The following is a 60,948-nucleotide window of genomic DNA, read 5'->3' as shown; positions in this document are numbered from 1 at the left end:
TGACATCATGAACCATTGATTGTACACTATGTATGGACTGTATGTGTGTGACGGTTCCTCCATAAAAATCTTTTTTTCTTTGTATGCTGCATGGCAGGGGTCAGCTTTCATTCTTTTTGCATGAGAGTATCCCTTTTCTGATGAAAATATTTTTTTAAGAAAAGACCCAGTGATTTGCCATTGTACAGCGTGGTTGCAACAACATAGGGAAGAAATGAGTGCACAGTCACAAGCAACCAGATTCATCAATATTTTCACCTGAGGTACCATTTTCCAATATTACTGACAAGAAAAGAAGACAGAAATGGGGATAAAATATAAGATGCCCATGAACAGAAAATGAACCACCCTCTTCTGATCTTCTCCCTTCCTGGCTGTCATTCTCCATTTTCATCTACACTAATTTCATTGCAGAATTTAGCTCCTGGATCAGGCATTTGCACTCCAAGTCTACTCATCATTTTCAGCTCCTTCGATGGGTGTCACATGGCACAACTATGACACTTCTCTTCATTTTAGAGTATTTCTTCTATGTTCATGGCAGGAATTTTCTGTTTCTTGTTTCCAATTGAAAAGAAATCAACCTAACAACAACAAAAATGTTAAAACCAGGCATAAGTCCTGCTTATCCCTGCATCTTATGAGCTCTGCAGAAGGCTAGTCAAATTTGCTGAGGTATTCTTAAGTGAATCCTTCTTTCCCAAAATTTAGTATGACTCCAAATCCTGAGTCAATCTGCACTCTTTCTTTGTCTCTCAAGTATTTTCATTTTCATGCCTAAATGAACTCTTTGCGTATCCACCGAATCCTTGTAAGAGACTCCAAAGCTGCTTTCCTGCCCACAGAGGGAGGATAGAGTAGATTCCTGAAGTGCATACATTTGACCAACGGTTTCTCTTTCTGTTGCGACCCTAGTTTGTCCCCTCAAAGCCTTGCCTTGTACGAGACAGTTGAGGAAACAGGAGGAGCACAGTATGAAAAGAGGTACACAGTACAGACGCCTTGAAGAATTTCCAAAGGGAATCTAGCCTCTGTGTAAAAGTTAGAAATATGTAGGCAAAGCCAGTCGTAAGACTAGCCCCCTACAGGGACTTAAACACTGAAATCTCTCATTGAAAAATTGAAACTCCATCCAACGATCTATGCCACGTCATAGCCAAGGAACTTCTCTAAACCCCGTCAAATAATAAACTTTGGTCAGTCTCTATCTTCTTTGAGCTTACTTTCTCTTTCATTCCCATCTACACACTGAATTTTGTTTCCACTCGTGCATGAGATGCTCAAGTTCTAATCAGCCATGGATTCCACTCTTTAGTGCTACATCAACACAAATGAATGCTTTGTTCATGAGGTGGTTGGAATATTAGGCTGTGAATATATTTAATACTATAAAAATTATTGAAAATTTCAACTACACGGGATAAAACTTCCATTCCTCAAGGAGCATCAATGCCATCACTGTCCAAATTTGATATCTTCAAACTTGAACTTAAATAGAATATATGGATCAATTGAATTGAGAATAGAATGGCATTAATGATCATGGATTTCACAGCAAACTATTTGGAACAAGCACTGGCATTTATCTCAATTATATAGTTCCTCAATAAAATGCATGTGTAGGACAGCCCACGACTCATTTGCCGTTCCCTTTGCTTTGGGGAGCCACAGAAATGCTTCATTTACTTAAGTTTAATCTATACTTCAGAAAACATCAAACTCCTTCATTTAAAATAAGGTATCAGTGGCTAAGAGTGTTCAAAGAGAGTTGAGAGCTACACTGGAGGTCACTCTTACGAAAGCCCACAGAGAATTGACCGACAGCGAGTGGAGCTAACTGGGAAATTTAACAGAGAAGAGGAGTTGAAAAGGCGAAAGTGTCAGAGAGGGACATGGCCAGAGTTGAGGAGAGGGAGGCTGTGGGCGTGGTGGGCTGCCTGATGGCAGCAGCCTAGGAAAGGAGACGGAGGAGGGAGGGGCGGAGCCCTGGAGGGCCCTGAGATTTGACAGAGAGACAGAGAGCACCCCGCAGCCCGTCTCTGCTAATCTCCTTCCAGGACCCCGGGAGGCGAAAAAGACCCAGCTGGGTGAAGGGAGCTGACCCACCGTCCCGCAAGAAGACCTCCCTGTCCTGCCTCGGACCGCCGCGCCTCTGTGCGCGCCTCGGTGCTCTTTCGTCGCTTCAGCAAGTTGCAGGCGCCGGTGGTTGAGTTCTTCAGTAGAGGAGCCTCCGCGGGTCTAGTGGACTCGAGGGAAGCCGCGTGGTTCGCACTCCTGCGCGAGCGTGGACGGAGAATGGAATGTAGAGGCAGGGTCTGCCCCGCCTGTGGCCGAAAGCACCTCAGGTGTTAGTGGGAGCGCGTGATCGTGCGCATGGAAATGGGAACAAACGCCAAACAGAAAATAGGTGCACAGATAGCACCCGTCTTGACATCGGAATGAAGCATTGGAAATCCTGAAAAGAGCATCAGAAGACAGGAAATTCCTAGTTTTCTGGACGTACGAAACCAGATATGACCGGATTAAACCAGAAAGAACAGAGGAAGTGGTCCTTTTTCACCAGCGGAAGCATCCAGCACACCCGTGATAGTCACATTTTACTGTGCACCCACTTTCCACTCTGACAAATAAACCTTCCTTTGCTTAATGGAATGTTCTGTTAGATGCTGAGATTCCCTGGCATTGCTTTATATAGAGTTAAAAGAATGAGAAAAATGTTAGTGGGAAAGCACAGGAAAGTGGACAGTATGGAATATCACTTGGGAATATCATTTGGAACAGTTATTTCTTACTTTCCTGTGTGGTAGCATCTAATGGCCCGACACTCCGGGATGATACACCCAGCGTTGGATTCACAGCCGTCATTGCCTCTTTATGGACCGAGCTCTGGGCGGTGCTCCCTGTGCAAGTCAATAGGTGGGGACAGGAAGAGGAATCAGTGGAGTGGACAGCCTTCTCTGCTTGCCTAATCACCCTCTCTCCAATCCCCGGGAAACAAAAAGAACCAAGACAAACTAAGCGGCCCTCCCCGTGTCCTTTCCGCCTTTACATCTCCTTAATGATAGTACAGAGAGCAGCCACGGTAAGGGCGCGTGGATGTGGCTTTGGTGTTGCAGAGACTGTGCTGAGACGCGCTCTTTCTCTGCGCTGTCGCCCTGCTCTGCCGCTTCAGTCCTCTTACGTAAGGTCGAGGCTCACAGCGTGGATATTTAAAGTAATCTACGGGGTTTATTTTTACTTTCCATGTGCGCGGGCACAGTATAGAAATGAAAATAGTACTGTTTTCCTTTGAGTCCGGAAGATAAGGTGAAAGTAGGTAAGATGTGGAAGTGCCGGGGATCGAACCCGGGGCCTCACACATGCAAAGCGTGCGCTCTACCGCTGAGCTACACCCCCTCACCCATACAGCCCGAAAAACGCTTATCAGAGAAGGAGGCACCAAGGAAGCAGTGGAGGGAACTGACTTTTTACTGCAAGGCTGGAAATGGAAGGCAAAGCACTGGAGACCGAGTCACAGCACCCCACAGGAAGGGTCCACAGTGGCATGAACGCGGTGAGTAGCGGTAATCTCGGCTGCTGTGATGGGTGGCACGGAATAAAGTCTGTTTTCATTTCTTTCTGTGTCCCCAGAAACCTCAACCCGAGAGAGAAAGCTACTGACATTCGGCTTTTCCCTCCCGGAGCCCTTCACGATGGTTACTGTGTCCTGAGCCCGAATGCTGGGGGCCGATCTGACGATCTGACGGAGGAACGCGGTGCTGAGAGGAATCCCAGGGGAAGATGCACTCGCCGTTTCCTGGGCAGGGTCTTTGCGCTTGTGCTCTAGGCACCGGCTGACTCAGGGGCCCTGACATAGTCCGGAAGAGAAATGCACAAGGCATGAGCGAAAGCGCAGCTTCCAGGACGGAGAGAAGGTCTGAAATATGTGCAGGAAGCCGAAGGCAAATAGACGGAGGATTAAATGACAAGAGGAAACACTGGATGAAGCCTTTGTTAAAAAGAGAAGCCAAGGAGGATGAAGTGCAGAAAAGGAGGTTTTACAGATTCTTTGGGGAAGGAAGGAAGCCTGGGAGGGGGGAGGACTCGTGGCTCTGACCCATGAGTGCTCAGGGGACACACCTGTGAGGATGTGGTTACAGGTGCCCTCAGTCCAGGACTCTGGTCTCCAGCCGTGGGTGTGTGATGACCGGGAGGAGCACACATGTGAAGGGGGGTGAAGGCTGAAGAGTGAGCCTTGACATTTGGGGATAGGAGACCCATTCTCGAGTTAGGAGGAAACACACAAATCAGCTTTCTCTGGGCTGTTCTGAACTCTGGGATTTGTCATGACTGAGCTGGTGTTCTTTGAAGTACCTGAGAACGAGGAAAACTCTCTCCTGGCACCAGCCTTCTAGTGCCTATTAACAGCTCTTTCCTTTACTTTGACTGTTATATGAGTCTCTGTCATTATTCATAAGATAACACTGCGTCCCTTTGAAATTGACAGAAGATGATTTGCCTGCAGATGTAGTTCTGTGATTGGCTCATGGGATTTGTAGAATAAGGACAGGGAATGTGGAGAAATAGGATTCACAGAAGGAGAGAATTAGGTAAATGTCACACACAAACACTAAAGTGTGCACGTGTGTGTGTGTCTGCTTTACTGCGTGTGTACATAGGGAGAGGTGGCGGCATCTCGGCTGTTTGAGCTGTAACAGCGATATCAGCAAAGACTGCAGAAACCTCGATGGTCATTATCTTGCGTTGCTCCTGGAGAGACCTGGATGCCTGTTAGATTCTCAGGGATTTAGAATTTTATCTCTTTGTGTCATGAAGACATTGGGAATTTGGAAAAATTTAAGAGCAGTAGTAAAATTCAGTCTATCAACAGTACTAGTGGAACATATATACATATAAACTATAAGAGGAATTCATTAATACAGCATCCTCTGAGGATTTACACATTTAATTTTAGAGAAGAACACATTCATGCCATATTTGCCTTATTCTAAGTTAGGCAGTAAAACACACATTGATATTGTTTGTCCAATCAAATAAAATGCAATCTTCTGAATTCAGATGTGCTAGGTGACCCAATGAAGGAAGTGTGGTTCCTGTGTACTGTCCCTACTCTGATGCTGCTTCTGTTTGTACCAATTTTCCTTCTGCAATTTGATGCAGTTCTGATAATGGAGTATTATAAGTTATTTTCTCATGAATCAGTCAGTGTTCAGGTGTTGTCTGGGAAAATAGACACTTTGAAATGGAAACAGTTATTTGAAAAGTAGAGAAAATAGTTGAAAATGCAAACAAAGACCTATTATCCCCACACCAAAAGAATTTCGAGGCAGATGCTGAAGTTAGAGGGGAAACCATGGATATAGCTACTGAGTATTGATGTCTTTACTTGCTTTCATCTTTCAGTGCTCTATGTCCCCTTGAGAATGATCCACAAAATGATTCATAGGAGAGTGTGTATTTTTTCTTTTCCTTGGATGACAAAAAACTGAAAATTTGGAAATTCCAGACAGGACTGCAAGACTGTGAAGATGTCTGGTCAAAAAGAGAAGTTGGGGTGTCGTTGCAATTGCTTAAAAGCTTACCAGGCTTCAAAAATTTTCCTTATTATACTAGTTTAATAGTAGAGTGGATTCAGACAGAAATTGAGAATTTTGATTTGTGAAATTTGATTTTCCATGCATATACTGCACGAGTGTATATACACTCACTTACTAAGTGATTCTTTTAACCACAGGTCATTTCCACAACTGTGATGAAATCACCGCTGCACACCGCAGACCAAGATAGCATCAAAACAGAAATGTACCAGCACATTGGCATTAGTATATTGGAAATTCTTGGGCCAATAATTTCCTAGGTTTTGAAACTTTGAATAAACTATGCACTCCGTTAGTTAACTCTTCAAGGAGGACCTAAGTGGGTATACCAGCAAAGGAGACAGCATCAGGTACACATCTTGATTGGATTTGCAAATGGCTATAAGGGTGTTGCAACCCAATTCGATGCAACTATTAAGGGAGGGCTAATAAGTATGCAAAAGCAAAACTAGTGAGACTTCCGGAGAAGATGGCGGCTTAGTAAGACCCGCGGGTCTTAGTTCCTCCTCCAGAAAAGCAACTAAAGAAAGAGAAACAATACGAAACAGCTCCTGGAGTCAAGACAGAGACCAAAAAGACAGCGTACCCCATTCTGGAACGGCTGAACGGGCAGGGAGAATCCGCTGCGGTGAGATACCTGAGGGGCGCGCGTTTTCCCAGCCGGGGTGGCTGGTGACTGGGGTCCCCTCCACGCACGTGGCTCCCCGGTCTGACTGGGAACGTTGGATAGCGGGGCCCTCCCATCACGCTTGGTGTCTCGGGCCAGCTGGGCAATTTGGACCGGCACTCCCCCAAGCCGCAGCGGCCGGCGACCCCCGCCTCCACTTGCGGTTTCCCGGGCCGACTGCCATGCAGACAGACGAGCGCCACGAGCGCCACCTACTGAGCAGGAAAAGAAAAACAGAGCCCAGAGATTTCACAGAAAAACCTTTCAACCAGCTGGGTCCCACACCCAGGGAAATCTGATCAAATGCCCAGACACCAGCAGAAAATAATGGATGACGCTCGGAAAATTGAAGATATGGCCCAGTCAAAGGAACAAACCAATAGTTCAAATGAGATACAGGAGCTGAGACAACTAATGCTGAATATACGAACAGAAATGGAAAAACTCTTCAAAAACCAAATCAATAAATTGAGGGAGGACATGAAGAAGACATGGGCTGAACAAAAAGAAGAAATAGAAAATCTGAAAAAACAAATCACAGAACTTATGGGAGTGAAGGACAAAGAAGAAAAAATGGAAAAAACAATGGATACCTACAATGGTAGATCTAAAGAGACAGAAGCTACAATTAGTGAACTGGAGGATGGAACATCTGAATTCCACAAAGAAACAGATACTATAGGGAAAAGAATGGAAAAACTTGAGCAGGGGATCAGGGAACTGAATGACAATATGAAGCGCACAAATATACGTGTTGTGGGTGTCCCAGAAGGAGAAGAGAAGGGAAAAGGAGGAGAAAAACTAATGGAAGAAATTATCACTGAAAATTTCCCAACTCTTATGAAAGACCTAAATTTACAGATCCAAGAAGTGCAGCGCACCCCAAAGAGAATAGACCCAAATAGGCGTTCTCCAAGACATTTACTAGTTAGAATGTCAGAGGTCAAAGAGAAAGAGAGGATCTTGAAAGCAGCAAGAGGAAAACAATCTGTCACATACAAGGGAAACCCAATAAGACTATGTGTAGATTTCTCAGCAGAAACCATGGAAGCTAGAAGACAGTGGGATGATATATTTAAATTACTAAAAGAGAAAAACTGCCAACCAAGACTCCTATATCCAGCAAAATTGTCCTTCAAAAATGAAGGAGAAATTAAAACATTTATAGACAAAAAGTCACTGAGAGAATTTGTGACCAAGAGACCAGCTCTGCAAGAAATACTAAAGGGAGCACTAGAGTCAGATACGAAAAGACAGAAGAGAGAGGTATGGAGTAAAGTGTAGAAAGAAGGAAAATCAGATATGATATATATAATACAAAAGCCAAAATGGTAGAGGAAAATATTATCCAAACAGTAATAACACTAAAAGTTAATGGACTGAATTTCCCAATCAAAAGACATAGAATGGCAGAATGGATTACGACCCAGCAATACCACTGCTAGGTATCTACTCAAAGGACTTAAGGGCAAAGACACAGATGGACATTTGCACACCAGTGTTTATAGCAGCATTATCTACAATTGCAAAGAGATGGAAACAGCCAAAATGTCCATCAACAGACGAGTGGCTAAACAAACTGTGGCATATACCTATGATGGAATATTATGCAGCTTTAAGACAGACTAAACTTATGAAGCATGTAATAACATGGATGGACCTAGAGAACATTATGCTGAGTGAGTCTAGCCAAAAACTAAAGGACAAATACTGTATGGTCCCACTGATGTGAACCGACATTCGAGAATCAGCTTGGAATATATCATTGGTAACAGAGACCAGCAGGAGTTGGAAACAGGGTGAGATAATGGGTAATTGGAGCTGAAGGGATACAGACTTTGCAAGAGGACTAGATACAAAAACTCAAAAATGGACAGCACAATGATACCTGGGTGTAATGTAACTAGGTTGGAACACTGAGTGAAACTGCACCTGAAATATGGTTTTTTGTTTGTTTGTTTGTGTGTTTGTATCTTTTGTTTTTGTTTTTTTTCTTTTTCCTTTTTATATATATATATTTTATTAGTATTATTATTTTAATTCTCTTCTCTATATTAACATTCTATATCTTTTTCTGCTGTTTTGCTAGTTCTTTTCCTAAATCGATGCAAATGTACTAAGAAATGATGATCATACACCTATGTGATGATACTAAGAATTACTGAGTGCATGTGTAGAATGGTATGATTTCTAAATGTTGTGTTAATTTCTTTTCTTTTTTTGATTAATAAAAAAAATTTAAAAAGATATTGATTCATAAAACATATATAAAGGTGTAACAAAACATGATGCAATGTATGCCTGTGTCCATATCACCCAGTTTAAGGAAAAGAACATGATCATGTTCCTTTGAACCCTCCCTAATCACACCTTCTTTCTTTCCCCACAGAGGTAATCACTATCATGAATTTTGAACTCATTATTCCTTTGCTTTTCTATATCCTTTCATCACATATGTTTCAGTCTCTAAACAATTTATTATTATACTTTGCATATTTCTGAACTTTAATAAATTGAGTTAAATTGTAAGTAAAAAAAAAAAAAAAGCTAAACTAGTTGCCGAAACCCGGGATTGAACCAGGGACCTTTAGATCTTCAGTCTAACGCTCTCCCAACTGAGCTATTTCGGCCACGGGGACCTTTTGGTCTTCATTGCGACTGATAATGAAGCACCCTTAGATGTTCTTCCAAAATATCATAGGTTAAAGTTCCACGACGGTCAGTTAGGAAGAGGCTGGACTCACTTCTCTCCGGGATAAACGACTATGGGTCAGGCAGAATCCCTCTTTGACAAAAGATCCTGGTTCTGGAGATCCAGGAAGTGCTCCACCACACCTGGGAATGTGCGGCAAGAAGAGAGCAAAGCTGTGGCGAGAGGTGGCGAGTACCGCCCCCAGCCCGGCTCCTTGCGTCCCTGCCTGACTCTTGGGGCAGAAAGAGTCCCGTTCTCCAGTCTCTGGAGGGCGGGCAGCTCCAGACTGAAGGGCGGTGGGGGCGGGACCTGATCTAGCAGTGCGTCAGCTGTTGTCCAGAATGCCGGCACGCTGGGACCACGGACGGTTTCACCCCAGCCTGGTGGGCATGCCTTAGGAGCAGCAGGGAGGTAAGACTGCTTCGGCAGCGCAGGGGAGCAGGTTGCTGAGGAGTGCCTTCTGCTGGCGGGATTAAAAACGTGCACCTCCGGGAGGACATCTGAAATGCTTCTTGGTGAAGAGAAAAGGGCTCCTTCAAGCATCTAAAATGCTTCTTGGTAAAGAGAAGAGGGCTCCTTGAGGAGCCAAATTAAAGAGTTTTAGGCATCTTTACGAGACCTTCTCCCTGGGCCCTGAGGAGCTGGTGTGTGTCGCCTTCCAGGGTCACTGGCCCAACTATGGTTGGTAGTACTGAGGAATACAGAGTCGAAGAAGAGAAATAACACAAATCCAGTAAACAGCAAAATTCTCATAAGAGAGAGAATCTGATCTTCAGAGTAAACTCATGAAGATAATCTAATTACCAGACATCCACAAAATATTAAAACCCATCATGTGAAGAAGCAGTAAGATATGGTTCAGTCAATTTTTACTCATCTGTTTAAGAGATTTGTGGAACAAATTAAAGTCAAAGGAGATACAGAATCTGAAAGAACTAATGAATGATGTTCAAACAAGTCTCTTAAACAGATGAGTAAAAAGAAAGAAGGATAACAAATAAATAATAGTGGATAAGTGGTAAAAAAAAATGGGTAGATTGAAATAGTGGTCATCAATGACATGGATGGGTAAGGGTTATAAGATATGTGAGTTTTTTCTGTTTTCATTTTTTTTTTCTTTTCCTGGAGTGATGCAAATGTTCAAAAATGGTCACGGTGATGAATACATAACTATGTGATGAAATTGTGAACCATTGATGGTATACCATGTATGGACTCTATGTGTGCGAAGATTTTTCAATAAAAATAGTTTTTTAAAAAGAAGAATTTGAACCATGCAATCAAAACTGTTTGATCCCATGGGGCACAAGAAATGAAAAATGCACTAGAAGCACACAGCAGCTGACTTGAACAGGCAGAAGAATGGAGCTGTGAGCTGGAAGACAGTGAATTCAAAGAGGCAAAAGAACAGATAAAGAAAAGAAAGGGAAAAGCTGAGTAGGGATTTCTGGGAACTGTTTGAGAACATGAAGCATGCAAATAGATGCATTCATAGGTGTCCCAGAAGGAGTAGAGAAGAGAGAGGGGACAGAAAAAAATATTTGAGGAAATAAAGGTTAAAAATTCCCAACTCTTATCAAAGGCATTGATACCCAGCTCCATGAAGCACAATGTACCTCAGAATGAATAAATGCAAATAGACCTCCTCAAGACCTACTTCAGAATGTCAAATGCCAAAGATAAAGAGATAATTCTGAAAGCAGTAAAAGGAAAAAAGCATTCATTGCATACAAGGGATACTTGGTAAGAGAAATCACTAATTTCTTATCAAGAGCCATGGAGGCAAGAGGAAAGTGGTACAATTTATTCAAGATACTGAAAGAGAAAAATTGACAGCTGCGCTGGTTTAAATGTATTATATTTCCCAGAAAAGCCATGTTTGAATCCTGAGCCAATCTTCAGGGAGCAACTATTTCTTTTAATCCTGATTCCATACCTTAGGGCAGAACATTTGATTAGTTTACTGGAGCCCTTTAAAAGAGGAAACATTTTGGAGAGAGTTCAGAGCTGACATAGAGCTGACACAGATGTTGACACTTGGAGAAGAGAGACACAAATATTGGGGGATGCTCAGAGCCCAGTAGAAATTTCCATGTGATGTTAAGCAAGCCAGAACCTGCAGAGAGCCAAGGGAAACCAAGAGATGAAAGCCAGTCCTAGAGAAGCAAAGGGAGGAACCTTTACAGAACAGAAGCTGAAAACAATGGAGCTAGGAGCAAGGGACACGCAGATGCCAGCCACATGATTAAGAATTACTGATTATATATGTAGAATGGAATGATATCCTATTGTTTTGTTTGTTTGTTGTTAATTTTTTTAATTAATAAAAACATTTTAAAAATCAAAAAAACATATGAATAAAACTATATTAAAAAAAAAGATGCCTAAAACTCTTTAATTTCACTCCCCAATGAGTCCTCTTCTCTTTACCAAGAATCATTTCAGATGTCTTCCCGGAGGTGCACGTTTTTCTCCCGCCAGCAGAGGGCACTCCTCAGCAACCTGCTCCCCTGCCCTGCCGAAGCAGTCTTACCTCCCTCCTGCTCCAGACAAAGGCATGCCCACCAGGCTGGGGTGAAACCGTCCGTGGTTCCAGCGTGCCGGCTTTCTGGACAACAACTGACGCACTGCTAGATCAGATCCCGCCCCCACCGCCCTTCAGTCTGGAGCTGCCCGCCCTCCAGAGACTGGAGAACAGGACTCTTTCTGCCCCAAGAGTCAGGCAGGGACGCAAGGAGCCGGGCTGGGGGCGGTACTCGCCACCTCTCGCCACAGCTTTGCTCTCTTCTTCCCGCACATTCCCAGGTGTGGTGGAGCACTTCCTGGATCTCCAGAACCAGGATCTTTTGTCAAAGAGGGTTACTGCCTGACTCATAGTCGTTTATCCTTGAGATAAGTGAGTCCAGCGTCTTTCTAATTGACCGTCGTGGAACTTCTCCGTATGACATTTTGGAAGAGCATCTAACGAAGCTTCATCATTGGCCACAATGTAGATATTAAAGTGTCCGTGGCCGAAGTAGCTCAGTTGGGAGAGCGTTAGACTGAAGATGTAAAAGTCCCTGATTCAATCCCGGGTTTCGGCAATTAGTGTCGCGCTTTTGCGTACTTATTAGCCCTCCCTTAATAGTTGCATCAAATTGAGTTGCAACACCTTTACAGCCATTTGCAAATCCAATCAAGGTGTGTACGTGACACTGTCTCCTTTGCTGGTATATCTACTTAGGTCCTCCTTGAAGCGCTAACTAACAGAGTGCATATTTTATTCAAAAGTTTCAAAACCTATGAAATTATTGGCCTAAGAATTTCCAACATACTAATGTCAATGTGCTGGTACATTTCTGTTTTGATGCTATCTCGGTCTGCCGTGTGCAGGGGTGATTTCATCACAGTTGCGGAAATGGCATGTGGTTAAAGAACCACTTAGTAGGTGAGTGTATGTATACTCGTGCAGTACACGCATGGAAAATCAAATTTCACACATCAAAATTCTGAATTTCTGTCTGAATATACTCTATTATTAATATTCTATAATAAGGAAAATTTTCGAAGCCTGGTAAGCTTTTAAGCAATTGCAACGACACCCCAACTTCTCTTTTTGACCAGACATCTTTGCAGTCTTGCACTCCTGTCTGGAATTTCCAAATTTTCAGTTATTTCTGTTTTGTCATCCACTAAAAAGGAAAAATGAACACTCCTCTATGAATTATTTTGTGAATCATTCTCAAGGGGACATACAACACTGAAAAATGAAAGCAAGTAAAGACATCAAGACTCAGTAACTATACTCCATATTTTCCCCTCTAACTTCAGCATCTGCCTCAAAATTCTTTTGGGGGATAATAGGTCCTTTTTTTTTTTTTTTTCCGGATTTTCAACTATTTTCTCTTCTTTTCAAATAACTGTTTCCAGACAATACCTGAACACTGACTGATTCATGAGAAAATAACTTATAATACTCCATTATCAGAACTGCATCAAATTGCAGAAGGAAAATTGGTACAAACAGAAGCAGCATCAGAGTAGGGACAGTACACAGGAACCACACTTCCTTCATTGGGTCACCTAGCACATCTGAATTCAGAAGATTGCGTTTTATTTGATTGGACAAACAATATCAATGTGTGTTTTACTGCCTAACTTAGAATAAGGCAAATATGGCATGAATGTGTTCTTCTCTAAAATTAAATGTGTAAATCCTCAGAGGATGCTGTATTAATGAATTCCTCTTATAGTTTATATGTATATATGTTCCACTAGTACTGTTGATAGACTGAATTTTACTACTGCTCTTAAATTTTTCCAAATTCCCAATGTCTTCATGACACAAAGAGATAAAATTCTAAATCCCTGAGAATCTAACAGGCATCCAGGTCTCTCCAGGAGCAACGCAAGATAATGACCATCGAGGTTTCTGCAGTCTTTGCTGATATCGCTGTTACAGCTCAAACAGCCGAGATGCCGCCACCTCTCCCTATGTACACATGCAGTAAAGCAGACACACACACACGTGCACACTTTAGTGTTTGTGTGTGACACTTACCTAATTCTCTCCTTCTGTGAATCCTATTTCTCCACATTCTCTGTCCTTATTCTACAAATCCCATGAGCCAATCACAGAACTACATCTGCAGGCAAATCATCTTCTGTCAATTTCAAAGGGACGCAGTGTTATCTTATGAATAATGACAGAGACTCATATAACAGTCAAAGTAAAGGAAAGAGCTGTTAATAGGCACTAGAAGGCTGGTGCCAGGAGAGAGTTTTCCTCGTTCTCAGGTACTTCAAAGAACACCAGCTCAGTCATGACAAATCCCAGAGTTCAGAACAGCCCAGAGAAAGCTGATTTGTGTGTTTCCTCCTAACTCGAGAATGGGTCTCCTATCCCCAAATGTCAAGGCTCACTCTTCAGCCTTCACCCCCCTTCACATGTGCGCTCCTCCCGGTCATCACACACCCACGGCTGGAGACCAGAGTCCTGGACTGAGGGCACCTGTAACCACATCCTCACAGGTGTGTCCCCTGAGCACTCATGGGTCAGAGCCACGAGTCCTCCCCCCTCCCAGGCTTCCTTCCTTCCCCAAAGAATCTGTAAAACCTCCTTTTCTGCACTTCATCCTCCTTGGCTTCTCTTTTTAACAAAGGCTTCATCCAGTGTTTCCTCTTGTCATTTAATCCTCCGTCTATTTGCCTTCGGCTTCCTGCACATATTTCAGACCTTCTCTCCGTCCTGGAAGCTGCGCTTTCGCTCATGCCTTGTGCATTTCTCTTCCGGACTATGTCAGGGCCCCTGAGTCAGCCGGTGCCTAGAGCACAAGCGCAAAGACCCTGCCCAGGAAACGGCGAGTGCATCTTCCCCTGGGATTCCTCTCAGCACCGCGTTCCTCCGTCAGATCGTCAGATCGGCCCCCAGCATTCGGGCTCAGGACACAGTAACCATCGTGAAGGGCTCCGGGAGGGAAAAGCCGAATGTCAGTAGCTTTCTCTCTCGGGTTGAGGTTTCTGGGGACACAGAAAGAAATGAAAACAGACTTTATTCCGTGCCACCCATCACAGCAGCCGAGATTACCGCTACTCACCGCGTTCATGCCACTGTGGACCCTTCCTGTGGGGTGCTGTGACTCGGTCTCCAGTGCTTTGCCTTCCATTTCCAGCCTTGCAGTAAAAAGTCAGTTCCCTCCACTGCTTCCTTGGTGCCTCCTTCTCTGATAAGCGTTTTTCGGGCTGTATGGGTGAGGGGGTGTAGCTCAGCGGTAGAGCGCACGCTTTGCATGTGTGAGGCCCCGGGTTCGATCCCCGGCACTTCCACATCTTACCTACTTTCACCTTATCTTCCGGACTCAAAGGAAAACAGTACTATTTTCATTTCTATACTGTGCCCGCGCACATGGAAAGTAAAAATAAACCCCGTAGATTACTTTAAATATCCACGCTGTGAGCCTCGACCTTACGTAAGAGGACTGAAGCGGCAGAGCAGGGCGACAGCGCAGAGAAAGAGCGCGTCTCAGCACAGTCTCTGCAACACCAAAGCCACATCCACGCGCCCTTACCGTGGCTGCTCTCTGTACTATCATTAAGGAGATGTAAAGGCGGAAAGGACACGGGGAGGGCCGCTTAGTTTGTCTTGGTTCTTTTTGTTTCCCGGGGATTGGAGAGAGGGTGATTAGGCAAGCAGAGAAGGCTGTCCACTCCACTGATTCCTCTTCCTGTCCCCACCTATTGACTTGCACAGGGAGCACCGCCCAGAGCTCGGTCCATAAAGAGGCAATGACGGCTGTGAATCCAACGCTGGGTGTATCATCCCGGAGTGTCGGGCCATTAGATGCTACCACACAGGAAAGTAAGAAATAACTGTTCCAAATGATATTCCCAAGTGATATTCCATACTGTCCACTTTCCTGTGCTTTCCCACTAACATTTTTCTCATTCTTTTAACTCTATATAAAGCAATGCCAGGGAATCTCAGCATCTAACAGAACATTCCATTAAGCAAAGGAAGGTTTATTTGTCAGAGTGGAAAGTGGGTGCACAGTAAAATGTGACTATCACGGGTGTGCTGGATGCTTCCGCTGGTGAAAAAGGACCACTTCCTCTGTTCTTTCTGGTTTAATCCGGTCATATCTGGTTTCGTACGTCCAGAAAACTAGGAATTTCCTGTCTTCTGATGCTCTTTTCAGGATTTCCAATGCTTCATTCCGATGTCAAGACGGGTGCTATCTGTGCACCTATTTTCTGTTTGGCGTTTGTTCCCATTTCCATGCGCACGATCACGCGCTCCCACTAACACCTGAGGTGCTTTCGGCCACAGGCGGGGCAGACCCTGCCTCTACATTCCATTCTCCGTCCACGCTCGCGCAGGAGTGCGAACCACGCGGCTTCCCTCGAGTCCACTAGACCCGCGGAGGCTCCTCTACTGAAGAACTCAACCACCGGCGCCTGCAACTTGCTGAAGCGACGAAAGAGCACCGAGGCGCGCACAGAGGCGCGGCGGTCCGAGGCAGGACAGGGAGGTCTTCTTGCGGGACGGTGGGTCAGCTCCCTTCACCCAGCTGGGTCTTTTTCGCCTCCCGGGGTCCTGGAAGGAGATTAGCAGAGACGGGCTGCGGGGTGCTCTCTGTCTCTCTGTCAAATCTCAGGGCCCTCCAGGGCTCCGCCCCTCCCTCCTCCGTCTCCTTTCCTAGGCTGCTGCCATCAGGCAGCCCACCACGCCCACAGCCTCCCTCTCCTCAACTCTGGCCATGTCCCTCTCTGACACTTTCGCCTTTTCAACTCCTCTTCTCTGTTAAATTTCCCAGTTAGCTCCACTCGCTGTCGGTCAATTCTCTGTGGGCTTTCGTAAGAGTGACCTCCAGTGTAGCTCTCAACTCTCTTTGAACACTCTTAGCCACTGATACCTTATTTTAAATGAAGGAGTTTGATGTTTTCTGAAGTATAGATTAAACTTAAGTAAATGAAGCATTTCTGTGGCTCCCCAAAGCAAAGGGAACGGCAAATGAGTCGTGGGCTGTCCTACACATGCATTTTATTGAGGAACTATATAATTGAGATAAATGCCAGTGCTTGTTCCAAATAGTTTGCTGTGAAATCCATGATCATTAATGCCATTCTATTCTCAATTCAATTGATCCATATATTCTATTTAAGTTCAAGTTTGAAGATATCAAATTTGGACAGTGATGGCATTGATGCTCCTTGAGGAATGGAAGTTTTATCCCATGTAGTTGAAATTTTCAATAATTTTTATAGTATTAAATATATTCACAGCCTAATATTCCAACCACCTCATGAACAAAGCATTCATTTGTGTTGATGTAGCACTAAAGAGTGGAATCCATGGCTGATTAGAACTTGAGCATCTCATGCACGAGTGGAAACAAAATTCAGTGTGTAGATGGGAATGAAAGAGAAAGTAAGCTCAAAGAAGATAGAGACTGACCAAAGTTTATTATTTGACGGGGTTTAGAGAAGTTCCTTGGCTATGACGTGGCATAGATCGTTGGATGGAGTTTCAATTTTTCAATGAGAGATTTCAGTGTTTAAGTCCCTGTAGGGGGCTAGTCTTACGACTGGCTTTGCCTACATATTTCTAACTTTTACACAGAGGCTAGATTCCCTTTGGAAATTCTTCAAGGCGTCTGTACTGTGTACCTCTTTTCATACTGTGCTCCTCCTGTTTCCTCAACTGTCTCGTACAAGGCAAGGCTTTGAGGGGACAAACTAGGGTCGCAACAGAAAGAGAAACCGTTGGTCAAATGTATGCACTTCAGGAATCTACTCTATCCTCCCTCTGTGGGCAGGAAAGCAGCTTTGGAGTCTCTTACAAGGATTCGGTGGATACGCAAAGAGTTCATTTAGGCATGAAAATGAAAATACTTGAGAGACAAAGAAAGAGTGCAGATTGACTCAGGATTTGGAGTCATACTAAATTTTGGGAAAGAAGGATTCACTTAAGAATACCTCAGCAAATTTGACTAGCCTTCTGCAGAGCTCATAAGATGCAGGGATAAGCAGGACTTATGCCTGGTTTTAACATTTTTGTTGTTGTTAGGTTGATTTCTTTTCAATTGGAAACAAGAAACAGAAAATTCCTGCCATGAACATAGAAGAAATACTCTAAAATGAAGAGAAGTGTCATAGTTGTGCCATGTGACACCCATCGAAGGAGCTGAAAATGATGAGTAGACTTGGAGTGCAAATGCCTGATCCAGGAGCTAAATTCTGCAATGAAATTAGTGTAGATGAAAATGGAGAATGACAGCCAGGAAGGGAGAAGATCAGAAGAGGGTGGTTCATTTTCTGTTCATGGGCATCTTATATTTTATCCCCATTTCTGTCTTCTTTTCTTGTCAGTAATATTGGAAAATGGTACCTCAGGTGAAAATATTGATGAATCTGGTTGCTTGTGACTGTGCACTCATTTCTTCCCTATGTTGTTGCAACCACGCTGTACAATGGCAAATCACTGGGTCTTTTCTTAAAAAAATATTTTCATCAGAAAAGGGATACTCTCATGCAAAAAGAATGAAAGCTGACCCCTGCCATGCAGCATACAAAGAAAAAAAGATTTTTATGGAGGAACCGTCACACACATACAGTCCATACATAGTGTACAATCAATGGTTCATGATGTCATCACATAATTCTGTGCTCAACACCATGATCATTTTTAGAACACTTGCATCACCACAGTGAAAAAAAAAAATCATGTACATCCCATACACTTTACCCTTCCCTCTCATTGACCAATACTATTTCAATCTTCACAATTTGTTTTACCCCTTATCCAACCTATTATTTATTTTTTATCCATATTGTTTTACTCATCAGTCCTTACCAGAGATAAAAGGAGCACAGACGCAAGGTTTCCACAGTCACATGTCACATTGTAAAAGCTATGTACTTCTACAATCATCTCCAAGAATCAAGGCTACTGGAATACAGCTCTACAGTTTCAAGCACTTCCCTCCAGCCACTTCGATACACCCTAAACTAAAAAGGGATATCTATCTATATAATGCATAAGAATAATCTCCAGGACAACCTCTGGACTCTGTTCGAAATCTCTCAGCCACTGAGATTTTATAATGTGTCATTTCTCTCTTCCCCTTTTTGGTTGAGAAGCCTTTCTCAATCCCATGATGTGGGACATGGTCTCCTGAAGGTTCTGTGACATTAGTAGCACTCCCTCTATCTGACCATTTAGAGTTCCCATTGATTCAATTATAGAACATGAAATTCCCAAGTGGTACCCCAGAAAATCCCCTTGCATTCAGACATATTCCTCCCTAACTTCAGGGTGCAGTAGCAATGCAACTTGTGAAAATGACCTGCAAGCCTGTGAATCATTTTGACAAAAATGACAACACTTCAAAGGGAAGACAGGGAAATGCATGGGGACCTCTAGGCTGTCCATCAAAAGCTCTCCTGACACAGCTATTTGAGCACACCAGAACATTTCTGCAAATAGTTTCCCAGCTGCCAAGTTTGGAAGCCCCCAGGGTCTTTGAGAGAAGTCATTCCTCACCCAGTCTTTATCCATGAGGACATGGTGGGCTCCTCAGGGATGAAGAGCTGGCTCACAGCTCTCAGAGACTAGTGACCAAAAGGACCTTCTCCAGGCAGGGCGGATTGGATGGTGTGAAAGGGGAGGGCAGGGCAGGAAATACAGAGTGTGATGCTTTCCTTCTTCAGTCTGTCAGTTGACCCAGGCGTGGGAGAGAGAAGGGACGGGGTGACAGAGAGAGGAAAATCCTAAAGGATCGTCCCAGGGCACCTTCCTTTTTTTTTTATTTTTACTTTGGTGGTCTTTTCTTTTTGGTGTGACTTGTGAATGTTCCAGTGTGCAGTGCTTCCTGCTTAAGATTCAGGAGACCCAGCATAGCATAGCCTTTGGTTAGGGAAGATCCTCTGTTGCGTTAGGGATTATGAAAAGTTAACTCCCGAGAGTGGGATGGAGGTGCTGGGGATCGAACCCAGGGCCTCGTGCATGCTAAGCACGCGCTCTACCACTGAGCTACACCCCCTGGGCGTTGTCCCACGGTATGCACGGGAAGTGGTGTTACCTGATCTCTTGGTGTTTGAGGATTTACTGAGTAACTGAAGTCCACGCTGCTGTTTCTGAAACCCTCAAGAAAGGGACTTAGCATTGTGGAGTGGAAGACCCCGTTCCTGCCACTTGCAGCTCGCTCAGCTGTCAGCCGCTCCAGGGACTGCGCCGAGCGGACCTCATCGCGGCGTGGGAGCTGCAGCCCGCCAAGGACAGCGGCAGGATGGAGCCTTCTCCTGACACTCCACATCGCTGCCTCTCCACCTGGACCAGGTAGAGTGCAAGGATGATGTGAAAACCGGGACCGCGAGAGCGTCGCAGGAAATTTAGGGCCAGGTGGGGAGAAAGAGCGAATTGGCATGAGCTCACAGGACTGGGTGTGGGGCCAGACGCCCCCGGCCCTCCTCAAGGCCCAGAACAGGGGTCAAGAGAGCAGACGGTCTCCCCGGAGGGCAGGACGGCAGCGCGGAGGGGAAAGGCCTTGAGTGCCCCTCGGTCTTCCACGCCCGTCTCAGGAGACCTGGGCGCTGTGGTTCCCTAATGGTTGCGCTGGAGACCCGGGCCGCGCCGGTACGGACGTCTCGGTGGTGAAATCCTCTACCGCCTCGTGCTTTTCCGTCCCCTCGCGGGGCGCAGAGCACCCCACGGCCGCCGCGGAGAACTTCTCTCTTCCAAGCCCCGGCGAGGCCAGGCCCGCTTCTGGGCATGGGGTGACTCGGGGTCTCGCAGCCGCACCCCCAGCTCCGCACCAACCCGGACCCGGCCCGAAGTGGGATGAAAGCGTGCGTCGCAGAGACCCGGGCGTCCTGTGCGCGGGGATCCCGGTGGAGAGCGCGGCGCGGAGAGCGCAGTGGAGCGCTGTGCAGGGCGCCCGGAGTGAGCATTTCTGTTGGCCGGGCAGGAGCTGCAGGGCCTGGTAGCTTCGCAGAGCCGCGGGACCTCTGTCTGTCCTGCTGTCCGTCTGCGGTGGTAGTTGTCCTGTGCATTGCAGAATGTTTATCAACATCCCTGACCTCTACACCCAACAGACGCCAGTAATGACCCTCCCCCCTTTATAGCCAGAAAGGCTTGACGTTGCCAATTGTCCCAGCACTTTACCCCCAAAGGTCCCCAGTCGAGAACCACTGCACTGGACCAAAGAACAAACTAGGGATGACTTATATGGCTGCCTCATCCTGAAAGGAATATAAGGTTTTCTTTTGATCGTTACGTGGAGAACCCAAGGAGAGAGCTACAAGCATTGTTTTCCAGTCGTTTATTCACTAGAAAGTATTTATAAACTATGTGTAATGTGAGAATCATTGTAATCCTTCAAATTTCCATTGGGCATTGACAATTCAACTGGACGTTGAAAATTATTAAAGGATAAAGTGTCTGTGACTTCATAAAGATTTGCCTGGATCTGGAGGGGAGTGGGAGACAAATACATCAGCACTTACACTATTAACTCCTTCTGGCGCAGACTTGGCTGAGCAGCTGTAACTCCAGTGGCCTCTGCTTAGACTCTGGATTTCCTGCTCATTCTCTATCACGAATTCCGCAGCCACCACACCGTACTCCTGTACCTCCACTAGGGCTGGCTCAGAGCCACAGCAGAAAATGCTGGATGGAGGGGTCAGCGGAACACAGCCCAGCAGGTGAGCTTGGGAAATTTCAATCTGAACAGAAAGAGAAAACAGGTCCTAAGTGAGAAACAACAAGCACGTGACGTCACAGACAGTCACTGCCTTACTAATACCTGGGGACCAGCATCCTGCTTGGGAACCCTGACAGGGCTCTGCCTCGGAACACCTTCTCTACTTCCGAGACCCACAAAGAAGCTCATGTGTTGCTGTGGCACCGCAGGGGTGTGCAGTGCTCCACCCTCCCCTGGTTCCTGCTTCAGCTCCTTAACCAGGTGTGTGTTCAGTTCCATCATGGGCAGCACCTGCTCTGTCAATGACAGGAGAGTGATCCAGGTCAATTCTGATGGGTTCCAGGTCAATTCTGGTGGGTTCCAGCTCGCGCCTTCCTTTCCCAGCTGCCTCCTCCGCAGACTTCAAGCTCCAGCCTCAGAGACCAGGACAGCAGCCTTACAGAGATGGTAAACCAGAACCCACAGCCATGGTGGTCAAATTCGCATGATAAAGCAATCATGAGTAGAAAGTAAAGCTTTGGACCCACAGAAGATGAGGCTCTTTTGGCACAAGACTATGGTGGCTCTGGGAGTGCCCAAATGCTCCTCCTATCTCTGGAAATCACTTTCTCCACAGTGGATTTGCAATGCTCAGGGATTCATGAGAAGTGTCTTCCCTTGGACAGGATACTAACAGTTCTTCACCAAGGAAGGGCTGAGATCACAGGACTCTGACTAGTTGTTAGACCAACCTCTAGCCGGCCAGGAGTACGCAGACAGGCATAGAAATTTAGGCACCTGAGGGAAATGGAAAACAAGGAGGAAATTTTTCTACTGAACCTCCTATCTGTCCACTGACACAGGTACAGTTGAAGTTGGCGAGGGTGGAGGAATCTAATAAAATAATGGTGCAAGGACCTTTTATTTCATTCTCCTTCCACCTGCCTTTTATTTCTTCCTGCTTCATAATAATGAGAAACAGCAGCAAAACATAAGCCGTCTATTGTGTTATGACATGCTTGTTTCTTCATCTTCACTGAACGTTTCAGTTTGCTAAATCTATGGACTGCACTATACCAGAAATGGATTGGCTTCTACAATGGGGATTTATCTGAAAACAGGCTGCTGGCATCCAGGGGTCCTCTGTCAGGTAGCAAGGCAGAGGCGGGGTCTGATGGTGCTTCACTGCCAGGTCTCACTCTCTGCTGCTGGTTCCAGAGCCCTCTTCCCTGAACTTCTTTGGATCTCTTCTTAGCATCTGGCCTTTTCTCTCTAAATTTTCTGGGTATTTGTCTCTGAGCTCTCTGACATTTTTCTGTCTTTTATTCTCATAATGGTTTCCAGTAAACAATGAAGACTCACCTTGAGTTGGGTTGGTCATAGCTCAATTAAAACCACCTAATCAAAAGCATGCACCCACATGAGGGCTGCACCCACAGAAATGGATTAAAGGAGCATGCATTTTCTGGGGCACATAAGAGCTTCAAACTGAAACACGGAGTGAGCAGCATTTTTACTCCTGTTATTTCATGACTTCATTGAGCTGAAAAATTCAGGTTAAAAGATTTGTGGAGAGTCAGAGGCCATAATAGAAAATGAGTAAATACCAATGGGTTGACTTTGCTGTGAGGAGTAAAATTACAAGTAAAGATATTCACAGGGAAGAACAGGAAATCCTCATGCAAACTTAGCAGTATTTAGCTGTGAAGGCGTGTGGAAACAAGCCTAGGAGATGTTGGGGATTGAACCCAGGGCCTCGTGCATATTAAGTATGCACTCTTACACTGAGCCACACTCCCTGGCCTGGCTGTAAGCAAAGAGGATCCTATATGAGGGACAACCAGCATTTTCTCCAAGTGTGCAGATGTTTAATTCTTCACAAGTCCAACTCCTCCCTGTTCAACTCATTGTCTCACATCCATGAAGGAGAAATAGAAATGCAATCCCCACCCCCGTCGAGGACTGCTTTAAGCCTACTCCCTATACAGTCCAGGACTGAATATGCTGCTATGTGTTAAGATACAGCTTTCTCCAAATGTTTTCTTTCCTGCCTACAAGATGCCAAAAGACACAGAAAATAGTGCAAGGAAATACAAAGATGAGTCCTGCGTGTGATCTCAGGGGAAGGTAGGTCCAGGTGGGCAGGTATAACAGGAAATTAATGATTGCACAGTAGCTTTCCAAATGGAGCAGCACCGAAGGCTTCTATGGGTGGCCTGACCGCTCTTAAAAACCGCTGCATCCGGATTTGAACATGGCAGCAGCTTTGTCCTCACAATGTTGAAGGCAAGAAAACACAAAAGACTGAAGAGAAAGGAAAAAGAAGAGAAAGCTGGGGGCTTCTGTTGTTACGGCATTCTCACCTGCATATGCAAGAAACAAACAAACAAAACAGCTTTTGTCTTTTGGATGTGAATGAATTTTTATTTTCCTGAACAATTTATGCCTTAGACGAGCACACACCAGGGTTACACCCCCCAGACCGGTCTACCCACACAGCTACATCTTCCCTGGCCACTGGACGTGCGTTCACAAGCACCAACATAACATCCCAATCTGCACCATACCTGTCCTGAAACAAATCCCTGTACTGAGCGCTGCACCCAGTACCCTGCTGCCTGCTGTACAACCATCCCACAAACACAAAGCCTTAGACTACTGAAAAAAGTCAACTCCCAAAGTACATCAATCAAGATGTCTACATGCGATGAAGACAGCGTAAGATCACTAAGCATATCATAACGTAGGCAGACATAGTCCTGCCTGATGACCAAATTAAAACACCTGAGGAGACACGGACACTGGAAGAAGTAGTCAAAGATGCTCCTACAACTCTACTTAAAAAATAAGTGGGATAGCGAATGACATAAAGGAGATCAGGGAAGATGGTAGAAGAGCAGAAAGAGGAATTTGAAATAATAAACAGAAAAATAGCAGGACTATTTTTTTGACTAAATAAAAAACATACTAGAGGCACACAACACCAGATTAGAAGAGACAGAAGAAAGAATAAGTGATTTAGAAGACAGGATAATTGACTATGAAGACTCAAGACAACAAATGGCAAAAAAAAAGATGAAAAAAATGAATGGGAACTCAAGGAGATGATAAGCAAAACAAAGCACACAAATATAAGAATCATTGGTGTCCCAGATGGAAAAGAGAGGAGTAAAGGTCTAGGAAGTGTAGTTGAAGATATAATGGAGGAAAACTTCCCCACACTTATAATGGACGTAAATGTACAAGTCAAAGAAATCCAAAGAACTCCAAACAGAATAAATCCAATCAGGCTTTCCCCAAAGAACATACTAATCAGTCTGTCAAATGTTAAAGAGAAGCAGAAAATCCTGAAAGTGGCAAGAGAAAAGCAATCTCCTACATACAAGGGAAATCAAACAAGACTGAGTTCAGATTCCTCAATCAGCACCCTGGAGGCAAGAAGGCAATGGTATGATATATTCAAGATTCTGAATGAGAGAGACTTCCAACCAAGAATTCTGTACCCAGCCAAATTGTCTTTTAAACTTGGAGAGATTAAAGTGTTCACAGAAAAACCTTACTGATAGTCTTCATTTCTACCCTCACCTCCAAGCTTTTCTCTCTTTTCCTTTCATTTCAACCTGCGGGACTCTGGGAAGGCAGATATCTTGTTAACGATCTCTCTCAGCTTCTGCATATCTGAGAATATCTTAAACTCTCCCTTATTTTGAAGGAATATTTTGCTCAATAGAAAATTCTAGCTGTTGTTTCAGATTGTAAGCTGCCAGAATGCAATATACCAAAACTGGAACGGTTTTATACAAGGGAAATTTTATAAATTGAAAATTTACATTTCTAAACCTACTAAAAATGTCCAAACTAAGATATCCTTGAAAAGATACCTTAATTCAAGAAGGCTGATGAGTCAGAAACACCAGTTTCAGCAGGGAAATCATGTGGCTTGCATCTGCCTGTCCCTTGCTCCTCAGCTCTATGGTTTTCAGTTTCTGTTCTGTAAAGTTTCCTCCCTTTGTTTCCCTAGGGCTGGCTTTCATTCCTTGGTCTCCATTGGCTCTGTGCAGGTTCTGGCTTGCTTAACATCACATGGCAATTACTACTGGGCTCCAAACATCCCTAAACATTTGTGTCTCTCTTCTCCAAGTGTCAACATCTGTGTCAGCTCTCTCTATGTCAGCTCTGAACTCTCTCCAAAATGTTTCCTCTTTTAAAAGGAAACATTTCATGGTCCAGTAAACTAATCAAACGTTCTGCCCTAATGTATGGAATCAGGATTAAAAGAAATGGTGGCTTTTCTGGGGTACATAATATTTTTGAACCAGCGCAGCTCTCAATTTTTCTCTTTCAGTATCTTGAATAGATTGTACCACTTCCCTTTTGCCTCCATGGCTCCTGATAAGAAATCAGTGGTTTCTCTTATCAGGTATTCCTTGTACACAATGAACACTTTTTTCTTTTACTGCTTTCAGAATTATCTCCTTATCTTTGGCATTTGACATTCTGAAGTAGGTCTTGAGGAGGTCTATCTGCATTTATTCATTCTGAGGTACATTGTATTTCATGTAGCTGGATATCAATGCCTTTGATAAGAGTTGGGAATTTTTAACCTTTATTTCCTCAAACATTTTTTCTGCCCTCTCTTCCTTCTTTACTCCTTCTGGGACACCTACGAATGCATCTATTTGCATGTTTAATGTTGTCAATCAGTTCCTAGAGACCCCTACTCAGCTTTTCCCATTCCTTTCTTTACCTGTTCTTTTGTCTCTTTGAATTCACTGTCTTCCAGCTCACAGCTCCATTCTTTTGTCTCTTCAAGTCTGCTGCTGTGTGCTTCTTGTGCACTTTTCATCTCTTGTGCCCATGAGATGAAACAGTTTTGATTGCATGGTTTCAAATTCTTCTTTTTAAAAAACTATTTTTATTGAGAAATGTTCATACACATAGAGTCCATACATGGTGTACCATCAATGGCTCACAACTTCATCACATAGTTATGTATTCATCACCATGATCATTTTTGAACATTTGCATCACTCCAGGAAAACAAATGAAAACAGAAAAAACTCACATATCTTATAAACCCTACCCCTCCATGTCATTGACCACCAGTATTTCAACCTACCCAATTTTTACCATTTATCCACTATTACTTATTTTTTATCCTTCTTTTTTTCACTCATCTGTTTAAGAGATATGTTTGAACATCATTGATTAGTCCTTTCAGATTCTGTATCTCCTTTGACTTTAAGTTGTTCCATATATCTCTTAAACAGATGAGTAAAAATTGAACCATATCTTACTGCTTCTTCACATGATGAGTTTTAATATTTTGTGGATATCTGGCCAATTAGATTATCTTCATGAGTTTACTCTGAAAATCAGATTCTCTCTTTTATGAGAACTTTTGTTGTTGACTGGATTTGTGTTACCTCTCTTCTTTGACTCTGTACCTTTTCCTCGGTACTACCAACCATAGTTGGGCCAGTGACCCTGGAAGGCAGCACTCACAACTTATCAGGGCCCAGGAAGAAGGTCTAGTAAAGATGCCTAAAACTGTTTAATTTGGCTCCTCAAGGAGCCCTCTTCTCTTTATCAAGAAGCATTTTAGATGCTTCAAGGAGCCCTTTTCTCTTCACCAAGAAGTATTTCAGATATCTTCCCGGAGGTGCACGTTTTTCTCCCGCCAGCAGAGGGTACTCCGCATCAACCTGCTCCCCTGCCCTACAGAAGCAGTCTTACCTCCCTGCTGCTCCAGACAAAGGCATGCCCACCAGGCTGGGGTGAAACCGTCCGTGATCCCAGCGTGCCGGTTTTCTGGACAACAGCTGACGCACTGCTAGATCAGGTCCCGCCCCCACCGCCTTTCAGTCTGGAGCTGCCCGCCCTCCAGAGACTGGAGAACGGGACTCTTTCTGCCCCGAGTCAGGCAGGGACGCAAGGAGCCGGGCTGGGGGCGGTACTCGCCACCTCTCGCCACAGCTTTGCTCTCTTCTTCCAGCACATTCCCAGGTGTGGTGGAGCACTTCCTGGATCTCCAGAACCGGGATCTTTTCTCAAAGAGGGTTACTGCCTGACTCATAGTCGTTTATCCTGGAGAGAAGTGAGTCTAGCGTCTTTCTAAATGACCATCGTGGAACTTTAAGCTATGATATTTTGGAAGAACATCTAAGGGTGCTTCATTATCAGTCGCAATGAAGACCAAAAGGCCCCCGTGGCCGAAATAGCTCAGTTGGGAGAGCGTTAGACTGAAGATCTAAAGGCCCCTGGTTCAATCCTGGGTTTCGGCAATTAGTGTTGCTTTTGCATACTTATTAGTCCTCCCTTAATAGTTGCATCAAATTGGGTTGCAACACCTTTACAGCCATTTGCAAATCCAATCAAGGTGTGTACGTAACACTGTCTCCTTTGCTGGTATATATACTTAGGTCCTCCTTGAAGCGCTAATTAACAGAGTGCATATTTTATTCAAAGTTTCAAAACCTAGGAAATTATTGGCCTAGGAATTTCCAATATACTAATGCCAATGTGCTGGTACATTTCTGTTTTGATGCTATCTTGGTCTGCGGTGTGCAGGGGTGATTTCATCACAGTTATGGAAATGACCTGTGGTTAAAAGAACCACTTAGTGGGTGAGTGTATATATTCATGCAGCACATGCATGGAAAATCAAATTTAACAAATCAAAATTCTCAATTTCTGTCTGAATCCACTCTACCATTAAATTTCTAGATAGGGAAAGTTTTTGAACCCTGGTGAGCTTTTAAGCAATTACAACAACACCCCAACTTCTCTTTTTGACCAGACATCTTTGCAGTCTTGCACTCCTGTCTGGAATTTCCAAATTTTCAGTTATTTCTGAAAACAGATGAGAGACAGATGAAGCTGAGCAGAGAAGAAAAGAAGCAGCAGAGGAGAGAAGTGGAAGCTGAAAGGAGCAGGGCATGGGGACAGGTCTGTAAGGTCAGATCAGAATTGGACAGGCGTGGAGGTAGAAAGTGATCAAACCCCTTGTTCTACTTTGCTAGCTGTGAGAATATGTACCAGAAACAAAACAGCTTTTTAAAGGAGGGAATTTTTTAAGTTGCAAGTTCACGGTTTTAAGGCCGTGAAAATGTCTCAACTAAAGCAAGGCTATAAGATGTCCAATCTAAGGGATCCAGGGATAGATAAGTTTGCTTCAAGAAGGCCGATGACATTCAGGGTTTCTCTCACAACTGGAAAGGCATATGGTGAACATGGCAGTATCTGCTAGCTTTCTCTCCAGGCTTCCAGTTTCATGAAGCTCCCCCAGGGACATTTTCCTTCTTCATCTGCACAGGTCTCTAGCTGCATGAGCTCTGTAGCTCTTTCCAAAATGGTTCCCTCTTAAAAGACTCCAGTAAGCAACCCCACCTTGAATGGTTGGAGACACATGTCCAAGGAAATGATCTAATCAAAAGTTACCACCCACCTCCATGGATAATTTAAAAACTCCCACCCAGCAATACTGAATAAGGATTAAAGGACATGGCTTCTCTGGGGTCCACAAATTCAAATCAGCACACACGTCACCTCTATTATGCTTTTTCCAGGTCCTGGGAAGGAGAGAAGGCCCTTTCTTTCTCAGATGAGTTGTTTCTAAGTCTATACTTCCCAATAAATTATGGTGCATTTGCAGGAGATTTCAGTAACTTTAAGACTGCCTCGCTTTCCTTTCAGTGGCAAGAAATCCAGGTTGAGTACTTTGTTGGAGAGCATGTGGTGCAGTGTTTGTGGAGTGGCAATAATCCAGGTCCTGGAGGCTGTGGGAAGGGCACAGGGAAGCCACGTCCAACCAGTCCATGTGTGGGAGCAGTGCTGACCATAGAAGCAGGACCCAGTCTACTTTGGGATGGGACTTCTCAGGTACTGACAGGAATTGCCATTCAGCATCTTTGGGCTTAAAAATACAAGAGAAAGAATAAGGAAGAAAGGTTAAGCAGAGACCAAACATTTTCAGCTGCAATTTGTTTCTCACTAAAACCATCATGCTCCTGGATAGTTCAGTTGCAAAGGATTAAGGCCCTTAGTCTGAGGTTCTAGGGAGGATTCAGGACCTGTTCCTATGTAGATATTGTCCATTTCTGCATATCTCTTTTTAGACCATTCAGAAAATGTCACTGAACACTGCTGTTTTCTAGACCAGCTGGGAATATTTGCAGTGCACTTTACATCTTGCATCCGCCCTGGTCTCAGTTCAAGTGAGAAGAGCAGAAGTTTGAATGGGGAAAGTCATATTTGCAGTAATATGGGAGAGCTTTGTACCCAGCCACTTTGTTGCTATGTACCCAAAACAGTGTAGTATGCAGGTCAGAGTGGGACAAGTCTAGCCTACAGACTTCTGTAGTCAGTAAATGAAGAGTACATTCTTCAGTTTGTTGTTAGGTTGTTTAATTTTTCTTTGGGGTCATTGGAAAGAGCTGGAAATGGAAGAGAAGTGTTTTATTTTGAACTTGATTTATTTTGGAGGCTTATGGATTTAAAGTCTAATCCGTGTTGATGCTTGTTAAGCATGGATGACTCCTGAGGCTGGAGTGCTACAGAGATCTCCTGCCTGGAGATGTCCTTTAAGCATGTGGCTGCTGAGGAGAGGGTTTCTGCATGGAGGGAGACACCAGTAAAGAGTCCATTGTGAGTGGAGGACTTGGAACTCATTAATCTATTCATAGAAAACAGTATGATTAGCTTTGCCACTAGAGGGACTTTGCACTTTGACATTCATATTCATTACCATTATCTTCCTTGACCTTCTTAGAACATGGAGGAAAGTCCCAATTCCAGCTCTCTGCCCCCAAATGAGATGCTGTGTATCTTTTTAGGTTGATTTCAACTGAACTTGGGCTCTTCTCCATGTTCACAGGAATCTGTGAGGTCATTTTAGAAGTTGCGAGAACCTGATTTTTCTAGCACGGCTTGTCCCTCAGTTGTATTGGAAAGAGGAAGCTCACCAGAGTAATTGAATGTGAGAAAAGGAAACAGAATTGAAGGTCTCATTAGTGGGTGTAATACGCAAAACTATGAAGTCTCTTGTGTAAGGTCAGGATGAAGCAAGAGTTGCCTTGGTTTGAGTCTTAGTGTAAAACACAGCAGTTAGGAGTACTGATGACATTGTTTGCACTGGCTTGTGCACTTAAATTGAACCTATATTTTGAAATTCATTAAAATTCTACATTGACCTTGCCTCTTCTTCATTTAGTGAGAGATTCCATTTCTGCGTGGAGTTCTCACCTGTATATGCAAGAAACAAAGAAACAAAACAGCTTTTGTTTTCTTTGTTGTGAATTAATTTTTATTTTCCACAACAATTTATACCTCCCTCTAAGATTTCCTAAAGGATCCTTGCTGTTTTGTAAAAAGTCATCAAAGATTTTTAATGTGATCAAGATACTTTCCCTGAGCAGGCTGTGTTTAAATTCTAGCCATCCTTCAAAACTGTCCGTTTGAATAAGTGTCCCAAGCATATCTGTTTTGAGCTGTTGTTGTTGCTGGACTGGCATTCTTAGGTTCTGGGCCATGCCATGAGAAAGAAGTCAAGGGCACAGCACAGGTGAGCAGCTAGGCATAAAGTTTGTTAAGTACACATGCAAAGAGGAGTATGTGGGTGCTCTCACAGGAAAAGAGAGGTGAGAGGCCCCGAGACTGTTGGGCAATCTGCCTTTATTTCTTAGCTTTACTTACTCCCCTTCCCCCTCCTTGTTCAGGGCTCTTTCTCCTACCCTCCCTTCTCTCCAGCGTGGCACCTGGTGGTAGAGAGTGCACTTGGGTGGGCTGGCTGCTGCCAGCTGTTCTGCATGGGTGGATAGCTCCAGTAGGGTGTCTGTGCAGGACAGGCTCTCTTGACCTTGATTAACTGCCCTCACCCAAGGCTTCTTCACAGCATCTTCTCTCCCCTCTCAGGTCTCTGCTCTAGCCTGCCTCAACTTTACCCTTGGAGAGTTCAGGCCTCTAAATCTTAATGTTAACTGAGGGATGAGGGTCTGTCTTCTATGTCTGCTTCCTGCCTGTCGGGGGTGTAGGCACTATCTGATGGGGCATAGAAATTTCTGCCTCTCTCATTTAGGTTGAGAGGGGAGGAGTCTGTAGGAGTGGTTGGAACACTGAAAATCCTCACATCAGCATTAGCTTGGTCTGAAAGACTTAAGACTTCTAGTCTAGAAGAAAGAAACTGGGTAAGAAGGTTAACAATACAAGAGCCAATCAATTGTAAGAGGAGGATAGAAAGGAGTGGGCCTAGGAGGGACATTAGCCATAAGAGATGGGGAAAACTCTGCATCTCTGGTTCGGAAGACAAAAGACTGAAGACCCGCCCATGGATTATTCCACCTTGGCAAGCAGAATCCCCCCTCAAATGAGGAAAATAAAAGGGAAAAGTTATCTGGACTGTGGTAAAGCCTGCAGAGCACCTGAACTCTGTGAAAAACGTTCCCTCACCCAGACAAGTCTTCTCTCCTGTTCCTCAACCAGAGTGAGTTTTTTAAGGGAATCACAATCATTTTCATCTCCCCTACTTTTAGGTTTCATTCTGGTTCTTCATTGCCCCTACCAGGTCCGCACCTCTGTGAAGAACTAAGAAGCCATCTCCTCTCTTGTTCCCTCCCAGCACACGTCAGCTCTCCTCCCGCTTATCATGCCTGGACTGGGGCTTGGCTGTTGCGGGGAGAATCACTGGAGCTTGACAACTTAGGGGAGAAAGAGTTGAAGGTGATGTTATAAATGCCAACAACGTTTCAGCACCAAGATAAGGGGGACATGACCGCGGTAGGCCCACGGTCAGAGGGGCACACACCTGACACTGAGTTGAGAGCTTTATGGGCTCCTAGGGCCGTGGTCAATGCTGATCGGATGGAGCATAAGGTGGAGACAGAGTCTCCACGATTTTAAATGTGATCATCAGCTAGCAGTTGGGAACGACTAGCCAAGACTCCTGAATGAGTGAAACAGGAACCTGGGAAAACACACTGTGGAGGGTTCAGGATGAAATTGGGAAGGGAGGGGTAGGAAGGAGAGAAGAGTGACATATGGAGTAATAAAGAAAGGAAGGTGGCTGCAGTAGCAAAAGTAAAACTGCAAGAGGAGTGAGTAGAAGTGGACTCAGACCTGTTACTTTGTGGATACAGAGGATTTGAGATAGTTAAGGAAAGTGTCCCAGCTGTCTTTTTCTCCTGTGCTTCTTGTAAATTCACTGGTAGCAAGAGTCCCTCTCCTAGCAAAGTGGACTGAAATTGTTCCACAGAAAAATTACACTGATTTGTCCAAACCATGGGGAGCATGAGAACAGCTTGCAGCTCCTACCACGGTAGGATAGACAGGCTGAGCACTTTGGAGTTCACACACAAGGTTCAGTTTTTCATTCCAGAGCTGAAGCCACTGATACTGTGGTCTTGTGAGGAAGCTGAAGGGAAAGCAGGGTACCCCAGTCCTAGTCTTGCAATGTAGAAGGGGGATCCCCTGTTAACTTTGTCCTTGAGCTTCTCAAATAATGTTGAGCTGTGCTCACAAAGCAAGGCATAAAAAGAAGGAGAGAGAGAGGGAGAGAAGGAAGGAAGAAGAAAGAAAGGAAGGAGGGAGGGAAGGAGGGAGGGAGGGAGGGAGGGAGGGAGGGAGGGAGGGAGGGAGAGAGAGAGAGAGAGAGAGAGAGAGAGAGAGAGAGAGAGAGAGAGAGAAAGAAAGAAAGAAAGAAAGAAAGAAAGAAAGAAAGAAAGAAAGAAAGAAAGAAAGAAAGAAAGAAAGAAAGAAAGAAAGAAAAAGAAAAGGTTAGGGACACTCTACCATGTAGCTTTGAGTGGATTCCAGGAAAAGTTGCATCCCTGAGGCTGGATGGTTTAGTGGACAAGCAAGAGACTCTCACTCTGAGGGTCCAGATTTCAGGGTCTGTTCAGGGTTAGGTTCACCCTCTCCCTCTGCCCTTCCCCATCACAACCACTCTTAAATGGGAGCCCTCTAAATGCAGCTTTCTTCAGAGGGACGCATCCGAGGGTTTGCACTGGACTCTTCTACCCCTCACATCCATTCAATGGCCACTAAAAAATGGCCAAACTGAATCAGAAAAACCAGAATCTCTTACAAAGTCAGAAAAACTATTTATGCCCCAGGGCTTGACTACCATTTGGAGCCAATGATAAGATATTGGGTCTTTCTGAGACTCACGGACCACTTCACGTTTCCAAATAACTACGTTTCCACTTGGCCTCTACGTTTCTATTGGCCATCTTCTTGACCAAAAGCATTGTAATATCTACCAAGGTGTCTGACCTGAACCTTCTGATTTCGGAATCAGATGCCTTACCCATTAGGGCACGCAGCCAGTTTCACGACGCAGTTGTCTGAATGTTTCGGATTTTAAGGTTTTAACTTCCTAATTGAAGGAAGATTTAACAACATTCAAAAAATGAATAAAATGACATCTGAAACCTCATAAGACAATTACTTTAGATTAATACATGACCAGACGACCAACAGTCACCCAAGTCTGCACAGTTGTTCTCCTTACGGTCACTGATAATGGGCGCATACGTTTGGACGGAGAAACATGATCCAAGAACTGAAGTCTCCAAGAAACAGGAAAGATGATGGTGTAATGAGAGGGAGGGCCACAAGTCTGTAAGTGCAGACCTTTTCCTCTCAAAGATCAGATGGTGCCTGTTCTGGGGAGAAAGATCTGTAAACTCAGAGGTGGCCTCCCCTTGTTGGAAAGTCCTGCTTTAATACCAGGATGATATTTTATTGTAATTCATTTATGCATCGCTATTAGCAACTTGATTTAAATCAACAATCAAAAGGATCACCTGACGTGGAGGTGGCCACAGTGGTGGATTCCAGACATCTCTGTCAGGGTGTGTACTGTGCACACACACTCAAGTTGTTAATCTCTCTTACCAATTTCACAAGAATTTGCAGATGTCATCTTTTTACCTCTGATCATTCAGTGTGTATTTGCTAAGGGAAAGGTTGTTCTCTTAGAAACCACAATACTTTTATCTAATTAGTGTATACTATAAATGCAATACTGTTATCTAATATAAAATCCATATGCAAATATCATCAATCATCACCTAAATATCCTTCAGGGAAATGTTTCCCCAACCCAGGTCCCAGTGCAGGATTACATATTACAGGCACTGTTTTGTTTCTTTAATCTGGAAGGGTTTCTCAAATTTCTTTGTCTTTCAAAATGTTAAAAGGCTTTGAAGATTTTAAGCCAGTTGTAGGATCCTTTCAATTTGAGTTTATGTGATGCTCACTTGTAGTTAGATTCAGGTCATGAACGTTGGTGAGGATGTCAGTGATGTGATGCTCTTAGCACATAGGAGGCACGTGACGCTGGCCTCTTTCCCCTCTATCTGTAACGTTAATTAAATGTAAAGGTATCATTTCCTCTCAGTGATTTAATTAGCATGTTACTTGTGGGAAAATATGCGAGGCTTTACAAGTATTCTATTCCTCATCAAAGTTTGAGCTGTATTTAAGGATTGATGGATGAATTTTGCCTGAATCAATCATTAGCATGATGATTACACAATGGTGATATTGAAAATTTCTACCCTGATAAACATGAAACACTGCACAGAAAAATTAAAGCACACCTAAATATGTAGGTAGCTGTGAAAGTGATGACCTTGTAGTGGTAACTGCGAAGTGGTCCTTAACCAGTTCCCCTGAGGTACTGGCACAGGTGGACAGGAAATGTCCTGGAGCTGGAAGGAAATGGAGAAGGCAAGGATGTCCAGTCAGCAGATGAGGTCATGAAGGGAGAGATTATGGAGAAGTCTCTGGGAATCTGTTGCCTCTCTTGAGCCATAACATCTGTGGGTTCTTAGGAAGCCCCTGATGGTGGGTCTGGAGCTAATGTCTACCTGCAGTCTCCCAGTGGTAAAACTGGCTGGACTTGGAGCCAAGAACAAGGTGAAATCCACTGAGCACTCTGCACCCGTGTCTGACCCGGACAAACAATGAGAGTAATGAATGCTGCCTCTATTCTGTCTTCTGCATTCCTTCATCTCTTCATTCAGTCAGCGCTAGCCAAAAAAACATTCAGGGAAGGGGAATTCGGAAACTATACTTCCTAACCTAACAATGTTACTATAGCAGAATATGTCCTTTGAGCAAAGAGACTCTTGCTTCTATTACAAGTTAACCATTTGGGTCCACTTGCTCCAATCTGTACAGAAAAGGAAAGCTTAATCAGCTCCCTAAATAGTTTAAATCTATCTTCTCACTCTCACCCCCCATTTCTGACAACTTAATTTGAAAACTTTTCAACTCCTGTTTACTTCTGTGCTTCAGCTGCTAACTTTCCTTGAATTAGATTATGGTCCTACCGCATCACCTTGTCACTTCCCGTGACCTCACAATTCATGATGTACATTTTTGAAGCACACTCAAAAGGCATTTTTAATGTTATCTATTCTATCAACCACAAAATTCTTACAAAAGCGTAATTTTAATAGTATTATCTGTCCTCACATATACAGATTGATAAATCATCTTTGGTGTTCATGGAGCCTATAGAAGTAAGATTTATAACCATACAAGAAAATGTAGTTAATTTGAAGCTTGAAAGAGTTCACATGAAAAGAAGGTGGCTCCAGTCTTAGCTTTTCCTGCTGAAAAGAAATAAGCTGCCTGCTGAGGCTGCCCCTAAGAAATGACAACAGAAGACAGCCACACGTGAGGAACTGGTTTCCAGGGGTTCCTTTCTAGCAGGGACAGTAAACGGATGGCAGCTCAGTCCTTGAGAAAGGATTCCTAGTAAATAGCCAGAAACAGCTATCAGCTAAAGCCATTTGTTCTCATCACATCTTGGTATCTTCAGAATTGGAGGAAGAAGAAGTCGTCCTGCGGGCAAGCTCTTTTGCAGTACATGAGTCATGCTCTGACTGCCGGTACTCCTTCTTTGGATTCCAGAGGGCGATCCGGTGATCAGCCAGGGAGGAAACAATAGGGATTCTCTTAGCCTGGAAATAATCATAGACCTTCTTTCCACACACCAAGAGTATAAAACTCGTCCCACTGCTCTGTGTTCTGTCTGCCGCCTTCTCATATGGTTCATCCAGCACTTTTACCCCATTCACCTTGATGACGTCATCTTCCAGCCCAGCCGCATTGGCTGCCCTTCTGCACCTCTTAGGTGAATGAGCCTGGCAGATTCTGAATCGCAGTTAAGTGAAAGCCATAGCCGTTTTCACCTTTCACAAGCCTGCAGAGTTTAGGCTTCTAATCTCCTACTTCCTCTGTAGTATCTGGATTTGAGACCTCCAGAGAAGCAGAAATAGGAGCTGAAGCCTCCTTCACAGAACCATTGGACAGTTCTTTTTTCTTTTTTTTTTTCTATCTTTCTGTTTATTTTCTAAACTGTTTTATTCACACACAATACTGGAGAGATCTTGAAAGGGACTCCACATTTTTGGTTTGTACTAGGCTTTGCTGGCTTGAAATTATGTGCCCCAGAAAAACTATGTTCTTCTAATCCAGACTTCTGGAGGCAGACCTATCGCTGGGTGGGACCTTTTGATTAGGTTGTCTCCATGGAGATGCGACCCACCCAATTGTGGGTGGGACCTTTTGGTTAGATGGAGATGTGACCCCCACCCATTTAGGTGGGTCTCAATTATTTTACTGGTGTCCTTAAAAGAGCTGACACAGAGAGCAAAGAGATGAAAACAAGATACAGATGTTCAGAGATGTTAAGCTAAGAGATGAAACCCAGTTTACCCTGGAGAAGGACCCACAGATGCTTAGAGAGAGCCATTTGGAACCAGAAGCTAGGAGAGAAGGACAGCTTATGTTGCCACATAGCTTCCCATGTGACAGAGGAACTGGTTGCTACCTGCCTTTCCTCTGAGAAGGTAGCCTCTTGATGTCTTTATTTGGGCATTTTCAGAGTCATAGAGTTGTATCTTATTATTTTTTTTTTGGATTCCTAAGAATAGCTTTTTTTTGTTAAGTAATTAATTTTTTGAACAACAACATACAAACATGAACATTCCTACCATATGATCATTCCATTCATGATATATAATGAATAACTCACAATATCACCACATAGTTGCATATTCATCATCATGATCATTTCTGAGAACATTTGCATCAATTCAGAAAAAGAAATAAAAAGAAAACATAAAAAAATTCATACATACCACACCCCTTATCCCTCCCTTTCATTGATCACTGGCATTTCAATCTACTAAATGTATTTTAACATATGTTTTACTCATCTGTCATTGGGCAGTTCTTGACTTTGATCATAGAGAAATGGAGAAAAGTGAGCCAATCTAGGCATGTTGTCCATCTTTGTCTACCACCAACAGTGATGTCTCATCTCCGCTTCCCCTAGTCATTTCCACCACAAAGTCATGATCAAGGGCTTCCACAGACTTGACATTGACAGCAACTACCAGGTCATTGCTCTTCAGGCCAGCCTCCTCTGCTGGGCTTTCAGGACTATGTCCTTGATGATTTGGCCTTTCTGTTCTGGGCCTGCCTTCAGGTAAAACCCAGAGCCCTTGCTTCTCTCATTCATCTCCACAACCCAGGGTTGTGGGTAAGCAGCTTCGAAGTGGCAGTTTCTCTCTTGAATTGGGTCTTCTGCCCTCTGTGGTGCTCATCGGTTTCCTTATTCACCAGGACATGATGTGCAGCCAGACTTCTTCACCTTTTCAACCACTTCCTCATGGCTGTTGTTCTAGTTTGCTAGCTGCTGGAATGCAATATACCAGAAATGGAATGGCTTTTAAAAAGGGGAATTTAATACATGTCTATAGAAAGGTCAAAGACATCCAGGGAAAGATACCTTGGTTCAAGAAGTCCAATGAAGTTCAGAGTTTCTCTCTCAAGTGAGAAGGCACATGGCGAACATGGTCAGGGCTTCTCTCTTAACTGGAAGGGCACATTGTGAGCAAGACATCCTATGCTAGCTTTCTCTCATGGTTTCCAGTTTCATGAAGCTCCCTGGGAGGCGTTTTCCTTCTTCCTCTCCAAAGGTCACTGGCTCATGGGCTCTCTGCTTCGTGGTGCTGCAGCATTCTCTGCTCTTTCTGAATCTCTCTCCTTCTCCAAAATGTTTCCTCTTTTATAGGACTTCAGAAACTAATCAAGACCACCCAAATGGGTGGAGACACACTTCTACCTAATCCAGCTGAACAAGCACTCTTGATTAAATCACATCTCCAGGGAGATGATCTGATTATAGTTTCAAACATGCAATACTGAATAAGGATTAGAATAAATGGCTGCCTTTACAAAATGGGATTAGTATTAAAACATGGCTTTTCTAGGGGACATGCATCCTTTCAAACCAGCACATTCCACCCTCTGGACCCTAAAAAAGACATATTTTCCCCAAGTACAAAATACATTAATTTCATAACAATATCTGAGGACCTTAAACCATTCCAGGAACATTTCAAATGCAAGATTAATACAAGATTAAAATCAGTACAAAGTCTCATCAGAGTTAGTTAAAGGCATGGATATTCCTAAGGCAAAATTTTCTCCATTTGCTCTGGACCTTTGAAAACTCATAACAGCTGGCATTTTCTACATTCTTTCCTTTCACTTCAATCGTGATCATCAGCTAGGATACCAGCTTTCATAGCCACAACTTAGGGTATTATACCAGCCATGTACATGTCTTTTTCCCATGGACAGTCTTCAAAGAGAGGCCATAGCTGTTCCCCTTCTTCACCAGGTAACACAGCCGAGGCTGGTCCAAATCTGTGGTCCACCACTCATCAAGGGGACACTTCTTGATCGCTGAAACCTGACACCTTCTGATTCTGCTCCAACTCCTTCAAGTCCACCTGTTTTTGATGGCTTCCTTGTGGGAACTCCCATCATCACTGAAGGTTCACTCTTTCTGACCAGATCCATGGCCTGCATATCATATGCTCTTCCCTGGGGACCTTTAGATCTACATTGCGGCCAATAATGAAGCACCCTTAGATGCTCTTCCAAAATGTCATAGGGAGAAGTTCCACAATGGTCAATTAGGAAGATGCTGGACTCACTTCTCTCCAGGATAAACGACTGTGGGTCAGGCAGAAACTCTCTTTGACAAAAGATCTTGGTTCTGGAGATCCAGGAAGTGCTCCACCACACCTGGGAAAGTGCGGGAAGAATAGAGAGCAAAGCTGTGGTGAGAGGTGGTGAGTACCGCCCCCAGTCTGGCTCCTTGCATCCCTGCCTGTGTCTTGGGGCAGAAAGAGTCCTGTTCTCCAGTCTCTGGAGGGCGGGCCGCTCCAGACTGAAGGGCTGTGGGGGCAGGTCATGATCTAGCAGTGCATCAGCTGTTGTCCAGAAAGCCAGCACGCTGGGACCATGGACGGTTTCACCCCAGCCTGATGCCTTTGTCTGGAGCAGCAGGGAGATAAGACTTCTTCAGCAGGGCAGGGGAACAGATTGCTGAGGAGTGCCCTTTGCTGGCGGGAGAAAAAAGTGTACCTCCAGGAAGCCATCTCAAATGCTTCTTGGTAAGAGAAGAGGGCTCCTTGGGTAGTGGAATTAAAAAGTTTTAGACATCTTCATGAGACCTTCTCCCTGGGCCCTGAGGAGCTGTGAGTGCTGCCTTCCAGGGTCACTGGCCCAAGTATGGTTGGTAGTACCTAGGAACACAGAGTCAATGAATAGAAGTAACACAAATCCAATCAACAACAAAAGCTTTCATAAGAGAGAGAATTTGCTCTTCACAGTAAACTCATGAAGATAATCTAATTGACCAAACATCCACAAAAAACTATAGCCTATCATGCAAAGAAGCAGGAAGATATGGCTAGTCAATGGAACACATTAAAGTCAAAGAAGGTACAGAATCTGAAAGAACTAATCAGTGATGTTCAAACAAATATCTTAAACAGATGAGTAAAAAAAGAAGGATAAAAATTAAATAAGTGATGGGGATAAATGGTAAAAAATTGGGTAGATTGAAATAGTGGTGGTAAATGACGTGGAGAGGTAAGGGTTATAAGATATGTGAGTTTTTTCTGTTTTCTTTTTTATTTCCTCTCTGGAGTGATGCAAATGTTCAAAAATGATCATGGTGATGAATACATAATGATGTGATGAAATTGTGAGCCATTGATGGGACACCATGTATGGACTCTATGTGTATGAAGATTTCTCAATAAAAATAGTTTTTAAAAAAGAAGAATTTGAAACCATGCAAGCAAAACTATCTGATTGCATGGGCACAACAGATGAAAAATGCCCTAGAAGCATACAGTGGCAGATTTCAAAAGGCAAAGAATTGAGCTGTGAGCTGGAAGACTGTGAATTCAAGCAGACAAATGAGCAGATAAAGAAAAGAATGGAAAAAGCTGAGTAGGGGTCTCTGGGAACAGATTGAGAACATGAAGCATGCAAATAGATGCATTCATAGGTGTCCCAGAAAGAGTAGAGAAGGAAGAGAGGGCAAAAAAAGTATTTGAGGAAATAATGGCCAAAAATATCCAACTCTTGCCAAAGGCATTGATATCCTGCTTCATGAAACACAATGTATCACAGAATGAATAAATGCAAATAGACCTCCTCAAGACCTACTTCAGAATGTCAAATGCCAAAGATACAGAAATAATTCTGAAAGCAGTAAAAGAAAAAAGTATTCATTGTGTGTATAAGGGATACCTGATAATAAAAACTCCTGATTTCTTATCAGGAGCCATGGAGGCAAGAGGGAATTGGTACAAACTATTCAAGATACTGAAAGAGAAAAATTGACAGCTGTGCTGGTTTGAATGTATTATATTTCCCAGAAAAGCCGGGTTTGAATCCTGAGCCAATCTTCAGGGAGCAACTATTTCTTTTAATCCTGATTCCATACCTTAGGGCAGAACATTTGGTTAGTTTACTGGAGCCCTTTAAAAGAAGAAACATTTTGGAGAGAGTTCAGAGCTGACATAGAGAGAGCTGACACAGATGTTGACACTTGGAGAAAAGAGACACAAATGTTTGGGGATGCTCGGAGCCCAGTAGAAATTTCCATGTGATGTTAAACAAGCCAGAACCTGCAGGCAGCCAAGGGAGACCAAGAGATGAAAGCCAGCCCTAGAGAAGCAAAGGGAGGAACTCTTACAGAATCAAAGGCTGCAAACAATGGAACCGAGAAGCAAGGGACAGGCATATGCCAGCCACATGATTTCTCAGCTGAAACAGGTGTTCCTGACTCATCAGACTTCTTGAATTAAGGTATCTTTCCCAGGATGCCTTAGTTTGAACATTTTTAGTAGGTTTAGAAATGTAAATTTCCAACTTATAATATTTCCCTCATATAAAACCATTCCAGTTTGGGTATATTGCATTCTGGCAGCTTGCAAACTGAAAGAACAGCCTATAATTTTCTATTGAGCAAAATCTCCTTCAAAATAAGGGAGAGTTTAAGATATTCTCAGATAGGCAGAAGCTGAGAGAGGTTGTTAACAAGATATCTGCCTTACCTGATTCCTGCAAGCTGAAAGGAAAGGAAAGGAGAGAGAGGCTTCGAGGTGAGTGTAGAAATGATGATTATTAGTAAACTATGAAGCCAAAATCACTATAGCACCAAAATCAGATAAAGGCATTACAAGAAGGAAAAATTATGGCCTAAAATGTGTAATGAACATAGTTGTAAAAATCCTCACCAAAATACTTGCACATTGAATCAAACCACACATTAAAAGATTATACACCAGGATCAAGTGGCTTTATCCCAATATGCCAGGGTGGTTCAACAAGAGACAATCAACTGATGAAATATACCACATTACAAATCAAGAAGAACTGCATGCTTATATTGATTCATGAGGAAAAGACATTTGGCAAAGCCCTATCCCTTTGCCATAAAAACACTCCCAAAGATAGGAAGAGAATGAAACTTGGTCAATATTCTCCTATATATGAAAAGCCCAGTCAACATTGTACACAATGAAAACCTGAAAACATTCGCATTGAGATTAGGAGCTAAAGCAACATGCCCACTGGGGCAGTTTGGAGGCAATATGTACCCAGAAAAGCTCATGTTCTTTTAATCCACTCTGATGGATGCAGGCCTATTGTGAGTGATATCTTTGGATTAGGTTGTTTCAGTTTAGGCCTGTCCCAGTGTGCATCTTAATCCACTTGCTGGAGTCCTTTATAAGAAGATGAAACATACACAGAGACAGAGAGATGAAATTAATTTCTCTCAAGAGAAACTTACAGAAAAAACTCCAGAGAAGCTGAGAGGAAACCACTGAAGCCAGAAGCTGGAAGCAATGAAACCTGAGAGAGAAGGATCAGCAGAGGCCACCACATGCCTTCCCATGTGACAGAGGAGCCCAAGCTCAAGTGGAACCAGCCTTCAGAGTCCAGGTAGTTTCTTATTGATTTGAGCATTTTTCATGGCCTAAGAACTAAGTTTTAATTTAATAAACCTCCATTGTTAAAGCCAACCCATTTCTGGTATATTGCATTCTGGCAGCTTTACAAACTAAAACACCCACTGTTGCCAATGTTATTAGCATCATTTCTAGAAGTTTTAGCTAGAGCAATTAGGCAAGAAAAAGAAATAAAAGCATCCAAATTAGAAAAGAAGGAGTAAAACTTTCACTATTTGCCAACAATATGATCCTATACTCAGACCTTAATAATTGACAGCCAAGATACTTGACCTACCAAATGAGTACATCACAGTGGAGGGATAGAAGATCAACATGCAAAATCAGTCATGTTTCTACACACTAGTAATACGAAATCTGAGGAGGAGTTCAAGAAAAATTTTCATTTACAAAATCAACAAAAAGAATAAAAAACTTTGGAATAAATTTAACCAAAAATATAAAGTTCCTGTTTCAGAAAGCTACAAAGCATTGCTAAAAGAAATTAGAGGAGAACAAAGTAAATGAAAAGACATTTTGTGTCCATGGATTGGAAGAGTAAATATTGTGAACATGTCAGTTGTATCGAAACTGATTTACAGATTCAAGGCTTTACCAATGAAAATTACAACAGGATAATTTGCAGAATTGGAAAAATCAATTACCAATATTATTTGGGACATTAAGGGACCTTGATTTCTTTCATAAGAAGGAAAAATAACTTCAAGGAGCCCCACTTGAATTTTAAGGCATATTGCAAACTGTGTTAGTCAGGATTCTCTAAATAAACAGAACCAACAGGAGGTATCTGTAAATATGAGATTTGTAAAAGTGTCTCATACAACTGTGGGAATGGATGAGTCCAGAATACGCAGGATGGGCTGTGCAGCTGGCAGCTCTGATGAAGGAAACTCCATAGGAGAACCTAGCTGTCTGAGGAAGCTGTGAAAGTGTCTCTCTTCTTCCTTAAAATCGTTCAAATGATTAAATTACCTTGTGAGAGACATGCCTTAACTGATCTCAGATGTAGTCAGTCACAGATGCAATCAAATCACTGATGACTTAATACACCAGCCTTCCAGTTTAGCCAGGAAACATCCTGGCTCACAGCAATGGGCAGGCCAGTGCTTACCTGACCAGACAACTAGTCATAATCATTTGGCCAAGTTACAGCAGATCCTAACCATCATGGTCCACCCCTTGTCAACTTGGGAGTTATACACATCACCTTGGAACATGCTTAATTACAAAAGGAACACAGTAACAGATGTATGTTTCACCTAACAATACTCAACTGTACTGCATACAATTGGAATGCATGTAATCTACCCAGAATAGGGTGCAAGTCCTTAGGTAAAATTCACTCTTAAACTTCATATCCACAATACAACTTCTGTCCTAAGATAAGAAGAAAACAAGACATTTGCTTATGTACAAATGTAAACATACTCATAACAAAGCAGGGAGGAAATATTCATACAATCACAGTCCTCAGTTCCTGTATCTGATCACATGGTCATAGTTCATATTTGTCACTACCTTCTTCTATTACTCATTCCATATTTGCTTTACTGTCAGCAAGCACTTCAGCTGGCTATGTTCTTTGCTAGATGAGGTGACCCAGACCTTCATTCCTGAAGTTTCTTGGGCATTGGAAGTTGTTCCTGAATTGGGTTGTTGCAGTTTTCTATTAACTTTAATCACAAGGCATGGTAGTACTAAGAGATGCCTGAGGGGATCTCTTGTATTCCAGGAAAAATTTTCTTTACCTCCATTCTGTAACCGGAGTCCTATTTCCCTTTGATAGTCAGGATCAATCACTCCAGGAAGAACAGTAACCCCCTGTCATGGTTAGGGACAGGTGTCAACTTGGCCAAGTTGTGGTACCTGTTTATCTGATTTGGCAAGCACTGGCCTGTCTGTTGCAATGAGGACATTTCATAGGATTAGGTCATGATCACATCAGCACATCCACAGCTGATTCCATTTGTAATCAGCCAAAGGGGAGTGTCTTCTGCAATTAGTGATGCTAAATCTAATCATGGGAAGCCTTTTAAGGAGGACTCAGAGGAGACAGGTTCCATTCCTGCTTTGGCTGGTGAGCCTCTCCTGTGGAGTTCATCCAGGCTATCCATCGGAGTCATCGGCTTTGCAGCCTGCCCTGTGGATTTTGGACTCTGCGTTCCTATGGTCACATGAGACACTTTTATAAATTTTATATTTGCAAGTGTTCCCTGTTGATTCTGTTTCTCTAGAGAACCCTAACTAATACATCTTGGTACCAGGAGTGGTTCTTAAGAAACAGAATCTTAAGAATGGGTTTTTATGAATGTTTGTCTACTCTGACTAGACTCAGAGACACTAAGGACTCTGATTCCCATAATCAGAATGACACTACCAATCCATGGAGTGAGTTGGCAAAGGAGATAGTCAAAATATCATCATTCGATTCTCCTAATGCTCCGCTTGTACTAAGCCAGACTCTGGGGGATAATGTTTTTGACACCTTTACAGAGTTTTGTAGAAATAAGAGTTATAGAGATGTTGGTTGGTTGTTGTTAGATACACTGTCTACATTAAGTGGTGAAGGGGTGGACTTAAGGCTTCAGACAAGCAGCTTAAGTGCCATCTGAAAGATGTAGATGTTTCTATGAGTATCCTGAAGGAAAATCTTATTTCCTGTAGCTGTAGACTTGAGATCTCTGAAAATCAGACTCAGAATCTTCTTGTTAGAGTAGCAACTGGCAGAATCCCCATGTTGGTTCTCTAACTCGTGCATTGATGACTATTATGGTGGGAAAGGCCAAGTGGAAGCCACTAGAACTGCCCCTACTAAGCAAAATAGTAAATCAGAAGCAATACCATATTCCTGGAGGGATTGCAGAGATCACTGCCACTCTTAAGGACTTGAAAGATGCAGGGGTGGTGATTCCCACCACATTCCCATTCGACTCTCCTATTTGGCCTGTGCAGAAAACAGATGGGTCTTGGAGAATGACAGTGGATTATCATAAACTCAACCAGGTGGTAACTCCAAGTGCAGCTGCTGTTCCAGATGTAGTATCATTGCTTGAGCAAATCAATACATCCCCTGGTACCTGGTATGCAACTATTGATCTGGCAAATGCTTTTTTCTCAATAACTATTAGTAAGGACCACCAGAAACAGTTTGCTTTCAGTTGGCAAGGTCAGCAATATACTTTCACTGTCCTACCTCAGGGGTATATCAACTCTCCAGCCCTATGTCATAATCTTGTTCGCAGAGAACTTGATCGTTTCTGCCTCCCACAAAACATCACACTGGTCCATTATATTGATGATATCATGTTGATTGGACCTAGTGAGCAAGAAGTAGCAACTACTCTAGATTTACTGGTAAGGCATTTGTGTGGCAGAGGATGGGAGATAAATCCAACAAAAATACAGGGGCCTTCCACCTCAGTAAAATTTCTAGGTGTCCAGTGGTGTGGGGCATGTTGAGATATCCTTTCTAAGGTGAAGGATAAATTGCTGCATCTGGCCCCTCCCACAACCAAAAAAGAGGCACAACGCCTAGTTGGTCTTGTTGGATTTGGGCGACAACATATTCCTCATTTGGGTGTGCTACTCTGGCCCCTTTATTGAGTGACCAGAATGGCTGCTAATTTTGAGTGGGGACCTGAACAAGAGGAGGCTCTGCAACAGGTCCAGAGCTGTACAAGCTGCTCTGCCACTTGGGCCGTATGATCCAGCAGATCCAATAGTACTGGAAGTGTCAGTGGCAAATAGAGATGCTGTCTGGAGCCTTTGGCAGGCCCCTATAGGAGAATCACAACGCAGACCCTTAGGATTTTGGAGCAAAGCCTTACCATCTGCTGCAGATAACTACTCTCCTTTTGAGACACAGCTTTTGGCCTGCTACTGGGCCTTAGTAGAGACTGAACGCTTAACCATGGGCCACCAAGTTACCATGAGACCTGAGTTGCCTATCATGAGTTGGGTGTTGTCTGACCCACCAAGCCATAAAGTTGGGCATGCACAGCAGCACTCTATTGTAAAGTGGAAATGGTATATACGAGATAGAGCCAGAGCAGGTCCTGAAGGCACAAGTAAGTTACATGAAGAAGTGGCACAAATGCCCATGGTTTCCACTCCTGCTGCCACATTACCTTCTCTTTCCCAGACCAGAGCTATGGCCTCTTGGGGAGTTCCTTACAGTGAATTGACTGAGGAAGAGAAAACTCGGGCCTGGTTTACAGATGGTTCAGCACGATATGCAGGTACCACCCAAAAGTGGACAACTGCGGCATTACAACCCCTTTCTGGGGTGTCCTTGTAGGACAGTGGTGAAGGGAAATCCTCCCAGTGGGCAGAACTTCGAGCAGTGCACCTGGTTGCTCATTTTGCTTGGTAGGAAAACTGTCCAGAGGTGCATTTGTATACTGACTCATGGGCTGTTGCTAATGGTTTGGCTGGATGGTCAGGGACTTGTAAAGACCATAATTGGAAAATTGGTGACAAAGAGGTCTGGGGAAAAAGTATGTGGATAGACCTTTCTGAGTGGGCTAAAAACATGAAGATATTTGTGTCCCATGTGAATGCACACCAGAGGGTGACTTCAGCAGAGGAAGATTTTAATAATCAAGTAGATAAGATGACCCGTTCTGTGGATACCAGTCAGCCTCTTTCCCCAGCAACTCCTGTTATTGCCCAATGGGCTCATGAACAAAGTGGTCATGGTGGCAGGGATGGAGGTTATGCATGGGCTCAGCAACATGGGCTTCCACTCACCAAAGCTGACCTGGCTACAGCCACTGCTGAGTGCCCAATCTGCCAGCAACAGAGACCCACACTCAGCCCCTGATATGACACCATTCCCCGAGGTGACCAGCCAGCTACATGGTGGAAGGGTGATTACATTGGACCACTCCTTTCATGGAAGGGGCAGCGATTTGTTCTAACTGGAATAGACACATACTCTGGATATGGGTTTGCTTTCCCTGCATGCAATGCTTCTGCCAAAACTACCATCTGTGGGTTTACAGAATGCCTTATCCATCGTCATGGTATTCCACATAGCATTGCTTCGGATCAAAGAACACACTTCACAGCAAATGAAGTGCGGGAATGGGCACATGCTCATGGAATTCTCTGGTCTTACCATGCTCCCCATCATCCAGAAACAGCTGGATTGATAGAAAGGTGGAACGGCTTTTTGAAAACTCAATTACAGTGCCAACTAGGTGGCAAAAACTTGAAAGGCTGGGGTAATGTTCTCCAGGAAGCTGTGTATGCTCTGAATCAGCGTCTGCTGTATGGTGCTGTTTCTCCCATAGCCAGGATCCATGGGTCCAGGAACCAAGGGGTGGAAATGGATGTGGTGCCACTCACTATTACTCCTAGTGATCCACTAGGAACATTTTTGCTTCCTGTCTCTGCTACCCTGAGTTCTGCTGGTCTACAGGTTTTAGTTCCAAAACGGGGTGTGCTTCCTCCAGGAGAAACAACAGTGATACCACTGAACTGGAAGTTAAGATTGCCACCTGGTCACTTTGGGCTACTTATGCGCCTGGATCAACACGCCAAGAAGGGGATTACATTATTGTCTGGGGTAATTGACCCTGACTATCAGAAGGAAGTAGGACTGCAACTACATAATGGAGGTAAAGAACAGTTTTCTTGGAATATAGGAGATCTCCTGGGGCATCAATTAGTACTACCATGCCCTGTGATTAAAATCAATGGAAAACTGCAACAACACAATCCAGGCAGGACTACTAATGGCTCTGAAACTTCAGGAATGAAGGTTTGGGTCACCCCACCAGGCAAAGAACCACGGCCAGCTGAAGTGCTTGCTGAGGGGAAAGGGAACATGGAATGGGTAGTGGAAGAAGGTAGTGATAAATATGAACTTCGACCACGTGATCAGTTACAGAAACGAGGACTGTAATGCTGTTTTGTTCATGTTATTCTATTTCAGTTGTAAGATATCAAGTTTAAGAATGAATGTTGCCCAAGGATTTGCACCCTATTCTGGAAAAATTTAATGTGTTTCCAGTTATATGCAGGACAGTTGAATATTGTCAGATAAAAGAAAAAAACTGTGTGCTTATTTGTTTTCATTTGGAAATTAGGTATGGTCTAAGGTGATATATATATAGGTGCCAAGTTGAGAAGGGGTGGACTGTCATGGTTAGGGACAGGTGTCAACCTGGCCAAGTTGTGGTACCTGTTTATCTGATTGGGCAAACGCTGGCCTGTCTGTTGCAATGAGGACATTTCATAGGATTAGGTCATGATCACGTCAGCTACAGCCACAGCTGATTCCATTTGTAATCAGCCAAAGGGGAGTGTCTTCTGCAATTAGTGATGCTAAATCTAATCATGGGAAGCCTTTTAAGAAGGACTCAGAGGAGACAGTTTCCATTCCTGCTTTGGCTGGTGAGCCTCTCCTGTGGAGTTCATCCAGGCCATCCATTGGAGTCATCGGCTTTGCAGCCTGCCCTGTGGATTTTGGACTCTGCGTTCCTATGGTCACATGAGACACTTTCATAAATTTTATATTTGCAAGTGTTCCCTGTTGATTCTGTTTCTCTAGAGAACCATAACTAATACACCCCCTTTCATTCCTGTTGATTTAGTGGCATGAGAAGCCCAAAGTAGCCAGTTGGCACTGTTAACTTCCAGTTCAATGGAATTATTGTTGTGCCTCCTGTGAGGAGCACTCCCCCTTTTGGACTTTGAACTGTAGACCAGCAAAGCTTAAGGTTGCAGAGATAGGAAGCAAAAATTTTCCTAGTGGATCACTAGGAGTGATGGTGACTGGTGCCACTCCCATTTCCACTCCTTGATTCCTGGACCTATGACCCTGGTGTGCTAGTTTGAACCTTTTGTGGACCCCAAGAAAGATATGTCTTTTAGTCCTCATTCAATATTGCTGTGTGGGAGCTTTTGGACAGTTTCCATGGAGATGTGACCCACCCAATTGTGGGTGGTAACTGAATTAGATGGTTTCCATGGAGACATGTCTCCACCCATTCTAGGTGTGATTGCTTACTGAACCCATTAAGTGGGAATCATTTCGGAAAGAGCCATACAGCCAGAGACCTTTGAAGATGAAGAAAGAAAACAGCCCTAGGTGAACTCTATGAAATAAGAAGCCAGTAGAGGAAGCTAGCAGACTTCACTATGTGCCTTCTGAGAGAGAAACTTGGAACTTCATCTACCTTCTTGAAACAAGGTATCTTTCCCTGGATTCCTTAGATTTGGACAAATTCACAACTTAATAAATTCCTCTTCTTAAGAGCCCTTCTGTTTTTGGTATGTTATACTCCAGCAACTTACAAACTAAAACGCCTACCTAAGGAAGAAACAGCACCAAAAAGCAGACGTGGATTCTGAGCATACACAGCCTTCTGGAGAACATTGCTCTAGCCTTGCAAGATGTTGCCACCTACTTGGAACCATAATTGGGTCTCAAAAGGCCATGCCTCCATTCTATCAATCCAGCACCCTTTGAATGCTGGGGTACACGGTATGACCAGAGAATTCCATAAGCACCTACCTATTCCTGTACTTCATTTTCTGTGAAGTGGGTTCCTTGAGCAGAAGCAATACCATGTGGCATACCATGAAGGTGGATACAGCTTTAAGTCCACCTATGTAGTTTCTGCAGAAGCATTGTGGGAAGGGAATGCAAGCCATATCCAGAGTATGTGTCTATTCCAGTTGGAACAAATCACTGCCTCTTTCATAATGGAAGTGGTCCAATGTAATCAACCTGCCACCGGTTGCAGGTTAATCACCTTGGAAAATGGTGCCATATTCAGGATTGTAATGTGTGTCTCTGTTGCTGTCAGATTAGACACTCAGCAGTGACAATGGCCATGTCAGCCTTGGTGAGTGGAAGTCCATGTTGCTGAGCCCATGAATAATCTCCATCCTTACCATCATAACCGCTTTGTTTGTGGGCCTACTGGGCAATGTGAACAGTGGCTGAGGAAAGAGGATGACTTGAATCCACAGAAGGGGTTATCTTATCCATTTGATTATTGAAATCTTCCTCTGCTGAAGCCACACATTGGTGAGCATTCCCATGGGACACCAGTGTCTTCATGTTCTTTGCCCACTCAGAAAGGTCTATCCACATACCTTCTCCCAGGACGTCTTTGTCACCAATTTTTCAATCATGATTATTCCAAGTCCTTGACCATCCAGCCAGAGCATTAGCAACAGGCCATGAGTTAATACACAAATGCATCTCTGGTCAGTTCACCCTCCAAGCAAAATGAACAACCAGGTGAACTGCTTGAAGTTCTGACCACTGAGAGGATTTCCTCCCATGCTGTTTTATAAGGACATCCAAGAAAGAGGTTGTGTTGCTGCAGCTGTCCACATCTGGGTGGTGCCTGCATATCATGCAAAGCTCTCTATAAACTGGGTCTGAGTTTTCTCTTCCTCAATCAACTAACTGGGAGGAACTCCCCAAGAAGCTATAGCTCTGGTTTGGAAAGAGAAGGTAATATGGCAGGAATAGGGGTCATGGGCTTTTGGGCCACTTCCTCATTTAACTTATTTGTGCCTTCAGGACCTGCTTGAGCCCTATTTCTAAAATACCATTTTGATTTTATGATGCAATGCTGCGGTGCATGGCCAAATTAATGACTTCGTGGGTCAGAGAACACCCAGCTCATCATAGGCAGCTCAGGTCTCATGGTAACAGGATGGCCCCTAGGTATGCCTTGAGCCCCCAGCAAGGTCCAGTGGCAGGATAAAAGCTGTATCTCAAAAGAAGAGTAGTTATCTGCAGTGGATGGCAAGACTTTGCTCCAAAATCCTTAGGGTTTGCATTGTGATTGTTCTTAAGGGTCTGCTAAAGGCTCCAGACAGCATCCCTATTGGCACTGACATTTGGAGAACCATTGAATGTGCTGGATCATATGGTCCAAGTGGAAGAGCAGCTTGTATAGCAGCCTGAATATGTTGCAGAGTTTCCTCTTGTTCCAGTCCTCACTCAAAACTAGCAACTTTTCTTGTCACTCAGTAAATGGGCTGGAGTAGCACACCCAAATGAGGAAATGTTGTCTCTCAAATCAAACAAGGCCAGTTAAGCACTGCACCCCTTTTTTTGGATGTAGGAGGGACCAGATGCAACAGTTTATCCTTCATCTTAAAAGAGATACCTCAGTTCTGGGAAGATGGTAGAATAGGATAGATCAAATTCACCCTTGTCCCAAGAAACAGGGGTTGGAAGGGTGAGTGAGAAGGTGATTTCAGGGTGTAAGGGACCTAGGAGAGTTTTCTGCACCACATAGAGAGGACCTGGTTGCAAAGGCTGAGGAACTGAGAAGCAGAGAACAGGAGACCATCTGGGTGGTGCAAACAGCCTAATGTAGAATTCTGGAGCCCTCAAGAGTGCAGGAACAGGGAGACTGGGACTAGTAAGTAAGCCAAACTGTGTTCCTTGAATGTAGTATTCTCACCAGCGCAGCCCCATGACCCATGACTCACCCCACACCCCACGCAACTCAACCCTGACACCAGAACCCCTTCTCACACTCCAATTGCCCCCACCCCAGCAATTGTTTGCATGTGTACCCACCCCATAGCCCTACCTGAAGTGCAGTCATGCCTACCCCAGCCTAACCCACCTCTCTGTGCAAATGCAATGTCACCCTGTCCCTCCTGGGTCCTACATTCCACTTCCTGCCTCCTGTAAGAAATCACCAGCATATAAATGCTGCAGTCATTTACCACCACCCTCAGGCTACTCCCACCCTCATGCTATACAATCATGCAACTCCACCGCCACCCTCCCTGAGCTCTCCCAGCTCTGTGCATGCACACATCCTCCAGTCACACCCCCAAGCTCTGGGCAAGCCCTGACCTGCACAGCTGGGTCACATCCTACCCCATTCCACACAGGCGCAATGTCTACCTGCTGTCCTGAGCTCTGCACATACTCACAAATGGCCCCATGCCCTAGATCAGTGCACACAAGGGCCCTGTACTCCAGACCTGGCCACCCACAGTCACATCCTCTCCACTTCTGGGCACCATGCTTACAGTCACCAGCATATCATCCCCAGCCTGCACCTATACCTGCAATGCAACAGATCACCTCACACTTGTTCCCCACCCCCTCACTGCATCTTCCTCCACATCCATCCCACAAACACAAAGTTTAAGATTACTGAAGGAAATCAGCTTCCAGAGTTAAACAATCAAGATATTTACATGCCACCAAGAGAGAAGGTCACTAGGCATATCATGATGCAGACAGATATAGCCCAGCCTAACAACCAAATTAAAACACCAGAGGAGACACAGACATTGGAGGAACCAATCAAAGATATTCTTATAACTCTACTAAGTAAAATAAATGGATGGCTAATAACATACAGGTAACCAAGAAGAACATAAAGAAGAATTTGAAAGAATGTATATATATATATATATAAAGATGCTGTATACCAAAATAAAAAGCATACCAGAGACACACAACTGCAGATTTGAAGAGGCAGAGAAAGAATAAGAATACTAGAGGGCAGGACAAACTGATTTTGAATGCTCAAAACAACAAATGGCAAAAAAGATGGAAAAATTTGTATTGATTATCAGGGAAATGATGAACAAAACAAATCACACAAATATAAGAATCATTGGTGTTCTAGAAGCAGAAGAGAAGAGTAAAGGGTTAAAAAAATTAGTTGAAGATGTAATGGGGAAAATTCTGAAAATTTATGAAGGACATAAACATGCAAGTCAAAGAAGCTCAATGAACTCCAAAGAGAATAAATCTAAATAGGCCTTTCCCAAGAGAAACACTAATCAGTCTGTCAAATGGTGAAAAGAAGCAGACAATCCTGAAAGTGGCAAGAGAAAAACAATCTACTACATACAAGGGTATACCACAGAAGAATGAGTTCAGACTACTGAACTGGCACTATGGAGGTAAGAAGGCAGTTGTATAAAACATTTAAGATCATGAAAGAGAAAGACTTCCAGTCAAAATTCTGTACCCAGTCAAAGTGTCTTTCAAAACTGAAGGGGAAATTAAAGTTTTCCCAGAAAAACAAATTCTGAAAAAAATTGTCACAAAGAGACCAGCCCTACAAAAAATAGTAAAGAAATTCTGCCAGTTGTAAAATAGGCAGGCAAGGGAGATATAGAGGTGGGCACAGATTTGAAGAGTACTATTAAGTGTAACATAAAGGATAAGAATAGAAAGAGGAAAAAGAATATATTGATGTGACAAAATCTAAATGATGAGATGGTGGACTCAAGAAACAACTTTTCAGTACTAACTTTGAATGTATTTTAATAAGTTAAATACAGATTGGCAGATCTGTATTAAATTAAAAATACAGATTGGCAGAAAGGATTAAGAAATATAATCCAGCTTTATGCTGCTTACAAGAGACTCATTTTAGACACAAGTATACAAATTGATTGAAAATGAAAGGATAGAAAAAGGTGTTCTATGTGAGTTGCACCAAAAGAAAGCAGGAGTAGCTATACTAATATCAGATCAAATAGACTTTAATGTAAAGAAATCATAAGAGACAAAGAAGGACATCATATACTAATAAATGAGACAATTCACCAAGAAGAAACAACAGTCATAAATGTTTATGCTCCCAATCAAGGAGCTCCAAAGTATATGAAACAGACTCATCTGAAGAGAGTGACAGGTGTTTCAACAATAATAGTAGCAGATTTCAATACACCACTCTTCTCTCTAGATAGAACAATCAGACAGAAGATCAACAAGGAAATAGACAAGTTAACTTGATAAATGAATTAGACCTAACTGGCGTATATGTCATTACACCCCACATCACCAGTATATAGATTTGAGAATTCTCTAGTGCTCATGGAATGTTCTCCAGGCTAGATTATATGCTGGTGCACAAAACAGGTCTATATACATTAAAAACATTGAAACTATTCAAAGCATTTTCACTGATATTAATGGAATGAAGGTGGATATCAATAACCACCAAAGAAAGGAAACTTTCACAAATATGAATAGATTAAATAACACCTTCCTAAACAAGCAGTGGGTCAAAGAAGAAATTACTAGAGAAATTGGTAGCTATTATCAGAACTTTTGGGATGTAGCAAAAGCTGTGCTGAGAGGGAAATTTATTGCCCTAAATGCCTATATTAAAAAACTCGAAAGAGGAAAAATCAAGGACTTAACTGCTCACCTGGAGGAACTTGAGAAAGAACAGCAAACTAATCCCAAGTTGAATAGAAGAAGGGAAATAACAACAATTAAAGTAGAGTTAAATGAATGGGAGAACAAAATAACAATAGAAAGAATCAATAAAACAAAAAATTGGTTTTTGAGAAAATCAATAAAATTGATGGGCCACTAGCAAGACTGACAAAGAAAAAAAGTTAGAGGATGCAAATAAACAAAATCAGAAATGAGAAGGTCTGTGTTCCTACAGATCTTGAAGAAATAAAAGAAATCATAAGAGGATACTAGTATCTACTATATACCAACACATTAGACAACTTAGATGAAATGGACAAATTCTTGAAAACACGCAAACAAGCTACACTGACTCAGTGAGAATTAGAAGACCTCAACAAACTAATCACTAGTAAAAAGTTTCAATCAGTCATCAAAAATCTTCATACAAAGAAAAGCCCAGGGAGAGATGGCTTCACAGAGGAATTTTATCAAACATTCCACAAAGAACTAACTCCGATCCTGCTCAAACGTTTCCAAAAAATTGATGAGAAAGGAACACTACCAAACTAATTTTATGAAGCTAATATCATTCTAATACCAAAATCGGGTAAAGATGCTATAAGAAAGAAAAACTACAGGCCAATCTCCCTAATGTACATAGATGCAACAATTCTCAATAAAATATCGACTCCAACAATACATTGAAAGAATTATACACCATGACCACGTGGGGTTTATGCCAAGAATGTATGATGGATCAACACAAGAAAATCAATTAATGGAATAGAGCACATTAACAAATCAAAAGGGAAAACCAAATGGTCATCTCGATTGATGTTGAAAAAGCATTCTACAAAATTCAACATCCTTTTCTGATAAAAACACTTCAAAGAAAAGGAATCACAGGTAACTTCCTCAATATGATAAAGGGCATATATGAACAACCAATAGCCAGCATGTACTTAATGGAGAGAAACTGAAAACTTTCCTCTTAAGATTGGGAATGAGACATGGAAGCACTCTGTCAGCATTATCATTCAACATTATACTAAAAGTTCTAGCTAGAACAATCATGCAGGAAAAAGAAAAAAAAAGGCATAGAAATCGGAGAGGAAGAAGTAAAACTTTCATTATTTGCAGGTGATCATGACACTATATTTGGAAAATCCAGAATAATCTGCAACAAAGTTACTTGAGCTAATAAACACATTCAGCAATGTGATGGGATATGAAATTAATGTGCAAAAGTCAGTAACGTTTCTATATACTAACAGTGTCCTAACTGGGGAGTCAGTTAAGGAAAAATCCCATTCAAAATAACAAGTAAAAGAATCAAGTACCTAGGAATGAACTTAACTAGGGATGTAAAGCACTTGTACACAGAAAACTACATAACATAGCTAAAAAAAATCAAGGATCTAAATAGGTGGGAAAATAATTCCCTGCTCATGGATAAGAAGGTTAAATACAATTAAGATGTCAAATATACACCAATCACATTCAGTGAAGTACCAATCAAAATTCTAAAAACCTACTTGAAGACTTGAATTAGCTAGTGACTAAATTCATTGGAAGGGAAAGAGACCCCAAATAATTAAAAGCATCTTTAAAAAGAAGAAAGCAGAATAATTAACACTTCCTGATTTTAAAACTTATTATAAAGCCAAGTGTTCCAAACAGCACAGTACGGGCACAAAGATAGAAGTATTGACCAATGGAATTGAAGCAAGAGTGCAGAAATAGACCAAATCTATCATCAACTGATTTTTGACAAGACCCTCAAATCCACTGAACTTGGGCAAAATAGTCCTTTCAATAAATGGCCATGGGAGAACTGGATATCAATAGCCAAGTGAATCAAAGAGGACTCTTACCTTACTCCCTATACAAAAAGTATCTCAAAGTGGATGAAACAACTAAATATAAGAACTAGCACCACAAAGCTTCTAGTAGAAAACGTAAGGAAATATCTTCAAAATCTATTAATAGGAGGCAGCTTCCTAAACTTTACACCCAAAGCATAAGCAGCAATAGACAAAATAGATAAATGGGTATGTCTCAAAATCCAATGCTTCTGCATCTCAAAAGTCTCTGTCAAAAAGGTAAACAGGTAGCCTACTCAGTGAGAGAATATTTGGAAATCACAGCAGACAAAGGTTTGATATCCTGTAGGCATAAAGAAATCATACAACTCAACAACAAAAGAACAAACAACCCAATTATAAAATGGACAAAGTTATGAATAAGCATTTTTTTTCTGAAGAGCAAATACAGATGGCTCAAAAGCACATAAAGAGGGTGGTGCAATGGTGGCTCAGTGGCAAAATTCTTGCCAGCAATTCTGGAGTCCAGATTTGATTCCTGCGGCCCACCCAAGATAAAAAAAGAAGTGCATGAAAAGATTCTCATTTTCATTAGCTATAGAGGAAATGCAGATCAAGGCTGTAATGAGAAACTACCTCCCACCTTTAAGAATGGCTGCTATTAAACCAACATGAAACTGTAATTGGAGAGGATCTAGAGAAATTGGGACACTTAGGCACTGCTGGTGGGAATATATAATGGTACATCTGCTATGGAAGACAGTTTAGTGGTTCCTTAGGAAACTAATTATCAAGCTGCCCTATGACCCAGCAATAGCACTACTTAGTGAAGACCCAGAAGAGCTGAAAGCAGAGCCAAAAACAGAACTTGCACACCGATGTTCATAGCAGCATTATTCATAATCATCAAAAGATGGAAACAATCCAAATTCCCATTTAACAGATGAGTGGGTTAACACAATGTGGTATATACATATGATAGAATATTATGCAGCACTATGATGAAATGATGTCCTGAAGCACATGACAAGATGGATGAACGTTGAAGACATAATGCTGAGTGAATTAAGAGAGACACATAAGGATAGATACTGTATGACTCCAATTTTCTGGCCATGGTAATGGTGAAATTGGAGGCATATAATACAGAATATAGGGGTCTAAGAGGTACAGAGAAGCTAGAGATGGATGAAGGATTAGTTAATGAGGTTGAGCTCAAATGTAAGGGAATAGGTAGAAGTGAATGTGGTTCTCTAGTGAGTTTATAAGTAATATTACCATATTGAAGGTAAACATGATTGAATGGGGTTGTTCAGATGTATGTGTCCCATTGACTAGCACTAGAAATATAAATAAGATCTTGCAAGAGTTACTTAAAGGGATGATTCATGTATAATGAGTTTGAAGTCCAGGGTACAGGGGGAAACTGCTATTGCATCCTATGGGCTACGTTTAATGGGAAAACATCAGCAATACCACAGCAACAGTAGGGGTGCCACCACAATACCACCACCACAAAAATGTGGGAGGAACAAGAGTTAAGGGGAGGTTTAGATCTCCTATTTGGTGAGGGTGTGTTTATTGATTATCTTTCTCATGGGAAAAGTGAAATTATCTAAAATTGAGAGCATTGGACTGTGGACTTTGGGTGTTATACAGGATGCCTAATGAATGCAGGTGGCTGAAGGATGCACTGACTGAGAAGTTGATTGGTGGTATATACTTATAATCAAATACTGTGCTATTACAAAAAGAAATGAAGTTGTGAGGCATGCAATAATGTGAAGTAGCCTGTGGGACATTTGTTTTCTTGTATGGTCTCCTTTAGAAAATGCTTAGAAAAAACAGACGCCTAGATTGCAAGCTCTTATAGCAGACACATTTAGCCAGGAAGGGGTAATTATTATTTCTGGATTTTGAGAGGCAGTTTTATATATGTCTAATCTGATATTTAGATATAAGAATGAACCCAATAAGATTAGGATTAAAGCAAATCAGAACACAGAGGTAAGAAAGACGTTGTCTGTATTTCAGAACTGCACCTATTCTTTGAGGCAAAGGAAGAAAGGATTATTTTATCTGGAACATAAATTTTCTGTAGCACATAATCTAACTCCACTCGTCTGAATAGCTCAGTTGAGCTATTGAAACACATGGATACCCAAATAAGAATGAGGGCCTTTAATCCTGAATAGCTTAATGAAATGCCTGGATACATCCTAGAATACATTAAGCAGACAATGTAAAAGTATTGGCAAAGTCTCTTTATGGATGCTAGAAAAAATATGGAACTATTAAACTTAACTATTAGGAATATCCCTGATACTGTGTCAAACATTAGGGACACCCAAATCCATAGGCCAAGCTCTGTATCTTGAGGCTTACTCTTGTGAAGCTTATGTATGTAGTGGAGCTTAGCCTACCTAAAGGTATACCTGAGTTACTTCTGGATGACCTCTTCTGTTGCTCAAGTGTGGCCTCTTTCCAAGCCCAACTCTGCGTGTGAAATCATTGTCCTCTCCCCTACATGGGACATGACATCCAGGGGTGAAATTCTCCCTGGCAGCTTGGGAGATGATGCCCTGGGATGAGTCCAGCCCTGACAATATGGAATAAAAAATGCCATCCTGACCAAAAGGTGGAAAAGAAGTGTAACTAATGAGGTAGCAGTGGTTAGAAGAATTCAAATAGAGTCAAGAGTCTACTCTGGAGGACACTTATGCAAGCTTCAGTTAGTCCATGCTACCTATCAAAATTTGCCAACCCCCCATCGAAAACCATTGCAGTCAATCCTAAAGAATACCTAGAGGAAAATATAAGATTCTACAAAGTTTCCATGCACTAGTAACTTTCTAGAACCTACAACATCCAGATAGATCACTGGATCAGATAAATCCTGGAACCTGGAAGACCCAGCCTTTCAAGAGCATCACCTATTTCCATCTCCCTACCCTATACTATTGACAGGCCCTTCCAACATAAAAAAGTTAGAATGGACATAGCCCAAATACCCATAGAGAGTGGGATAGAAAGATCAAAGGTGATAGTGGAGTTATACAGAGAATGTGGGTTTTAACAAATGACTATGATTGCTGAATCATTATATTGATATTTCATTTAATCTTCAGTGTTTTAGAGCAGCTAGAAATAATAATCTAAAATTGTAGACTGTGACCCATATCAAACTCTGAAATCTGCTCTACAAGTAGTAGTTGCACTGTGTTTTGAAATTTATTACTTTTTTCCATATTTTGTTATTCAGAATAAAGAAAAAGTAAATTGTGATGATAAAAAATATTTATTGCTTCTAGACTCCTATGTTGTGGAGCAGCTAGAAGGAAAAAACTGGGATGATGGTATGATAGCTCACGACAAATTCTGGGATCTGTCCTGTAGTTACTTGTTGAAGAGTGCTTTGAAAACTATTGCTTTTTTCTTTCTTTGCTTTGTATAGTATATATGTTATATTATACAATGAAATGTCTAAAAATGTTCTCTCTCAACACTCCCCACAGCACTGGACACATGGAAATTTCACTGAAGTGAAGGTCCCTGTATTTTTATTGGATTTATGTCCTAAACCCTGACATGCAGGTCTCATACTATAAGTTCAAAATAGTTACTCCTTCAGTTAACCAGGTCCAATCATCATGATATTATTGATATAATGGACCAGAGTGATGTTTTTTGGGAGGGAGAAATGATAAAGGTTCCTGCAGAGAAAACTGTGACATAGGGCTGGAGAGTTGATATACCCTTGAGGAAGGAGAGGGTAGGCATAGTGCTGGCCTTGACAGCTGAATGCAAACTGTTTCTGGTGGTCTTTACTGACAGCTGTTCAGAAAAGAGCATTTGCCAGATAAATAGCTGCATACCAGGTACCAGGTGATGTGTTGATTTGCTCAAGCAATGATACCGGCTGTGGAACAGCAGCTGTAATTGGAGTCACCACCTGGGTAAGTTTACAATAATCCTCTGCCAACCTCCAAGTCCCCTCTGTTTTCTGCAGTCCAAATAGGAGTGTTGAATGGGGATGTGTTGGGAATCACCACCCCTGCATCCTTCAAGTCCTTAGGAGTGGCACTTATCTCTGCATTCCCTCCAGGAATGTGGTACTGCTTTTAATTCACTATTTTGCAATGCTAGGGCATTTGTATTGGCTTCCACTTGGTCTTTCTTTTTTTTAATTAATTAAAAAATTAACTAACACAACATTTAGAAATCATTCCATTCTGCATATACAATCAGTAATTTCCAATATCATCACATAGATGCATATTCATCATTTCTTAGTACATTTTCATAGATTTAGGAAAAGAAATAAAAAGGCAACAGAAAAAGAAATAAAACAATAATAGAGAAAGAAATAAAAATAAAAAATAAAAAAAATTAAAAAACTATCCCTCAGATGCAGCTTCATTCAGGGTTTTAACATAATTACATTACAATTAGGTAGTATTGTGCTGTCCATTTCTGAGTTTTTGTATCC

At 42.8% G+C, this 60,948-nt stretch overlaps 6 non-coding genes and 1 pseudogene across 6 annotated transcripts; 3 read left to right on the top strand and 4 right to left on the bottom strand.

Moving 5' to 3' along the window:
* Nucleotides 1–3,324: 3,324 nt before the first annotated feature.
* TRNAA-UGC (transfer RNA alanine (anticodon UGC)) lies at nt 3,325–3,396 on the bottom strand. Its single transcript has one exon. It is a non-coding gene; the product is annotated as a tRNA-Ala (tRNA).
* A 5,425-nt stretch (nt 3,397–8,821) lies between these two features.
* Nucleotides 8,822–8,894, bottom strand: TRNAF-GAA (transfer RNA phenylalanine (anticodon GAA)). Its single transcript has one exon. It is a non-coding gene; the product is annotated as a tRNA-Phe (tRNA).
* A 3,072-nt stretch (nt 8,895–11,966) lies between these two features.
* On the top strand, nt 11,967–12,039 carry TRNAF-GAA (transfer RNA phenylalanine (anticodon GAA)). Its single transcript has one exon. It is a non-coding gene; the product is annotated as a tRNA-Phe (tRNA).
* Nucleotides 12,040–14,689: 2,650 nt separating this feature from the next.
* TRNAA-UGC (transfer RNA alanine (anticodon UGC)) lies at nt 14,690–14,761 on the top strand. Its single transcript has one exon. It is a non-coding gene; the product is annotated as a tRNA-Ala (tRNA).
* Nucleotides 14,762–19,404: 4,643 nt separating this feature from the next.
* On the bottom strand, nt 19,405–19,476 carry TRNAA-AGC (transfer RNA alanine (anticodon AGC)). The gene has a single exon. It is a non-coding gene; the product is annotated as a tRNA-Ala (tRNA).
* A 7,849-nt stretch (nt 19,477–27,325) lies between these two features.
* On the top strand, nt 27,326–27,398 carry TRNAF-GAA (transfer RNA phenylalanine (anticodon GAA)). Its single transcript has one exon. It is a non-coding gene; the product is annotated as a tRNA-Phe (tRNA).
* An 8,523-nt stretch (nt 27,399–35,921) lies between these two features.
* Nucleotides 35,922–39,006, bottom strand: LOC143682960 (Na(+)/H(+) exchange regulatory cofactor NHE-RF3-like; annotated as a pseudogene).
* Between the last annotated feature and the right edge of the window lie 21,942 nt (nt 39,007–60,948).

Source organism: Tamandua tetradactyla, chromosome 5, assembly GCF_023851605.1.
Source record: "Tamandua tetradactyla isolate mTamTet1 chromosome 5, mTamTet1.pri, whole genome shotgun sequence".
NCBI lineage: Eukaryota > Metazoa > Chordata > Mammalia > Pilosa > Myrmecophagidae > Tamandua > Tamandua tetradactyla.
This window is presented reverse-complemented; position numbering and strand designations above follow the sequence as displayed.